Genomic DNA, 65,592 nt, shown 5'->3' with positions numbered 1-65,592 from the left:
TTTCAATTCAAAATTCAAATTGTGTTTGATTTGTGTAGGTAATTCCCCTTATTAAAGTTAGTTCTATTGGAATGTATTATCATGTAAGTGAATGAAGAAAATGTAATTGGATGGGTTCTTGTACCATGGATGTAGGCTTTGTGGCCGAATCACACAAAACTCTCACGTCTTCTAGCTATACTCTTTTCTCCCTCAAATTATCTCAAAACTATAGTGTTTCGGTAAATGTTTTCAAGTGCAGATATGTGTGAAAAAAACTGAGAGAAATCTAAATAAACTGAGAGAATTTTATTGATTGAAGAAGAGATTACAAGAATGGAAAAACTTGACTAAATAATACATATTGCCCTGTTTATATACACAGTGAACAACCAACAACCAGAAGAAATGGCGCCAAAGACAGTTACAATCAGTTACTGAATCTTCTAGAATGTACACGTGGCAACCAAAAAACTAACAACCTCCTAAAATTACGGAATCTAAGTCTTCAGTGCTATTGAACAAAACATGATGTGGCATTGCTTCAATTACTTCCAAAAACTCAATGCCAATCAAGTCAGTCTTTGATGCTTGCTGTGTGGCTTGATCCCTGCATTGCTCATCAGCAAGTGCTGCACATCCTAGCACGTTTGTGTCTTGGCTAGTGCTCTTTGTCTCAGCAACTGCCACATCACTTAGCAGACTTGCAGCTTGTCTCATGCCACTCTGCCCTGTAGTATGCCCTGCAGTTTTAACACTCCCCCTCAAGAGCATAGCTCTTGCCATTTTACTTGGTATAGGTGAGTAAGGATAATCCACTACATGAGCAAATATATTGATAACACCCAACCTAGTGATCAACCTCAAATAGTTCTCAACCCCTAATGCTTTTGTAAACACATCTGCCAATTGGTTTTTGGTTGAGACATAGAAGGTCTTCAATGTACCATCAATGATTTTATTCCTCACAACATGGCAATCAGCTTCTATGTGCTTGGACCTCTCATGAAACACAGGATTTGCTGCTATGTGAAGTGCTGCCTGGTTATCACAGTATAACAACACAGGTTTATCATGCTTAACATGTAAATCTTGCAATAAATGTAGGATCCAAGTCAATTCACAAGTAGTAGTGGCCATTGCCCGGTATTCTGCCTCTGCACTTGATCTAGACACAATGCTTTGTTTTTTAGACCTCCAAGACACCAAAGCATTGCCCAAAAACACACAATAACCTGTCAAGGACTTCCTTGTGTCTGGGCATCCTGCCCAATCTGCATCACAGTATGCTTTTAGGTGTAGATCAGAGTCTTTGGGAAAGAAAACACCTTGTCCAGGTGTGCCTTTAATATATTGAAGTATCCTGGTAGCTGCCTTCATATGTGGTACTCTAGGTTGTGCCAAAAATTGGCTAAGCCTATGTACTGCATATGTGATATCTGGCCTGCTCAAAGTCAGATACATTAGCTTCCCAATGAGCCTTCTGTACTGTCCAGGATTAGAAATCAAATCTCCATTGCCTTTAGACAATTTCAATTGCTGCTCCATTGGTGTTTGAACTGGTTTGCAACCTGTCATTCCAGTCTCTTTAAGAACTTCAAGAGCATACTTTCTTTGTGTTAAGCTGATGCCAGTTTTGTTTCTTGCAATTTCTAGGCCCAAAAAATACTTGAGTGATCCCAAGTCTTTAATCCCAAACCTTTGATCTAGGACTGACTTCACAGAAGCAACACAATCAAGATCATTACCTGTAATGATCATATCATCTACATAAACTAATAAGGCAGTGAACAAAGGTCCTTTGCTATAAACAAATAAGGAATGGTCTGCTTGGGACTGCACAAAACCAAGCTGTGTGATTGTTGCTGACAATTTTGTGTACCATTGCCTAGAAGCCTGTCTCAAACCATAAAGGGATTTTACCAACTTACATACTTGAGGAGTAGCTGCTGAAGAAGAGACAGAACACTCCCCCTTACTGTGAAAACCAGGAGGCAAAGTCATGTAAACTTCCTCATCCAAGTCCCCATGGAGGAAGGCATTGTTGATATCTAATTGATGTAAAGGCCATGATCTAGCAGCAGCAAGTGCAATTAAAACTCTTACTGAAACAGTTTTAGCAACAGGGGAAAAGGTTTCCAAAAAATCAAGACCTTCTCTTTGGGTATAGCCTTTTGCCACCAATCTAGCTTTATACCTCTCAACACTGCCATCTGGATTGTATTTGATCTTATAGACCCACTTGCAGCCAATGGGAGATTTACCAGGAGGTAAGGCAGTCACATCCCAAGTATGATTGTTCTCAAGTGCATGAATCTCTTTGTCCATGGCAGCTCTCCAAAGAGGGTCTTGAACTGCCTGGGAGAAGCATGTAGGTTCTTGAGGACTAGAACCAACTGTCATCAAGTAAGATTGATAACTAGGGTCCAAGTGTGAATAGGTGAGGCACTCATCAAGATCATATGGAGCACCAGAAGCAAATGTAGCACAGGCATAGTCCTGCAAGTAGGCAGGAGGTCTGATGTCTCTAGTTGACTTCCTGAGAGGCATTGGAGGTGCTGATACAACTGGTGGAGAAGAAGCAGGGATAGGCAAAACCTGACTAGTACTATTTAGAACATCAGTAGACATGAAAGAAGTAATAGGATCAACAGTAATGATATCATTATAGGTAGATTGAGGAAAAGAGGTAGTAAGAGTAGTAGAAGGACCAAGATCAGGGATGCTAATAGGAGTAACAAAGGAATCATTACCTGCTGAAGAAGAGGGAGCAACAACATCCACAAAAGGATCTGCAACATGACTAGAAACAGATGCAAAAGGGAAAGAAAGTTCATGAAAAATAACATCCCTAGAAAGAAACACACTGTTAGTAGCAAGGTCTAAAACCTTATAGCCTTTTACCCCAAAAGGATACCCCAAAAAAACACACCTTTTGGCCCTAGGAGCAAACTTTGTTCTGTGATTTGAAAGGGTAGAAGCAAAACATAAACATCCAAAAATTCTTAAATGGACATAAGTGGGTGGACGACCAAACAAAATTTCAAAAGGAGTTTTATTTGATAAAATTGATGAGGGGGTTCTATTTATCAGGTAAACAGCAGTAAGAACAGCATGTCCCCATAGGTATAAAGGTAAATGAGAGTGAAACATGAGAGCCCTAGCTACATTCAAGATGTGTTGATGTTTCCTCTCAACAACACCATTTTGTTGAGGGGTTTCAACACAACTCAATTGATGACAAATACCCTTTTGAGTAAAGAAATCCCTCATGAAAAATTCTGTACCATTATCTGACCTAATGGTCTTAACCTTTTTTGAAAATTGAGTCTCCACCATGGTACAAAAACCTTCCAAAGCAGACTGAGTTTGAGACTTATGTTTCAACAAATAAACCCAAGTACACCTTGAACAATCATCTACAATTGTTAAGAAGTATTTGCAATTATCAATGGTGGACACTGAGAAAGGTCCCCACAAGTCACAATGTATCAAATCAAAGCAAGCAGAGGAAATTTGAGAGCTTTTATTGAAAGGCAAACGTTTTTGTTTTGCAAGGGGACATATCTCACAAGCAAAGTTCTCAATAGAAGTACAAAGTGGTTCACCATTGTTCCTAATTGAAACTAATTTGTCATTAGACAGATGTCCTAATCTAGAATGCCAGACATGAGTGTTATGCACTAAAGAAGTTGCTGCAGAAACAGAAGCAGATATGAAATGTGAAGTGGAATTCCCTCTTTCCAGCAAGTAGAGTCCATTGCATTCCTTACCCAGACCAAGTGTGCTCCAATGAGCAAGGTCCTGGATGAAACACAATGTCCCAAAGAAGATAAGACAACAAGAAGTAGACTTTGCTAACTGACTAACAGAGATGAGGTTAAAACTAAATGATGGTACACACAACACATTGTAAAGAGTGAGTTTTGCTGAAATCTTCACAGTACCAATGTGTGTGACTAAGGCTGTTTCACCATTAGGCAGATTAACATGAGTGTTCAAAGTAGTGGTGATAGAAGTAAAACAAGTGACAGAATGCACCATATGGTCAGTAGCCCCTGTGTCTATGACCCAATCAGAGGTATGGAAATGATCTCTATCAACTACTTTGGCAGAAAATATAGAATGTTGCAAAGTAGGTTTGAAGGAAAAATTTGAGGTGATACCTGACATAGTGTTAATAAAATTGGAATTGGCATGATCTGATGAGGAAGACACACCAGTTGCAGCAGACACACCACAAGCTTCAGTAACCAAACCAGAGACACCTCCACTTGTACTAACAGATGCAGCATGATGATTGTAACCTTGATCAGTAACCAAACCAGAGTTGAAAAAGGCAAGCAACTGCTCACACTGTGCCTTGGTAATGGGACACTGAGCAGATGCATCAGAAGCACCTTGTGGATAGGTGACTTGATTTGCACTGGCATTGATCTTCCCTTTGTGCTTGTAACCTGGTGGATAGCCATGGAGCTTGTAACACTTGTCCACCGTGTGTCCAAGCATGTTACAATGGGTGCATAAGGGCCTATCCTTCTTAGGGCCACCTTTACTGCCATAATTTCCTCTAGTATTGACATACATTGCCACTGAGTCAGGCTTAGGTGTGAAGGTAGAACCCTGACCATGACCAATGCCTTTGTGTGATTCCTCTTGAAGGATCAAAGCATACACCTTGCTCATTGATGGGAATGGCTCAAGCATGAGAATGTGACTCCTTACAATCTCAAAATTCTCATTGAGCCCCATTAGAAACCTCATCACATAAGACTTCTCATGAGCAGTACGGAGTATTTTCATTGCCCCACAAGTACAAGCTGGTAAAGGCTCATAATGAAGCAATTGATCCCAAAGCTTCTTGAACTTAGAATAATACTCAGTTACTGACAATTGACACTGAGTTATCTGTGAGATTTCTTGCTGAAGATTATAAATTTTTGGTCCATTTCCCTGTGAGAATACTCGCTGCAACTCAAGCCACATCTCCCTCGCAGTCTCACAATACATGATGCTGCTTGAAACATCCACATGCATGGAATTGATCAACCAAGACAACACCATTGTGTTACAGCTTTCCCAATCTTCATACACCGAAGAATCAATTTCAGGTTTCTCAATCTTTCCATTCACGAAACCTATCTTTTTCTTGGCTGTGAGTGCTAAAACCATAGCCCTAGACCAAGATTGGTAGTTCTTCATCCCCAACAATGGCTGAGTGACCAAGACATGACCTGGATTCTCACTTGCACTTAGCAAAAAAGGATTGGGCGAATTGGTCTCTGTATTGGAATTGGAGACTGGATGCGTGGTTTGAGTGTTTGTAGGATCGGAGTGATCACTTCCTTCAGCAGAAGCCATGAATGAATTTCAAGATTGAAGAAAGAAAAGAAAAGAAAAGAAATTCTCCAAAAGATTTCTCAGAACAAAAGAAATTTTCTCGAGGAAAAATTCTTGTTTGGAATGGAAGAAAAAGCTAGGAAATCAGTGTAACCTGTGCTAGCTGCTCTGATACCATGAAAAAAACTGAGAGAAATCTAAATAAACTGAGAGAATTTTATTGATTGAAGAAGAGATTACAAGAATGGAAAAACTTGACTAAATAATACATATTGCCCTGTTTATATACACAGTGAACAACCAACAACCAGAAGAAATGGCGCCAAAGACAGTTACAATCAGTTACTGAATCTTCTAGAATGTACACGTGGCAACCAAAAAACTAACAACCTCCTAAAATTACGGAATCTAAGTCTTCAGTGCTATTGAACAAAACATGATGTGGCATTGCTTCAATTACTTCCAAAAACTCAATGCCAATCAAGTCAGTCTTTGATGCTTGCTGTGTGGCTTGATCCCTGCATTGCTCATCAGCAAGTGCTGCACATCCTAGCACGTTTGTGTCTTGGCTAGTGCTCTTTGTCTCAGCAACTGCCACATCACTTAGCAGACTTGCAGCTTGTCTCATGCCACTCTGCCCTGTAGTATGCCCTGCAGTTTTAACATGTGTATATCCTTTTTTGTAATATAGCAATAGGGGATTATGGTGAGTGGTCTTTCATATCGGTACTTCCATAATTCCATTCACAACGCTCCATTAACTTTGGCTATCAATCATCCAAGCACATATCTTTAGTGTTAAGAGGGAAGGTGTGGATAGTCATTGTTCTGACAGAAAATATAATCCTAAGCATGGATTACATTCTAGTAGTTATAGATATATGATGGTTGTTGTATGAATATACAGTGGAATTGCAGATTTTTATTTGTGGTTGAATATTGCTAGTGGCATTGCAAATAATAAATGCATCTCCTGAAGGTTACAATCCAAAATCCTTTATATAGTGTTAAGAATAATACATTATTTGGCAGATACTGCTAAATTTTATTGGGATTGGCCGTTGCAAATGCGGAAATGACCCTATTGACATACACTTTGTTTCCAGCCTCAGAGTGTCATCAATCATTCAGCTCCAAATCCTCACCTTCATTGTAAATGATGATCAATGGATTGTCAATCTCAATCCTGAATTTGCCTAATCTTTTGGGTCATTTCAGAGCCTCAGTCACCGCTAAGAAGACTAGTAATGAGTTAATGTAGAACCTCAACTTCAGTACACCCCATTGAACCTCAACATCGTTTCCTTCCTCCAATTTTTCGCTCACATAATAAGACGAATTAGGAAATATGTAATGGAGTCGTTGAATAATAGGCACAATGCTTATTTGAAAATTGAAACTACCTTGAATGGTTTTCTTTTTTTTGATACCTTTGATAAAACATTAGAGAAAGTAGCATGAATGGCTGAGATGCTTGGTTATCCACGGTAGTACATGACACCTCACATATAGATATTAGTTAATTTTTTTTTAATAGAAAAAATGATATTGACTTTTGTTTACAGATTGATAACTTGGTAAAATCCAAATATTTTGTTTGAAAATAAATTAATAGAATTTTAAGAACTCCATAATAAAATAACCTCAAAATCAAGAGAATCTTGACCTCTAAAAAAGTAAGTAAAGCCTAAAATGGAGTTATTCTATTCTGTTGCAATTATTATCTCTTACATGCAAATAAGAGAAACTTGGTTTAACAATATACATTATAGACGACCATTGAGCTGGATGGCGATCTAGTGGTCATTGGGCTTACACCCAAGTGGTTTAAGAAATAGGGGTCCCAAGTTCGAACTTGTAATTGAAAGTGCCTGAGAAAAATATAACGAATATATATATATATATATATTTATTTAAAGAAAATAGGTTGAAAAGGGCGATCGAAAGTAGCTTCCCTACCTAAACATTATCATTGTAGCTTTCTTTTGTTAGGCATTACCATAAAATGTAACTTATTGCAAATTCATTTGCAAATTGTTTAATTTCAATATTAAAATTGTGATTGATTTCTGTATGTAGTTCCCATTCAAATATTTGGTTCTTATTATCTAAGTAAATGAATATGTAACCAGTTGATTCTTGTCTTGTAGATGTAGGCCTTGTGGCCAAATCAAGAAAAGCTTTCACATTTTCCGTCTTCTCTTTTTCCCCTCAAATTATTTCAAAATTCTATTGTTTCAAACTATTTCAAAATTCTACTGTTTTTATTACCACTAGTGGCAGACCCACGTTGTAACACCCCATATTTTTTTTATACCAATTTAATTATTATACTTAAATTATAAAAGAGGCCTACAATTAAATGGATTAAATTGATTTAGGCCTAAGATATTAAAAGTAAGATATATACTTTGGAATATGAAGTCCAAGTGAGGTGACATAAGTATATATATATATATATATATATATATATATATATATATATATATATATGGGCCTTGTTAAGCTTTAAAAAAAAAAATTAAATAAATAAAACCCTAGCTTTCTTCCTCTTTGGTCACACGTGTATTTCCTTTTGCTTCAGCCAACTATTGAACTCTGCTTTCTTCGTTGTGGCGTTGAGTTGGAGTCTATAGGTATGATTTTCTAATGCTCTAGATTTAAGAAGTTGGAATAGTCATAGGTAGAAATTGTTATGAACCTAGACTATCTCTATACTAATAGAAAAGAGTGCAGCCTCCATTGTTGACCGAATCAACCATCACCTTTTTGTTATTGGCTAAAACAAGTCCAACGGCATCATGGGAATTATAGGCTACTAGATTGATAGTTAAGGCTTCTACATGGCTCCCTATATTTGATTGAATAGATATATGTATAATAATTTTTTACTATGAAGAATTAAAACTTTAAAAGGGAGTTTTGGCTTCTCTAGCAGACCATGATGATTATTGTAGTAGGAATTGTATATATATAGCTGTATGGTCACCATGGACTTTGAAATTGAACCAATAGAGTAATAGGCTTGGACTTTGTGACTATGTTAAAGGGATAAGGGTGCTTGTGTTAATATGTATTCACACATAGCCTCCATTGTTGACCAAATCAACTATCACTATTTTATTGTTTTCTAAAACTTGTCCAGCAGCTTTAATGGGGGAATAGGCAACTAGATGAATGAATTAAGGCTTGTACGTGGGAGCCATGTTAGATTGAATATATATATATATATATATATATATATATATATAATGTTAGAGTCAATAGATATCCCACTTGATGTATATATATAATATTAGAGTCAATACACAGCAGCATCAAGTGGGAATGCTAAGCAACTAGATGGATAAATTAAGGCTATACGTGGCTTCCAATATTAAATTGGATAGTTAAGTGAATAAATAGAGGATTTTGGATATAACAATTTTGTGTAGAATAAAACCGTTTATGCATGAAAATAGATTTTTAAGTGGGAAATTGTGTATTGACGAACCTATTTTTGGTGTTGCTAGGTTCTAATTCTACAGATTTGTTGTGATTCAAGGGAGGTTGATTTCCTTTATTTTTGCAACTAAGAGGTAAGTGGTGTTTGCTAATTTTGGGGGTTTTCCCAAAACAGTGTTTGATTATTAAACTATTCTATATCAAATAAATATGTTGATATTATATATAAATTGATACTTTATAAATGCTTGATGTGCACGTTGAATATTCATTTTACGAAAAACATGTGGGACAACCTAAATTTATTTAAACTTATATGTGTGGATATATATTGATATTTTGAGAATTATGAATGAATTATTTATGTGAGCATCTTGAATATGTTTTGAAAACCTATGGCAAGTCGTGATTAAAAAGCTCAGTATTGTGTTAGTCCTTAGCAAGGGACAATCATATTGCAGCTAGTCCTTAGTAAGGGACGGTCCCAGAAAAGGGGACAGTGCACATTTGGTAGCTCCTTAGCAAGGGAGTATACTATTGAGGATCCAAAAAGGAAGCTCCTTAGCAAGGGAGGTTGCACAACATTCTAGAATGGATTCTTTCACTGAATGGTTTGTTTAAATTAGAGCTCAGACAGTCACAACTGGCGAAAAGCCCCCTTGAGGTTCTTTGGGATTTGCCTTCTCTAAAGGTGCTCCATCTGCATGATGCTTACAGTGGTGAGGTACTTGAATTTCGAGCAGGATGGTTTTTGGAACTAAGGAAATTAGTAATTGAAAAATGCAGGTGGTTGAAGTGTGTAGTCATTCCGGGACTAGCAATGCCTAAACTTCAAACGCTGACTATAGAAAAAGGCGACAGTCTTACCATGGTGCGTATAGCAATTAGTACTCTCACCCGTATAGAGGAAACGAGTGTTCCAGAAGAACTTATAGAATTCTTGGACTAACAGCAAGAAATATTGTTGGACTGTTGGAAACAATCCATTAATTCGTTCTTTAAGTGATGGGATAACCTGCTCCTCGAAGTTCTTTCTATATCTACCTGGCACGAAGAGTTCAACATGGTTGTTGAAGAACCACTGTGGTATGGTTTTAATTAACATAGATGTTACTGTTATTTTGTTTGCATCTTATTGCAAATTCATTTTGCTAATTGTTTAATTTCAATTCAAAATTCAAATAGTGCTTGATTTGTGTATGCAATTCCCCTTATTAAAGTTTGTTCTATTGGAATGTATTATCATCTAAGTGAATGAAGAAAATGTAATTGGATGGGTTCTTGTACCATGGATGTAGGCATTGTGGCCGAATCACATAAAACTCTCACGTCTCCTAGCTATTCTCTTTCTCCCTCAAACTATCTCAAAATTATAGTGTTTCGGTAAATGTTTTCAAGTGCAGAAATGTGTTTATCCTTTTTTGTAATACAGCAATAGGGGATTATGGTGAGTGGTCTTTCATATCACTACTTCCATTCACAACGCTCGATTACTTTGGCTATCATCCAAGCACGTATCTATACTGTCAGAAGGAAGGTGTGGATAGTCATCGTTCTTACAGAAATATAATCCTAAGCACGTGTTAGGTTCTAAAAGTTTAGAACAATTGGCAAATCGTGAACACAAACTTGTCTGAATATAGATCCTAGAGTCTATAAGTATTATTAGACAATGCTCAAGGTGATACAAGTCAAGATTCAAGAATATACAAGCTGCAGAAAGAAGAGTTCAGAAACTGTTTGGTTCGACCGATCGAAAAACAAGCTCGACTAATTGAAACACGTGCATATTTATTTTTTTTGCAGAAATTCCAATTCAGCCCAAGCCTGTTTGACGTGTAGGGTTTTGTGTTTTACTCCAAGTATAAAAAGAAAAACCTTAGCTACATTTTAAAAAGTCTTTGGATAGTTGTGTGTTAAATCTTTTGTGAGATCTAGAGGTATTTACCTTCATACACCACTTAGGGTTATCAAGATCAAGATTCACTTCAAGAACTTGTTGATCTCTTCAATTGCTGCATAAAGAACTTTAAAGAAGATCTGAAACCTTTGAGTGGAGTCTCAAAGTCACAAGTAGGAGAACTTGTGGTTGCTACAGATCAAGGAAAGAAGTAATCCGTGGACTCTAAGCTGTTATGTCGTCGTGACAGTAAGTTTTTTACTTGAAGTAGCAATAGGATGTTAGTGGTCTAAGTTCTATTGTAAAAATTTCAATTCTTTCATAGTGGATCTATTTTTACTTTGAGGATAGTTAGGTTAAATCCTCCCCAGATTTTTTACCGGTTTGGTTTTCTTAGATGATCATATCATTATGTTTTTTATTTTCCGTTGCTTTGCATGATATGATTGTTTTGTTTTAACCTAGACCTGAATAATAAACCTAAGTATTCTCTTGATTAATTAATTAGGTTAAACAATCTAGTTTATTGGGATCTAAAAACTAACAAGTGGTATCAGAGCGGGTTAGCTCTTAATTTAGGTTATTATACCTAGAGTTGATCCTTGATTCTTGATCCTTGTTATAATGGATAATTTTAAGTGTCTTACTGTTTTTTATTGTGATGATTTGAATAAAAAGGACAATATTATTTCAGTTGATCTTTTTGAGGTTTGTGAAAGGAATTTGTAAGATTTTAGTCTTTCTTAGAAGATTGGTGTAATCTCTCAAATACACTTTGCTTCACATGAATTTTCACCTACAAAGCCGAAGACTCGTGTTGTATGGGTGAAAAAAGATTATCTAAGGTGAGTGTTGCTGGCTTATCCCTTATGTAATTCTTTCAATTATTTGTAATTATGTTTTCTTTTTGTTTTTGGTTGTCTTATTTTTTTTAGGTTTTTTTTTTATTTAAAGAAATCCAAAAACATTGAAAATTTTCAAAAAGACAAAAATATTTAATTTTGTGTCTAGTTTTTTTTTTCCCCCCTTGAGAATTACATGAATTATGATATCTCACTCTTGATTTAGAACATACTTGACATTGTGGAGAAACTTAAATAGTATGTATTGCTCAACTAAGTGCGTGATTATTTTGAGATAAATATGATTTTGTATGAGTATGTACTAGTTTGTACATGTACTCATGGGTTAATTAAGAAAATGATATTTCTTGTTTGTGTACCATCTATAACTTAGTTAAGCACTGTCATGCATTGCATTTGCATTTTTAATCATTTAGCATAATGTGTGCTTTTAGTTTTGGTCATAAAATTTTTTGAAACCAAAAAGATTTTTATTTCTTTTATATTACACATCATGGATGTGTAGTCAAGGTTGTCTATATTATCTTTACATAACGTGCCTATGTACCTTGTTTAGCTTTAATGAGCTTATTTTTCATGCACTTTGCTAGTTTTAGCTATATAATGTATGTTGTGTGGGAGTTGTTTATAGTTTTTGATCACATGATACTGATTTTGAAGTCACACGCTTTTGATTGTAAAGTCTAAAAAATCCTAAGAGAAAGGCATAAATAACCATCTCACCACTGTTTACTAGTCAATCATGAACACCTTAGTGCATATCATAAGATTTTGTGCTTGAGAAAGTGTAGTACATGCACAAAAAGAAAATAAGGTGTAGCGTTAAAATAGATTAAAAAAAAGCATGTACACTATAAGGCTAAAATAAATAAATAAAAAATACATGATTGCAAGCTTGTTTTCTAGGAGATGTGGGAGTTATATGATGTAACTCTTTAGGTGATAGTCACTTTCAAACTTATGTGATGAATAATGTAGAAATTGTGATTGATTACTATCTACAAATCACCCTACATGTATCTCATGCTTTTACTAGTTACATACACTTCACAAGTTATTCTTTGCTAAGTTTTGTACATGAAATTGTGTGTGAATCTAGTTTGGCCATCCAAGATTATGTTTTCTATGGTGTTTGATGCAAAATATGTTTAAGGGTTGGCAAAAATTGTGTTTTTGATGATTAAAAACCTTGTTTTGAAGTTCTGAGTTGAAATCTCATGTTTTTGAAAAACATTTAAACTCATTCTCATGCATTTCATTCATGAAATTCCTTGGTTTGAGTAGTTTCTGCATAATCTTCTGCAATTTTTCAAAAAAATTCAGTTTTCCAGAATTTCGATCGATCGAGTGTGATTTTCGATCAGTTGAAAATTTCCAGGTTTTTGAAGCTTGCTTTTGCCTGACTCAATTGGTATTCGATCGATACTTGACCGATTGAAACTAAAAAATTTTCAGTTTCTAAGTTTTTGACCAAATTTTTTTTCATGCATCATTTATGTTTAGGATTCACATGCATTGCATTGTTTTTTGTATCCATCTTGCAGTTTTGCAATCATATCTCTCATTATTTTCACACATAACATGCATACACTTAGCTATGGGTACTCAACTTGATATAAAAATTGATTGATTAATTTTTTAGTAATGTACTTTTTAGCATATGCTAGTTTTATGTGTGAACTGCAGAAAATATTTTTCTTAAGAGATATGATAGATAATCAATGTGCAAATAGTTTCTCTTAAACACATTGCATGCATATATTTATGGGTCACATAATGTCAAGTTTGCATATTTTGAAAGAGAGAATATTTTTTTCAAGTATATTCTCAACTTATGTTTCTTTTAATTTTTCCCCACCTCCTAAATTTTTCCCAAAACTGTTTTTCCTAAAACATGTTTTGTTTTCCCTATTTTTATAGGAGAAGAAAAGTTTTTGTAACCTTTGTTGTTCTTAGAGGGAGTTGTTGCTCTTTATAGGGGGAGTTGCCTCTATTCTCTATAGAGCTGGATTCTTTTTTTTTTTCCCTTGATTCTCTATTTTCTCTTGACTTTTGTTGTGTATGTTTTCTGTTTACTCTTTGTTTGAGTTGTCTTTGTCAATACGTGACAAAAAATGGGAGAAATAGATGAAATGTGGGAATCCTGTTTGTTTTGTTTAGGGGGAGTTGAAATTGATTTTGAAAGGGGGAGAATATAAAAAGTTTTTTTGATGTATCTATCTAAGGGGGAGAGTTAGTTTACTTTTGTTTTTATATTTGTGTTTAATATTGTTTATATGTCTTTCTTTCCACACATGCGGTAATGTGTTCTTTTGAGTGTTTCAAGAAAGACAGGTACATTCTAATCAAGACCTTCTACCTCATCTTGCAACTTCTAGGTTAGGAGTCTTAAATTAGAATTTTTGTTGTATTTGGGCATTTTATTGTATTGGGTTTTTCTTGTATTTGAGCATTTCATTTTGTATGTAAGTTTTGTCACGAATTTCCAAAGGGAGAGATTGTTAGGTTCTAAAAGTTTTGAACAATTGACAAATCGTGAATACAAACTTTTTTAGATATAGATCCTAGAGTCTATAGGTATTGTAAAGTTGTAATATATAACTATTTTGCGTTGGTTTTAATTCCGGCCAAATTTGATTGTGATTTTGTTCAATCTTTTGTACCATGTATTTCATGTGGGATTTATTTGTAAGAGTTGTGTGTGTGAGAGAGAGAGTGTGTGAAGACTCAAGGCAACTATTGAAGATAAAAGAAGTTTTCGTGGGTAGCTTGCGAGTAGCCTTCCCGCAAAGTGAGGCATGTGCTCAGCACATAATTGGAATGCGAAGAGTCAAGAAAGATGGTGATAGCTGGTTTTCGCGAATGTCTCGTAGGTAAGGCATTTCCGCGAGATACTCGTGAAATAGTCTGTTTTGTTATTTTGTCATATCTGCTCCACTACATCCTTATATACACTATATATACCATCATTACCCACATATTGAGTAGAGAGCTTTTTAGAGAGAAAACCCTGGCCATAAACCCTTGAAGAGTGTGAGATTGTCGTACCCACAATTTTCTACACCATCCATTATGGTTTTCCTCTACTCCTACCTCTTCATTTCCAAATCCTTGAGAGCTTGATAGCCCAAACACTTACCACACCCATACTGAGTGTCAAGTGAGGTTTTGGTGTTGCTAGGAAGCATTGGAAGAAGCCAAGCTTTGGCAGATGCAATCGGGTGCATTGCGGGATCAGGAAAACTAGACAAGACACGGTTCTAAGAAGCTTTGTTGGAGTAGGAGCTTGGAGGGCTTAGGTGCACTAGGTAGATTATGCTTGGAGGACCTCTTGCTATTCATGTATTCCAACTAATTGTCTAGTGGATCGATTTATCGCTTGGAGGGCGGCGGAGAGGTTTTTCGCCGAGTTCTTTGGTTTCCTCCTCGATAACACATCGGTGTGTTATCTTGTGTTTGCATTTTTCTTCCCTACTCTTTTAGCTTTTATTTTACTGCTGTGATTTATTGAAAATGGCTTAGAGTAGTTTTATTGTTTGTTCGCTCGCATTTACTCTATTCCGCACTTAGTTTAAGTTAGAGTAAAATCAATCAAACCGTAATTTTTAGTTTGAGGTCAAAACAGCTCTTGTGTTTTTAACACAAATTCGAGTTTTCAATTGGTATCAGAGCGGGTGCACTTGCTGTGGTTTCATTACCTAAGTGCTATCCAAGACCCTTTTTGTGATGGATCGGTCACAATCTCTCAATGCTCCACCATACTTTGATGGGAGCAACTATGCTTTTTGGAAAGTTCGTATGAGGGCATTCCTTTGTGCTATAGATGAGTCTGTATGGGATTCTGTTGAGAATGAGTATATTAGACCCACAACAACGAAGTCCGAATAGGACAAGGCAGCTCTTACTTTGGCAAATGCCAATAGCAAAGCAATTAATGCTATCTTTTGTAGTGTGTCTACTGATGAATTTCACAAGATATCACATGTGAAGACCGCCAAGGAAGCTTGGACGATTCTTGAGACTACCTATGAAGGTACCAAGAAAGTCAAGAACACAAAGCTCCAAATGCTTACCACCCAATTTGAAGAACTCAAGATGAGTTGGATTTGTTTTCTTCAGAAAATCAAGTAGAAAAATTAGTGGTTTGTATTCACTTGGATTTGGTACTTCAGGTTAGACCAATTTAATTGTATTCTTCAAATAAATCTCACAAATCTTGAGAGATGAAAAGTGTCTTCATGAGTGTGCTTTAAAAATCATAGTTCTCACCGGTTGGGATGGGAATCATTTCACTTTACGATATTCTTCATCTATGGATTCACTAAGGTATAAAGTTTAGGGCTCATTTTTGCTAGTACGAACCCTTTCAGGATGTTCTTTGAGGAAATCTCCAACCTGACATAAGATATCTTTTATCTCCTCCATGTTATTTGAGTATGATTGTTGGATTTCTACTTATGTTTGTGAGAGAGTGAGGCAAAATTAATTTTTGGCCCATAATTTGGCCTTCTGGACTAGCTTCTGTAATTCTTTTGGGCCTGTATATGTCTCATTTGTCCCCTCCTAACCTAGGTGTTCCTAATTCACTCGTACTATCTTTGGTATTAGAGTATGAGACACGGTGAATGAGTTATGGTTTTTAAAATAAAAATAAGATTTTGCTCAACTTGAATTACGAATTCTGATTCTCCAAAAAAAAAAAACTTGTATTATGAATTCCACAATGAGGGATTAGGAAATAATACTCGTCCTCAGTAACAAAGGAAATAGAATAAGTATTATGATTTTTTGTCTCAAAATTTGAATTACTTATTAATTATTATTTTTTGAGTAGAAAAGGAAATAAAAAAATATGCAAAAATGCAAATTGTATACTCAAAATTTGATTAAAATTTATTTCAATCCTCTCATTTTACTTTTATTCAATAGAGTTCTCTAAGTTTCAGGTTCATTCAACTAAGTCATCTCCATCAAATTTCGTTAGATTTTGCAGCTAAGTGTCCCAATTTTTATTTTTTTTATTCAAGAATTTTTAATTAAAAAATCCATTTAGTTATTGAAAATATTTTCTAGAATTTTTTTAAATAAAAATTGACGTGAGTTGACGCAGAAACTTTAATTGAATAAATTTGAAACTTATAGAGATTTAATAAAACAAAAACAAAGTTACATGACTCAAATTAATTGTTTTTTATTTTTTATTTTTATAAGCTGACTGAAATGAAATGTGGTTAAACTTATAGATTACACTTTATGGTATGTACACACCCATTTGCAACTCTTTATATGTGTGGTGTTTGGAATTTGATCGAATCGGCTCATCAGTCATCAGCCACCTGCATTAAACAAGGAGTGGCCTTAAAAAAGCGTTAGTGGATTTCATTTGAGAGGACCAGCTTTACGAATTTACAAGGGAAAGTTTGTTGTATTTGAGATAGCCCATAAACAAGGTCAAATCCTAGCTTTGAGAAAATGAATTTCTATTTCTATAACTGTAAGACACGTGGCCAGTGGCTCATGCAATTGCAGCGAATTACCAAAATCTTGCTTGGGTACACAAAACGCAGCATTTAGAATAGCTGAGATACGGTGTCGTTTGCCTGTTAAGTAAATAGCACGTGTTTAGGTGTGAGTTTGGCTACAAATTAAAAATGTAGCTTATTTTACTATTAAGTTTATTTTTGCTACTATTCATGGGACCTACTGCACTTGTTGGTACTATTCATGAGTTTCACTGTACTATTTTAGTTAATTTTTACCTTTATGTATAGTACTTTTTGTAAAAAGTTTTCAGTTTCAGCAAAATAAACGGATCCCAAACAAACCCTAAGTCTCGCATGAGTCTGACACTGTTTCCTTTTATCCCCTTGACTGTTACTTTCATCTAGGGCCAAAATGGGCATTTGTCCATTTCTCACAAATTTTCCAGCAAAATACTCCATGTCTGAAACTATTTAGGAATATGCTATTCTAAAATCGAGTTTCAAATGTAAAACTCGATTTTTGGACAATTGAGTTATAGTAAACTTGGAATTAGAAATTTTTTTTTCTGAAACTCAAGTTCCACAAAAATATTTTCAAGGAACTCGAGTTACATGAACTAAACCGTACTAGATTACTAAACTTGTACACCTCATAACAATGCATAAAAACATAAATAAAATTGAACAAACATATGTTCCATCAACAAAGTAGGCAAGAACCCCCACCATGCATTGAATAACTGAAACCTTCAAGTTGCCACAAACCTGTAATTTTTCCATTTGTCATTCAATTTAAAATCTCCAGTTCAAGAAGCGTTGTCCCCCGTAAGTCCTAAATTTGAATGGAATCACAGCTTAGAGAGTTTCTTTTCTCCGTCATCGAAATTTTTAAGCAATGGCCAAAATCTTTTGGGCTTGTCTACGCTACAAAACTTAATTACAACATCAACATTTTTGTATATCACGAATTCTATAATTGTTGGAATGCGTCGAACTGACTGGGACGCTTGGACTTGGACCACCTTTCACTAAAAAAAAATCAGCATTAATGCGAGTGTACTAGGACAACTTGCCCGACAAGGGTCAGTATCTACCACGTGACATCTTTGGTACCCACTTGTGTAGTCAACCTCACCGACTAAAGACTTCTGTAGTCACTTTTTCCTCAATAATGCAGGTTCATGAGATATCATCTGTGGAAATCGTTCATTTTGCTTGGTTATACTTTTCTTATCTTTTTTTAACTCTGTATTTATGCTTCGTACAGACTGTTACTAATCTCATCTGAAGTCTCATATTGAATAAATATAAGAAGAATTAGTAGTTTATATAAGATAATTGAGCACATACTTATTAGGTATATGTCTTTTGGTTAATTGGATTTACCCAAAAGTCCTAGCCATTTTGGAACAAAAAAAATAAAGAATGAAAAAAAAAAAAAAAAAAGCGAAACTACAATGTTGGTCCTTCAAGTTATCCTTATATGCGCAATTGATCCTTCAAGTTTCAAGTGAGCACAATTAGTCCCTCAAGTTTTAAAACTGAGTTGTATTAGTCTCTTTACTAACTGTCATTATTGGTGTAATTTATGTAGCTAACGGAACAATGACTTGATATTTTTTTTAATGATGTGACCTTTTTTTATTAAAAATTACAAAATAAATTTACATGTAAGAAATTCACAAACCAGTACCAAATTAAAACCAATATTAATTTGTAACTGATTCACAAACCCACCACTTCCAAAAAAAAAAAAAAAATCACAAACACACCCATGAGAGAGAGAAAGGGAGAGAGTAAAAAAGTCCAAGCAGGGACTCGCTACCGGTGGAGACCCAAGTCTTAGCTCCGGCCGGCAACAGCCACTCGTGTCCCTGCTTCTCTCGTACATTGCCTAAACATTGTGATGTAAAGGAGTACATCGAAGTGTTTTTATTCATGGATTAATGTTTTTTTTTTTTTTTTGGTCAATGTACTATCTCTTGTGTTAGGACCACCATACAATCTAATGCCTTATATGATATGGCACTTCATCAAGGTTTTCGCTCCGTTTACAGTATCACCTAGGTTATTTGCTTGTGGTTGATGCTGAATAGTTGAGATACCAAAGACAATTTGATGCCATAGGAATCTCATGCAATAGCACATTCACAGTAACATTTGTCTAACATTTTTGTTGATGTGAGATGCTGTCATCTTAATACAACTATCCAGAAATGGCTACTACTATCTAGCTCAAACAAAATAGTCCAATCATGAGTAAGGGGCAACGACTAGGGTAGGAAATATATATATTTTTTAATTTAGTTGGTATTGGGTTGTGAATATTGTTTCTAAAGTGGAAACTAATTTTTTTTTATTTTTTATTTAAAAACATGCCACATCATTAAAAAAAATGTCAAGTCATTGTTCTGTGAGCCACGTAAATAACACCATTAACGGCAGTTAGTAAAAGAACTAATACAACTCAGTTTTAAAACTTGAGGGATCAATTATCCTTGCTTCAAATTTAAGGAACCAATTGCTCATACTGTGTAAACTTCAGGGACCAATAGTGTAGTTTCGCAAAAAAAAAAAAAAAAAAAAAAAAGTTGGTGTCAGGGCCAACCTTAGGCCTAAGCCACTTAGGCCTCCGCCTAGAGCCCCTACTAGAGGAAGACCCAAAATTTGGGGGTAAAAATTGATATATTAAAAAAAATTGAGATAGAGGAAAAAAAATTAGTTTTATAATTTTCCTCTACTTTTAAGAAGTTCCAAAGTATTGAGTAATGCTAAAGATAATACAACTTTAAATACATAAGTCTTACAAATAGAGTAATGCTATAGTTTTACAAACTATTTTATAACATTTTTACAAACTGTTATTATGACCAAATTCTTATTGGTTCTCATCTAAACCCATCGATAACATCACTTTTTTATTTATCTATAGTCATTCACCACGTCATCAGTTTGTAAAAAATTTTATAAAAGAATTTGTATCTCTTGCATTTTCTCTTACAAATATATTTGTCACTAATCGCAAGAAATAATTCAGATAGAAAAATGCGAGAAATATTATTAATTTTACTTAAAATTTTCATAAATTGATGTGACAATTAATATGATATATGGACATCAATAACCTATTAAATGCATTTTTGAATTATTTTTTGTGATTAATGATACAATTTTGTAAGCCTCAAGTTGTAAAATTTATAATATCCCTAATATTATTCATTCAAATGCTTGTTTATTTTTTTTCTTGAAGTGTAACTAATCGCATTCATTTCTACATCATTTGAAAGATTTTTTTAGTAAAATTTGATATAGCTTTTAGCATTTTTCCAAAAAAAAAAAAAAACATATTACAAAATAGAAGAAATAGATTTTTGTTATAAAAAAATTATGAAATTAAATACTAGTTAAATATTATTTTAAGTGATAACAAAAATGCTTCATTTAAATATATCACTGTAAGCATCTAAATTTGTTGGGCCGCTTTATTTTGGTGGTAACTGTTGCACAATCATAACCGTAATAACGGCCTCTAAGAACGCACGAGCGAGGCACGTGAAAATGTTAAGCCTAAAGCCTGAGTTTTAATTTAAACAATAGAAAACAAGTAGATGAAAACGACTTGTTGTTGACTCTGATTCCTCCTTTAATCATCCATTCCACTTTCTGAGATTCTTCATCAATGAAGCACTGCCTCACTGGCGTATAACTTTGCTTTAGTGCTTATTGTTGCTATTTAAAACCCATTCTGGATGTTCTTTGTGAAATCTCCAACCTAACATAAGATATTATGAATTCCACAATGTGGGGTTAAGAAATAATATTCGACCTTTTTTTGTATAAGAAATCTCCAACCTAACATAAGAGCATTTGCATAAGTTGATTAAAAATTTTTGTAAATTTGCACATCTAAAACCTACTTTTTCTATTTTACACACCTATTTTTATAAAATACCCACCTCAGTTTATTTATTTTACACATTTATTCAATAAAATATTCATTTTTTTCCACTATCATCTCTTTCATAGACCCAAGACAACCCACATAGCCACCATCATCCAACCACCCAACCACCATCATCAAGCTACACAACAACCCAGCCACCATCTCATTCAACCAAGCTACCATCAATGAAATTCACATACCCATTCAATTGAGCCACCATCATCACCATCATCAACCTACCCAAATCCAAAGATCCAAAAACCCATTTATCAGAAAGGGTGAGGGACGATGGTAAAGGCCAGAGAGAGTGAGGGACGGCGATGACCCAACATATAGCGAGCGATGGCCTAAGCAACAACAAGATGGACGCCTCCAGCCTAAGCAACAAGATCGAACCTACTGATCAAACAATGAGATTGACACCCTATGCAACAAGATCGACACCTCCGGCCTGAGCACTAAGCACGGATCGATGCCTCCATTGATTTATGAGATGACAAAAAGAGAGTGAGGTGAGAGTCAGGTACAGAGAGGAGAGAGAAAAAAAAGAGTTGATTTGAGAGAGAAATAGAGAGGAGAGAGAAACAAATACTAAAATAATAAATAAAAGAGCTACAGTAACTATGCATATATGCACGGTTACTGTAGCAAATGTGCAAATATGCATACTTTAAATGTACGATTAATGTAGCAAATGTGTAAATATGCACACTTTAAAAGCACCAATGTGAAGTATTTTTGAGATAAAATGTGTAAAATTTGTATTTTTTTCTATTATGCAAGACTTTATATCAATTGATGTAAATGATCTCAATACCAAAGGAATAGGAAATGGCATTAACAATAAACAATACAGGTACACAAAATCTAAACCACTGAACGATATAAAATCCTAAAGCTCCTAGCGCACTATGAGTTAGCTAGGGCCCAGGGGTGGAAAAGAAACAATTACAAGGTGGGCGGTTATGATGGGCAGCAAAGTGAAAATTACAAAGTGTTAAGGCTGCGTTTGTTTCAACAGTATATCAGTTTTAGAAATTGTTTTCCACATTTGTGTGTGTTTGGTAGCAACTGAAAATTTGGTCAACCGGAAAATCATTTACCTTTGACCGTAAAAAAGCCCTTCAAACCTGTAAAATAAATTTCGTTTATATTTTACCTTCAAATGGAAATTTTCCAGAAAACAAAGAGACAGAGCACGAAGAGAGAGAGAGAGAGAGAGCACAAAGAGAGAGTAGAGAGAGGGAGAAACCCGCGCCGGAGAGATTGTGCCTTCGCCATCGCCGATTTGATTCGCGCCTTCGCCATCGTCATCGCCATCGCCGATCTGATTCGCGCCTTCGCCATCGTCATAGCCGATCTGATTCGCGCCATTGCCATCGCCATCGCCGATCTGATTCGCGCCTTCGCCATTGCCATCGCCGATCTGATTCACGCCTTCGCCATCGCCATCGCCGATCTAATTCGCGCCTTTTCCTTCGCCATTGCCATCGCCGATCTGAACCTAGTCTAATCGTCGAACCCAGTCGCCTCTCTCTTCGTTCTTCTTTGACCGGATTTGAGCAGTTTTTTTTTTGGGTTTTGTTCTGTATTGAGAAATCTCTCTTCGTTCTTCTCTGACCGAATTTGGGTTTTGTTGTATTGAGAAAATTTTATGAGTTTTTCTTTTTTGGGTTTTGTTGTTCTTGATAAAATTTGATGAGTTTTTTTTTTGGTTTTGTTGTTCTGAGAAATAATATTTGTTTGGAAGCTGAGAAAATGTGAGTAACAAGTAAAAAATATATTTTCTATAATATTTTCAAGATCACAACCAAACACTTGAAAATATTTTTCAAAGTATTTTTTAAAATGCTACTAAACACCTAAAAATATTTTCTTTTTTCGAAAATATTTTCAGCTGAAATCATTTTGCACTCGGAAAATATTTTACACCCAACCAAACGCACCCTAAGGCACACGATTGTTGTTTCCGACAATGTGACTAAAGCAGACAAATCTGACTCAAAAGCTAGAAAGAAGAAAAGCAAAAAAATAGTTTAGGGAAAGTGGGTGGAAGCTTGATCACAGAGAGGAACCTAGACAGTCCATTTGATCATAGGGAAGAGCCAAAAACAGAAGAAATAACAGACGTCTTCTTAGAGTAAGAAGAGAGAGGCACAAGGTAGCAGAACACATATGATGCATATGACACATGTGAATAAATCTTAAGTTTTATTCTAATATTAGAATTCACAACTAAACTTAGGAATAGGTTTAGTTATTACATTATAACCTGTTTTATTCCTAGTAACAAAGATTACAATTCCTGCTGTAATTTTCGTTCAGTGTACCAAACGTGCCCTAAGAGCATTCACACTCGGACATGTAAAGCTCCAAAAAATTGTATTTTAAAATATGAACACCAAAATGCAAGCTTTATCCGGACTTGGGTATTTAAATTTTTTTACAATCTTACTATAGTGCCCTCTTAAATTTAGAAACTATTGTAGCAAGATTGTAAAAATAAATATTTTATTTTATTCACTCTCCCTCCTCTGAATCTGTTTTTTAATGTGTTGTATATAATTTTAATGTGTAGATATATTATTTTAATGAGTTGAATAGGAAAATAAAAGTTGAAATGTTGGGTGTGTTGTAAGATAGTAGAGTATAATTAATAAGATAGTTTTTGAGATAATAAAATATAATTTTTTTAAAGAAATTGATGCGAATGCTCTAACTTCTTCCATTATTAATTAAATTTTTTTCCATTCGTGTAGGTAAGAAAGCAATTTCTACATAATGATGCCAATCGGAATCTGTTAGTAGCAACCTTTTCTCCTTTAATGTGATCCTATTTGTATGAATCTCTCTATATTCCTATTGGATCATTCTCATGTGCACCTTAGTTTTGGAATTGTAAGAGTGGAAACATGAATGTAAGAATGTTTATGTTGGTTGGATTTATGTTCTGACAATCAACACAGAAAATCTGTGGCTTTTGAATCTTATTTTATTTTTTTCAAATGCTTTTTATTGTGTCTTTGATACTGCTAGTTGTTTAAACCCAAATAAGTGGTTGTCATTGCCACAAAGAACTTCTTTGTTAATTTTTTCCCTTCTGTTGTGATCATCTTGTAAATGTTTATATATCTTGTGAAAGGATATGAACCTCTTTCAATTATGCTCTTTCTGGCTTTGATATCCCTCATTTTTGAGATATTGCTTCTATTAGGAATAATGGAATTGGCAATGCAGCGATGGATTCTCTTTACTCTTTGATCAAGTTTAGGATGGTTCAATTTTAGTAGGTTCAGGTCCGGATTAAACTTTTGGTATTATGAACAAAACTAAGATTTCATTTTTGGGGTTGTAGACAGGAACAAAAAAGTTTTCAACATGTGAGAATGAGAGATACAGAAGTTTAATATGAAATTAATTCATGTCAAATAACGTCTTGTGTACTTGTGGGTTCAACATACATATTATTCAAAAAATCTGATATTAATGACTTTGCTGCTGTTTGGTCATTTATTATTATTATTATTATTATTTGATCTTGCTCTCTCATATAAATCACAAATGACAAAAATGAAGCTTAATAGGGACCAAAATTAAAGGATGAATATTGTATTTTTGTTTTTTTAAAGCTCAATTTAGCTTTATTATTAATTTTCTCTTAGAATTGCTTTTTTAATAAAATGAATATTGTTAACTAAGTGGACTGTAGTTTGGTTTTTGTGTGTGAATGGAAAAAAAAATCTTATGATAAAATTAAAAATAACTTGATGGGAAATCTTATACATTTTTAACTTTTTTACTTTGTGGATATTTTGCTGTTGCATACGCCACCCATTAATTTAGAAGTATGAGAGGTATCTTCCGGGATTAATCACAAAATAAAAGACAATCTAACGCATTCAGCGGACCAAAAACAGGCCGGCAATCCCAAGTTGACAGCCAGCATTGCCTGGTTCCATACCAAACAGCACGGGCTATTGATTTTGAAATGGAAAAGTTTCCCTCCAAACTAGTTTGGAGAGAAACCCTTCAAACTTATCAAATATTTTTATATTGAGTGTGAAATTTGAAAATCTAACCGTTAGATTGCATATTCTTATTATATTATTCATGCTTGCAAAATTTCAAGAAAATAAAAAATCAATTGCTATGTCATCAAACATATGTTAAAATTTCAAGTTTTTGTAATCTAAAATTGTGTATAAAAAATAAGTTCATTGATCAAATAGTAAATAAAATTCGATTTGAACGAAATTTGATATGCATGTTAAGAACATAAGAAACATGAAATTCAACGGTTAGATTTTCAAAATTCACACCTAAAAAAAAGATATATGATAAGTTTGAAAAGTTTCTCTCCAAACTAGTTTGGAAAGAAACTTTGTTCTTTTGAAATTTAAAACATAGCAGGACAAGTTGATGTTTGTAGATCTCAAGGTGCTATAATGGACTCTGAGATGAAGTTGGTGAAATTCAAATTTCCAAGATTTACAAAATACAGAATAAGAGTCTCTCTTTTTTTATTCAGAAAAAAAAAAGTCTCTCTTTTTTAATGTAAGATTAAATACTTAATTAATTCTTTATATATCTAAGCTGGTTGATTTTATAAATTTATTTTAAAATTTTACTATTTTATAAAAAAATCAAATAAATAATCAATAAGTTGTTTTAGTGGACTCGCTGGAAAGGAAGCATCAAGTTACAAGTAGTGGGGTTACGATGGCCAGCAAAGTCAAAAAGTCTAACATGCTATGAGTTACTTTACAGCTGTGGCGTAGTTAAAATATTATTGATTTTTTCTAACAAAACGTGACTAAAGCAGACTAATCTGAAAAGCTAGAAAGAAGAAGACAAAAAACTTAGGGAAAGTTGGTGGAAGCTTAATCATAGAGAACCCAAATGATCCATTTGATCATAGGGAAGGAAGAGCCAAATTCAGATGAAATAATGTACGTCTTTTTGGTGTAAGAAGAAAGTCACATGGCGGAGACGGTAGTATCCTCTCTTATCGACAAGCTGGTTCCCTTGCTGACCCAAGAAGCAAAGCTGTTACGAGGCATTCATGGAGAAGTTGCTGACATCAAATATGAACTGGAGAGCATTCAGTCCTTCCTCAAGGATGCAGATGCAAGGGCGGCAGCAGAAGAAGACATGAGCGAGGGTGTCAAAACATGGGTGAAACAAGTAACTGAAGTCGCTTTCCGCATAGACGTTGCCATCGATCAATACTTGCTTCAGGTGGCACAACATGGTCCTCATCGGCGTGGTTTTACAGGTTTTGTCCATAAAACAACTCACTCACTCAAAACATTAAAACCCCGCCATAAGATAGCAAGTGAGATTCAAGAGATCAAAGCATCAGTGCAGAAAATCAAGGCAAGAAGTGAAAGATACGGCTTCCAATCCACTGGTCAAGGATCAAGCAGTGGTGCTCGGAATGTTAGGTGGCAAGACCCTCGAATGGCTTCTCTTTTTCTTGAAGATGTTGCCGTTGTGGGCATTGAATCTCCTAAAGATGAATTAATCGGTTGGCTCATAAAAGAAGACTCTTACCGCACTGTAGTTTCGGTGGTGGGAATGGGGGGACTGGGCAAGACCACTCTTGCCAAGAAAGTCTATGATCACCATATGATAAGAGAACGCTTTGATTGTCATGCTTGGATCTCAGTGTCTCAGTCATACAACATGATGGATCTAGTAAGGAGCATGGTAAAGCAATTTTGCGAAGCAAGAAAGGAGTGTCCTCCTGAGGGAATTGACTCAGCAGACAAGACGTCACTAATTAGCAGAGCAAGAGAATATTTACAAGAAAAAAGGTATGTAATTGTATTTGATGATGTATGGGAAATTGATTTTTGGGGAGAGATAGAACATGCTTTACCTGATAATACAAAAGGTCCAAGGATATTGATCACAACGCGGAAGTTGGATGTTGCTAATTTTTGCAAAAAATCTTCACCTGTTAAAGTTCACAACTTGCAACCACTACCACCTAATAAGGCATGGGAGCTCTTTTGCAAATGGGCGTTCCAACTTGAACTTGGAGGACACTGTCCCCCAACGTTGGAGAAATTATCTCATGACATTCTTGAGAAATGTGAAGGATTACCGCTTGCCATTGTCGCTATAGGCGGTCTTCTGTCAACCAAGGACAAAACTATCTTTGAATGGCAAAAATTACATGATAGCCTTGGCTTTGAGTTAGGAACAAATCCTCATCTTGCAGGTGTTAGTAAAATTCTATCCCTAAGTTTTGAAGACCTGCCTTACCGCCTCAAATCTTGCTTCTTATATCTTGGTATGTATCCAGAGGACTACTCTATAAGCTGCGTAAGATTGATTCGACAATGGATAGCTGAAGGTTTTGTGAAAGCAAAGGAGGGTAAAACATTTGAGGAGGTTGCAGAAGAATACTTGACCGAATTAATCCATAGAAGCATGGTTCAAGTATTGAAGGTCAATTTTGATGGAAAAGTTAGACAGTGCCGACTCCATGATCTTTTTCGTGAGATCGTCCTTCAAAAAATGAAAGATTTGAGTTTTTGTCATGTTTTGTCAAAACAAGAGTCAAACTTTGAAGGACTAACTCGACGCATGTCAGTAGATAGAGTTTCATATGATGTATTGAAGGGATTTGAGGACACTCACATTCATTCTCTTTTATTATTCAATCTTGATGATTCGCCGAAGTCCTTTATGAGTACTTTTTTGGTTGATTTCAAGCTTTTGAAAATAATGGATTTTGAAGATGCTCCATTGCATTGCATTCCTGAAGATGTGGGAGTTTTATTTCACCTAAGGTATTTAAGTTTAAGAAATACCAAAGTAAAAATACTTCCAAAATCCATTGGAAAGTTGCAAAATTTGGAGACTTTAGATTTAAAGCAATCCCTAGTGTATGATATAGCATTTGAGATCAGCAAGCTTTGTAAGTTGCGACATCTTATGGCCTACTATCGCAACTATCAAATAGAATTCAGTTTAGCTCAGGACAAAGGGGTAAAGATACGAAAAGGGGTTGGGTCTTTAATGTACTTGCAAAAGTTGTTTCATGTTGATTTGAATCATGTAGGGGTTGATCTCGTTAAAGAGTTGGGACAATTGAGCCAATTGAGGAAGCTAGGAGTGAAAAACCTCTCAAGGGAAACCATGAGTTCTTTGTGTATCTCTATTGAAAGATGAGTCACCTTCAATCTCTAGATATAAGCTCAATAAGCGAAGATGAAATAATTGATTTACAAACAATTTCATCTCCACCCCAATGTCTTCAGCGCATCTACTTACTGGGGTGTTTAGAGAAATTACCGGGTTGGATTCCAAAACTTCAACATCTAGTCAGATTAAGGATTTTTTGGTCAAGGTTGAATGAAGACCCATTGAAAGCCCTTCAAAATCTACCTAACCTATTGGAGCTTGAAATCTCACAGCAGGCATATAGTGGAGAGCAACTGCATTTTAGGACTGGAGGATTTCCAAAACTTCGGGAACTAACACTTTGGTGCTTGGATGAATTGAAATCGTTGATTATAGATGAAGGAGCATTGCCCCTTCTTGAAAACCTTGACATTGGGCCTAGTCCGAAGTTAAAGGAGGTGCCCTTCGGAATTCAGCATCTAAGAAACCTCAAAAAGCTGAAATTTAATGATATGTCCAAAGAATTCGAAGAAAGTTTAAATTATGAGGTGGGACCCTGTTACTGGATTGCTGAACATATACCAGTCATTCTTCTATGTTACAAGGTTGGCACACAATATGAGGCACACCGTTTCCGTTCCAAGCATTTGGAGAAGTCAAAAGCACAAATAATCTATGAAGCACGGGTGCGGCGTTTGGGCCGCCGCACCCGCGTCGGACGCGGCCGGACGCGGCGACGCGCAGGCGACGCCGCTGCCTGCGCGTCCGTGCCGCGTCCGGCAATAAAAAATCAATTTTTTCGGCGCGATTCGCGCCGATACGGCGCCGATTCGGGCCGACGCGCGCGAAATCGGGCCGATTCGCGCCGATTCGGCCCGAATCGGTCCGTATCGGTTGAAATCGGTCCGGCCGAAATCGGCCGATACCGGCCGATACCGGCCGATACAGGCGAAAGCGGCCGATATTGGCCGAAATCTGCCGATATCGGCCGAAATATGCCGATATCGGCCGAAATCGGCCGATACCGGCCGAAATTCAAAAAAAAAAAAACAATAACAGGTGCTTATGGCTGGAAAAAAAAAAAAGAAAAAAAAAAGAAAAAAAAAAAAAAAGAAGAGGTGCAAACGCACCGTTTGGAAAAAAAAACCAAGACCCAACCCTCTCCCTCTTCATTTTTCTTGAGCCTCTCTCCCACTCTCTACCTTCACTCTTGAACTAGGCTCTCTCCTATTCTCTCTATTCTAGTTATTATTTACCATTGTTCTTAAATTTGGTATATATTTATATAATGTAAAAAATGTATGTTTAGCAATATATTAAAAATATAAATAAAAATATTTTTAATAATTTTTTAATCGCCGCACCCCGCCGCACCCGCACCCTACTTTTTCAAAAATTGCCGAGTCCCGCACCCGCTCCCGCACCCGCACCCGAATCCCGAAACGCACCCGTGCTTCATAGCAAATAATCAACCAAAATGATGATCACAACACCAACGATAGCAGCAATATCGATGCTTCCATTGAGAAAGGTTAGTGAAATTTTGCTAAAATTTGGTTTTAGAGTGGGTTGAATTTTTAATTTATTTATTGGTTGCGTATGTATTGTTTTTCTTCTTGGTGAACAATGCTACAAGAGTTGTGATGCTAAGTCGTAGCATAAAATGAAATGGTTGCCGTTTCTTATCATCTTATGCTGAAATTGCACTTATGTTTTTGACAAGCATTGGATTGGTGCTGGAAATATTTCCATACAATAACTATACCAAAACGAAACAAGTGTTAAAGAAGTAAAGTCCGTCAAAAAAAAAAAAAGGGAGTTAGGAGGATTTTCTTAGATAGAATACTAAAATGGAAAGAAAAAAAAAGTTTTGTTGATACATTTAGTTTGAGATTTCAATCTAGAGATTCTTCAATGATCATACTTCTTGTTTGGTAGTGTAAACTTCTACATTGCTAATCGAAGTTTGTCTATTTGTGGTAGGTAAACAATCAAGTTCTACTCAGTGATGCTAATCCAAATCCGTAAGTATGCTTTTTCCCCTAATATGACACTTTAATCGTTTGAATCTCTCAATATTCCTATTATATCATTTTTATGTGCAACTTAGTTATGGAATTGGTGGGCTTTGTTTACAGAGTACAAACTTGGATGGAGGGTGAAGATGTAATTGTAGCTGCAAGGACAAGTTGGATTTATTTTCTCCAGACTATCCAGAGAACCTGTGGTTTGTTTGTAACGTGTTTGTAATTGTGTCTAGTAGTTTGCTTTCGTTGTTGTTTCTATTTTCCTCAGTACGATTGCAATGACCTCGTAATTGATTATTATTATTAGAAAGTATATGAACATCTTTGAATTGTTCTCTCTGTGGGTTTGATCTCTCCCTTTTATGAGCTATTACTGTTATTGGGAATTCTAGAATTGGAGACAGATCCCCTTTGATCAGGTGCTTTAGGTTAGACCAATTTTAAAGCTATTACTTTGGTACCAGTAATAGAAAATGCTCTAGGATTTAAAGATATTGCTAAGATTTTATTTTTTGGAAGTGTTTATATAAACAGATGGAAAAAAAAAATTGTAAAAACATTTAGTAATTAAATGTTTAATTATCAGCAAGGTATTTCTATGCTCACTTCAACAATACATTTAAGGTATCTAGAATTTACGTAGAAAGCAGAAAGCAGAAAGCTATGCAAAACTTTTCTAAATGGGCAACAGATTGTGAATAATTTTTTTTTTTAAAATAAACTAAATTGATCAACCAAGATGATATCAATGATTTACAGCATATTTCATCTACACCTAAATGCCTTCTAGTCATTCACACCTAGTCAACTTATATATTTTCCTATAAAAAAAACTAATATATTTATTGGATTGGGTTGAGTGATGATCCATTCAAAGCCTTCCAAAATCTACCTAATCTATTGGAGCTCACATTGGGAACGGAAGCATAAAATGCAGTGCAATTGCGAATTAGGCATTTGTATGGATCAAATTCATTGATTATAGACAAAGAAGCATTGTGCCTTCTAGAAAAATTGAACGTTGAGCATTGCCGACAACTGAAGAAGTTGCTCTCAGGAGTCAAGCACCCAAGAAATAATAGAGGCTTTCCAAACCCGATATCGGTGAATTGTTTACTTGGTCTAGGCCTAGGCGAATTGTTCGGTGCTGTAAATAACATTGATTTGTGTTTATTATATCGAATCCAAAAAACAATTGATGCGTGTTTTGGTGGCCAAGAGAACCAGAGAAAAAAATATATACTTAGTTTTTATTTTTTTAGTTTCGTGTTTTTTCCTCTACTTTAAAATTAAGGAATTTTTTATGAGGATTATTTTATTCAAATGTTGATATGGCCTTTTTAAAATGTTAATTAAATATTTTTAATTTTATTTCATTAGTTATGTGTGTGTCAAGCGTCAAGTGAGCATTCTATTAGCCACATCAACAAATTCTTTTATTGAGACAATGGCAAGGACTAAAATGAATTTTTTAATAAAATCCAAGGACTAAATTGAAAGTTTTGAAAGCATAAGGTCTAAAGTAAAAAATATCTTAAATATAAAAATTAGTAAGGTGTTTTAACCAAAATCCTCACACATGAGTTAGGGCATATATAGGGGTTACGTAAGCAATGAATCCAAGAGAAGTAAACAACTAGAGGGTATCATGAATACGAACTTCTTGTCCCACTTTTCATGTTTCACTTTATGTTTTCCACTAGAGTCCTAAACAAATACAAATTTTCAAGTTTCTTTTTTAAAACTTATCCAAAATGTAAACATCATTATCTTTGTAGGGTCAATGGGTCCAGGAATATGTGTTGGGTTAAAGGCCCAATCCGAGGACACTAAGTAGTCCGAGGATGTGGGAATATCATCCCACGAGGCAATATTGATAGATAAAGAAGTGAAATCTGATCAAGATTATCCAAGAAGGTGGTCCGAGGAAGAGTACGTCATCGGCTATTTAAAGCCAAGGTAGGAGGTAGGCATGGTGGATGCACAAGATAAGAAGAAGGGCTATGAAATATCTAAGATAAAGTTGTTGTCACCGCATTGAATACTCTGCAACTACCTCTCTGGCTGCATTAATAGGGAAGTGATGCTTGAGTATCAGGGTTCAGCTTTACAACTGCCTCCAAAGACTTTAGGGATAGGTGGATGGGATAAGTATTTAAACCAGTAATCTAATCCATACATAGAAGATAGGGAGAAGAATGAGGATGATATAAAAGGCAAAGGAAAGCGTTCAAGAAAGGGGATCGGAGAAAAGGGAGAAAACATTGTATACATTAGTACCCATAATTGTAATATGTCTTTGAAAGAGTAAAGAGAATATCCATCATCCTTGGCTCGTTTTCGAGGACAATTTCTGTTACATAAACAATCCAATGTGTATGATGTTGCGATCTAGTTCATCATTTTTTTTTGTTTAACATCACTAAAACCTAAATTTCAAGCTTACTCTATAAATTTCATTGTATTGGACTTTTTGGGTCTATCTCCTTCTGATTGTTGGGTTTGGATGCAAATTGTAACTTTACAATCTTCTTCTTTTAAAAATAAAAACAAAAAAACAAAAAACAAGAAAAACAAAAGCTCTTAACTTGAAATTTGAGTTATTAGATAATGGAATCTAATAAAAAGTTATTTTTAACTGGCACATAATATCAAACTTCAAAACTCAATCAGAGACCATAAAGTAAAGTTTTCTTTTGTTTTTTTCTTTCTTTAATTCCTTAATTTGGAGAGAGATAATTTGAACTATAAATGTTTCCCTTAAAAATACTAGGAGGTGTCAAGCCTTCAACTAAAAGACCCTTGGCAAAACATGAACTAAAAGTCTAAAATGGATCTTATTTAAAAAAATAAAAAAAGGAATTGCAATCACCCTGTAATTATTTATTTGTGAGAGGATATGAACCTCTTTGAAATGAGACATGGCGAATGAGTAATGCTTAAGTAAGCAAAACCCCTATGTAAATGCTTCTCTTGTTTGGCCCCTCTAATATAAAGAAAAACACAAAATACAATCCCTAAAATAGCTCTGTTACGTAAATAAGAGGGAAAAAGGTTCACAGCATTGACACATTGAAGGATTTATGCCACTGTTAAACCATGTCACATCACTTTTGTTTAAGACAAAAACTTTTATCGAGTCCCAAATTTAAGCATGTCACTACAATTCATGGAACGTTTACCCCAACTTTCTTTTCTTTTTTATTTCATAAATTTTCGATTGATGGTGGGTCTAATATTTTATGCGAAATAATGAAAAAGAAATCTAACTAATGTACTTGTACTATAGTTGAGTTCTTCATGTTCTTCCAATTATTTGGGAAAGAACACATTTTCTGGGCAAGCTGAGTTCTTCATGTTCTTCCAAAAAAAAAAAATAATAATTTAACTAATTTCTTTTCTTTTTTTTAAAAATAATTAGGTTAGAAATTTTTATATTATTTTTATCTGATGTGGCTTTTTGAAAAAAATTAAATGGCTGATGTGGCATTTTTAGAAACGTAAATAATTTTTTTAACATTATTTTAATAGACACGTTAGCATTTACTGTTGGACCGTTTGCCATGTAGGATAATTTTATTAAATGAGTAACAGCAGGGACCAAACCGAGAAGCGTTTTTCAAGATAGGAACTAAATCAGATAAAAATAAAATGTAGGGACTAAAGTAAGAATTAACTGAAAATGTAGGGACGAAAAAGTGATTTCCGCCCTTTTTTTTTTTTTTTTTTTTTTTTTTTTTTTTTTTTTTCCAGTTCGTCAAATGACCTCCTAAAAGGAACTCAGTTCCTTCATTTCTAATTAGGGCCTTATTAAACCAATAGTAAGTTTGTTAAGTGGCTATTCTATTTATTATTCATTTTGAAAAATTTCATAGGTTGTTTTTTAATTTCTATATTGTTGCTATGCAGGATCTTTGCTTTTAATTGGAGGATTTGATTCTTGATCAACAGGTATGAATTGCTAATTTTTAACAATTCATTCTCATTTGTAATATAAGTTTTGATGAAATATTACATATAAAAAAATGGGTATTTGAGTTAGGTGGAAATTATAATATTTTGATTATGGGTATGATGCCCAATTGAGTGTGTTGTGTGTTTATGGCTAAGATACAATAGCATTGCCCCCTTCCCTTTGTCTGGGCATTATAGTATTTACTGTGTGTTGTGTGTTTACTGTCTATGATTTCAACAGAGTATATGAGCATTAGCATGTGTGTTTACTATCTCTATGTGTTTATGGCTGAGATACAAGAGCATTAGTATATGATTTTTTTTCTTTTAATTTTTTAAAAGCTCCCCCTTGTCTATTCTAATTGTTTCTATGCAATGCTTTTTTTTTTTCTTTTTTTTTTTTCTTGTTTGTGTTAGGCTAATGCAATGGAGTTTCAAAGAAATGTTATTGATGTGGCTGAGAACAATGGAGAAAAAAATGAGAATGTCAAAGAAGAAACCTAGGCCGAAACATTCTAGCTTTAAGATCATTTTTCAAAATCATCACAGCACTGAGCATAGAATATCTAGGCAGAAACCTATGGCTCAAGGTCTCAATGGACAGTGGAGCATCATCCTCAAGATTTATGGGGTCAGGCAAAGAAGAAAGAAGAGAGGTGCTTTTGCTTATGAGGCTAGGACAAGGCAGGGTGCAGTGGTGTTCTACGGGTGCAGCAGAAGTGCAGCTAAATCACTACCAAGTGTTCTGCTTGAAGGCCTTAGAGAAGCAGCAGTGACAGCTTCTCGATTTCAGTTCAACCAGATTTTGGTTTTGAGCAATCGTAATTTTTTGGTTCAGTTGCTTAATACAGGACACTCTCTGGAGTGGGAGTAAAAAACCTTGTTTGCTGATTTTGTGTCTTTAAAGCAGCAGGGTCTGTGCTTTTCCTTCCTTTGGATCCCTGCTTTTGTGCTTGAAAATGTACATACTTTAGCTGTTATGGCCTCCAGTGCTCCTACGCACTACCAATGGCCCCAGTGTAAATCATTTTTCAATTCATGTTTTTATCTTCACTGTCATTTTCAACATTTTAATATGGTCAAATTTACATCCTTACACAAATATATTAGTGTCAATTGTATTCATATGCCTCTTTAAAATATAAAGAGGTGAAAATTGCTAAAGACAGAGGCCACAATTCATTGGACATTATAGAAATCCAGTATAAGAAGTTAGAACATTTAAAATATAGACATCTCAAGTGATATTGCCCAAAAGCTGTTAAATTTAGCAACCAAAACAGAGAAATTTTCAGAATCCAAAAATTCAAAACTTTAAAGGTTGGGAAAAGAAAAGACTTTAGTGAGGTCAGTTTAGAGCAAAAATACATCATGCTAAACTTCAACCATGATTCCAAGATTAAGTTCTTTATAGAAAGCTTAAGAGAGTACACACTGGTTCAACCCAAAATTGAAGGAAGAAATTAAAGGTGATATTTATGTCTATAGTTTAGGATTAAAGGGTGATATATGTATGTATATAACCAATCAGTTTGAAGGTGGCAATTCAGAGGCACTAAACGCAAGCAATGGAAAACCAAAACCAAATCCAAATCCTCCACATCCAAATCTAAAAGCCCCTCTGAGATCTGCTACCCCAAGTCAAAGACCAACCATTTCATCAATTCAATCAACAAAAACCACCAAAGTAACACCGATTATAAACCAACAACTAGCCACCAATATTAGTAGTAACAAGCAAACAAATGCAACTACCGCAACTACCACTCCATCAAAATTCACAAACCAAAGGGAAATTCATAATAATAATCCAATTCAACAAAATCCAGAACCCAATCCAAAACCAAGGAAACAATCATGTTCACCAAGTGTGACGAGGGGTCCAAAAGCGGAATTCAAGCAAGAGAATATAGAATCAAAATTTTATACCTTATTCCATTTTCTCTTTATTATGAGTGTGAAATTTGAATGAATTTGTAAGTAAAACAACTTTGCGTTTCCCTTAAATTTTATGACATAGCAAAAGCCAAACATAATAATGTAATCCAAATAACATCAAGCACCCACCAATCACCACCTCCGGAATCCACCAACCCAAACTCACAAAATCCAGAAAAAAGAAGAAGAAAGAGTTGCCTCCAGCAACCCGCCTGTCCTTGGTCATTGACACATGCACACCCAACTTGGGTTTCATACCCATTATCAAAAATCTTGAAAATTTCAACAATACTTTAATCAAAATCACGAAATGAAGCGAATTGAAAAAGAGATGGGACCAAATTACCTTTAGGTGAGCAAATCTGAGAAAAAAACTTGTCAGAATCACCAGAGACTATGGTATTTGTAAAATGGTAGAGTATAAGTGGAGAAGATATAGGTTCCTTTCGCGGTGTCGTCGTCAGGTTGGAGCGGTCGTCAGATCGTCGCCATCTAGTGGATTACCATCAGCTGGAACTGGAAGAGAGAGAGAGAGAGAGAGAGAGAGAGGAATGAAATTTGAAAATTTTGAAAACTCAGGATAAATAAAACTTAAAAAGAGCTGGCCGGGCTATTGCAATTTGTGGGGGGTATTATGACTTTAAGGTGTTACACGTGTCCTATTTTGATTGGAAAGCTCACCAAATAGATGCTGACATAGAGAGAGTGTCCTATATGATACTTTCTTAAATTTTTTGTCCCATTTTTTGTGATTCATTTTATGTTTCACCAATCATAGTATGGCACGCGAGTTGATTTTATAAATTTATTTTAAACTTTTATTATTTTATAAAAAAATTAAATAAATACTTGACAAGTTGTTATTGATAGAGAAATTCAATGTTGCATTTAAAATTGATCAAACTGCCTCATCAGCTACCTGCATTCATCCAGAATTGGACAAAACGTGACTAACATGTTATGAGAATTGGACATAAAATGCATTGCAGTGGACTCATTTGAAAGGAAGCATCAAGTTACAAGGTGTGGGGCTGCGATGCTACGAGAGTTGCAATGTTGAGACTCGTAGCATAAAATGAAATGGTTTTCTCTGTTTGTATGTTTTTTTTTTCCCCTGTTATTCACCACCTCACTTTTAGAATCACATAAGTCAAGAAGTGCACTAGGCAATAACAGTACCAAAACAAAACAGGTGATAGAGAAGAAGTGAAGTTCGTCAAAATAAATAATGGAGATAAAAGAATCTTCTTAAATAGAGCATTTTCAGGGGACAAAAAAGGATTTTTTTTGTAGCATTTAGTTTGAGATTTAAATTTGTAGATTGTTCAATGATTCAATTTTTTTTTAGAAATAGTCTTTAAAGCTTGCCCTCTTAAATTGAAATATTGGTTCCACTACTAGAAGAAGTGTTAGAGCATTTGCATTAGCTCATTTAAATTTTTTTTTTTTTTTTGTCTATTTTAACATAAAACCTACTTTATTTGTTTTACTGAATTCAAAACATCTCATATCAGAGTATCTATTCTACATTATATTTTATTTAAATAATTATTTTTCATTATTTTTATTTTTATTTTCAACTTATTTTTTTTCCCTTGTCCTTCTTTTGTTTTCTAAGCAAACAAACAACTCAACTCAAATCCCCCGTACAAGTCAATCTCTATCTTTATTTTGTTTTCTAAGACCACCCACAACAAGGTTGCTAAAATGACTAAATAGTCACTTTAGCAACCAAAAACACACACTACAGGCTAGTCTACAACAAAGAAGGTAGAGGTAAAATATTTTGAGTGATTGGTACAGCGGGCTGCTAAAGATAACAGCTCATTGTAGCTAAATAGTATAAACAAAAAATATTATTTTAATCCCACACGTACGAAGCTCTCTCCCTCACGCAGACAAACAACTCTGCCTCTCTCCCTTTTTCTCTCTGACTCTCCATCTCTTTCGTTTCTCACCTCTCTCTCAGCAGTGATAAATGGGTTAGAAATCAATGTGCGGCATGGGCATGTGATGGGGTTGAGATCGGTGTGCGATAGTGTGTGATGGCTGTTGAGATCGGTTTGCGTCGGCGTTTGGGTTTCAGCGTTTGAGATTGGTGGCTGTTGAGCTCGGTGTTTGGGTTTCGGCGTTTGGCGTTTGGTGGGTTTCAGCTGTTGAGATCAAAGATTTTTGGTGGGTTTTGGGGTTGTGGGTTACTGGATTTCAAGGGTCGTTTGGTGGAAATGGTGGTGGTGGTGGGTCGTTTTGCTGGTGGTATGTTGTGGGAATGGGTGACAATTGCAGTGGGTAGTGGCTGTGTGGTTGAGATTTGGTGATGGTGGTGGAAGAGAAAGGTCAGAGGTGATGGCTGGGTCCATAGGTGTTTTTTTTTTTTTTTTTTTTTTTTTTTTTTTCGGTGGGTTGTGGTTGCCATTGTAGTGGCTGTGGCTGGTGGAACGATGGTGGGGTTTCTGATTTGCAGAGTTTGTAGGTACCGCTGATGGTGGTTTTGGGCGGATTGTGTTAGTTGTTTACTGTATTATTAACCAACAATTTTAAAATGGGATTAAAATAGTAAATTAACGAAAGAAATTTAGTTATTACTTTTTTTTTTTTGTAAAAAATACCCCTATCTAAAACTTAAAAATGGGGTTAAAATAGTAAATTGACAAAAATAATAAATTCTTACTTTTACGTTGAAATGCTTTCTTGCTTCTAATAAACTCATGCTTTTACGTTGATTTAAATTCCTACTTCTATTCATTAACTCCCTATAAAATAGGATCACTCTTTTGTTAGTTTTAAAACTCCTTCAATTTACAAAACTCACCCGTGTGTTCAATTTTTTTTTTTTTTTTTGTGATTGAAAAAAAGTAGAAATTACAAATTATAATAAATGTAAATTATTAATCTTTATAAAAAAAATAGAAAAGTCTTACGCGCGTGCTCAAAGACTAATATTATTTTAATGTGTTGAATGCTGAAATAAAAGTTTTGATGTTAGGTGTATTATAAATTGAGTTGTTAAAATAAATAAAGCGACTTTTTAAATTACTAAAATGTATATTTTTTACATACATTGGTGTGAATACTCAAACAAACAACTCAACTCAAATCCCCATATAAGTCAACCCAAACCGCGTCTGCAGCAACTTCCTGCTCATCCTTTTAATGTTCTTCCAAATGTACCCGCCAAGCCCCATTTTTCACTCTTTCATTGAAGACCCAAGCAGTATCAGGTTAGCTGAGATTGTAAATAATGCCCAACAATTACATCTAGTTGGGAAATTTTTTTTTACAGTGGATCGGGTTGAGTTCATGTCGGAAGATTCAAAAACCCGCCTAACACAAACCGTCTCACCTATATTTAGTATATATTTAAAATTTTAAACATATTTTATACAATTTGTTGTTTACTTTTTACCTCCCTTCCTAAATAAAACTCAAACTCTAAGCTCCACTCATATAGTTTGTGGTGGTTTGGTGTTATACTTAGGATTATTTGGTTATAAATTTACTTTTATATCCAAGATTTTGATGCAACCATTTACTGTCGTATTATTGTCTTAACTGGTTTTCCTGATCTACAAGTTGGTTTAATTATTAGTATGTTGATTTTTTTTTAGAAAAATTACACTTTACTACCTTACTATACCCTAGATTACATTTTACACCCTAAACTTTTTGAATGCATATTTTGTACCCTAAGTTATGACATTTGTTACACTTTGCACCTCTACATTAAGTTTGCCATTAACTTAGATGAAAATCCAAAGTTTAGGGTGTAAAGTGTAATCAAAAGTATAGTTTAAGATGGTAAAGTGTAGTTTCTTCTTTATTTTTATGGGAGTGATAAGAGAGACAATTGAGTCTTTTTACATAATGTCATACTTTTCCATCCAGATTAACAGCAAATTTAATGTCAAAATGTAAAGTATAATAAGAATCATAATTTAGAACGTAAAATGTGTATTTAAAAAGTTTAAAGTGCAAAATATAATCTGTGGTATAATTTAAGAAAGTAAAGTGTTTTTTTTTTTTTTGTTACCATTTGATCTATATATTTCTTTCACCTGACAAAGTTGATGAGATCTCTCTCATCTCATAAAATGCAAGAAGATGGGAACTCGTTGTGCTTGACATATAGATGTTATTATTATTATTATTATTATTATTATGTTTGGTAAAATGGCATTTAATGATGTATTTTACCTTCAACGATTAATAAGACGAGATATTTTGTAAATAATATAATATGTGGTTCCAATTTGTTTTTAGTAATCCTTATAAATGGTTCATTTTCTATATATCTTAAATTAAATAACCTAAAAATAAAGTAGATATAAGTAAATCTATCACTTATATTAGAAAAAATAAATACAAAACTTTAATAACATAAAAAAATGTAATTTTATCAATGGACTATCAACATTACATTAAAAATGTGACATAATTGTCAATGAAGGATTTCTACCCAAACCTCTTCTCTCAAAGTATCACCGAAGTAGACCGATAATGAATTGAAGTGGACTGAAATTGACTAAAATGCTAAGCAAATATAGCTTAATAGTAGTATAAAAATAATAAATACTTCTTTTAGATATTATATAGATTGTAGATTAGCCATAAACCCATTTTGAAAAGGTATATTAGGTTAAACGGCCTCTATACTCAACTTTTGGTACCAATGGTATAGAATGCCCCACAATTTAAAGATATTGCTAAGATTTTATTTTTGAAAGTATTTATATAAACTGAAGTAAAAAAACAATTCAAAAAAATTCAGTAATTAAATGTTTAGTTATCAAAAAGGTATAGGTCTAGTTCTTGCAGTAATATTTCTATGCCCACTTCAACAATATGTCAAATTTAAGGTATCTAGAAAGCTATGCAAAAATTTTCAGTAACTAATAAGTATTCGTTTGGAAACAGCTTATTTAGCTGAAATAGAAAACTTTTTGAGATTTTTACATTTTAGTCATACTCATAATCATACTTTACTTTTTTTTTTCTTTTCTTTTTTAGTGTTAACTTCTTCTTTACTAATCAAAGTTTGTTTATTTGTGTTAGGCAAACAATCAAGTTCAACTCAGCGATGCTAATGCCTTCTCAAAAAAAAAAAAAAACTTAGTGATGCTAATTCAAATCAGTAAGTAGACTTCTCCCCATCATGTGACGCTTTAGTAGTTTGTTACACACATACGTTGCACACTAAGATCAAATGGCTCTAATAGACGTTGGAGGTCTGGATAGAAAGTAGGTTGCACATTCGTGAGTTGTTATCAATGACCATCGAGTTCTGTGACATGCTAGAATGGGTCATTTAGTTCATCAACTTGGTATGGATCAGGTGCGGAATTAGGATTTTATGAATGAGGGCCAAAATTATAACAAATATAAAATTAAACTACTTTAATTGAGTCATACAAGAAATATGAAGAGTTTGGGAGGCTAACTATATTTCTTTTGTAAAGATTAGGTAAATTTAGAGGTAAAAGTCTAATGTTTGAGAGTTTGACCCCCCACTTCTCTAAGTGGTTCCGCCCCTGGTATGGATTTAGAAATTTTTTTCATGATTGCATGGCAACCCTGGTGTCACAGGAATGACACCATGCATGTGTTTATTTACCTGATAAGCAACTAGGGGTGTGTATTGATTAGATTTGGGGTATTAACCCAAGATAGTTTTGAAAACTAATCGAACCTCAATCCTAGGTTTTCCCATCCTCAATTTCATTAAAAAGAAAAGAAATTAAATTGTCTTTTCATTCAACTATTCAAATTCATTGTTCAATAAATAATTGCAATTTAAATAATTTGATATAATATAATAGCTTTATAAAAAATTGGTGTATAATCTCATGTATATGTACAGGTACAACTAAAAACAATCACAAATACACGGTTCAAATTATACATTTTTTGAGAAAATGTTTAAATTATATATGTTATTAGCTTATACTTTTTTTAAACCATACAATTCTAAGAAATGTATAGCTTCTCATTATATATATATATATATATATATATATATATATATATATATATGATTTAAAATTTAATTGGATTTAGATTTTTCGAATTTTCACCTAATAATTTACTTGCTATAAAAATTTAAAAAATTAGGACATGTGGCGCAAAATTGAACTCCATTGAAATCAAATTTAGAATTTACTTAGATTTGGTCTCTTTGATTTTTACACTCAATAATTCACTTAGTATAAAAAAGAAAATTTGAATGGAACATGTGACGCAAAATTGAGAATTTATTTAAAATCTAATTAAATTTTCTCCTAGTTTTGACTTATAATATGTGTGTGCGTGTCTTTATTTTTTTGATAAGATATATATATATATATATATATGTGTGTGTGTGTGTGTGTGTCTGTGTGTGTGTGTGTCTTAAAATTATCAAAATGAATGAAACTAATATATTTTACTTACAAATATTTTGTGTTAAAAATATATAAATATTTTTTTAATTATTAGTTGCTAATTTATTTTACTATTTAACTTATTTTTACAACTATTCATGAGTTTTATTACACTTTTTGATACTAATCATGAGTTCTGCAGTACTATTTCAACTAACTTTTACTTTTATCTACAATATTTTCATAAAAAAAAATTCAATTTCAGCAAAATAAATAAATCTCAAGGAGACCCTAATTGAGCTAACATGGCTACTTTTGGACTGAAATTATTGTGCACTCTTTATTATTTTTTTAAAATTATTAGTTGTCAATTTATTTTACTATTTAACTTAATTTTGCAACTATTCATGAGTCTCACTATATTTTTTGATACTAATTATGAGTCATACTATACTATTTCAGCTAACTTTTACCTTTATCTATAATATTTTCAATAAAAAATTTTCAATTTCAACAAAATAAATAGATCTCAAAGAGACCCTAACTGAGCCAACACGGCTACTTTTGGATTGAAATTATTGTGCACTCTTTATTATATTTTTAAAATTATTAGTTGACAATTTATTTTATTATTTAACTTATTTTTGTAATTATCTATAAGTATCACTATACTTTTTAATATTAATTATGAATCTTAATATTTTAGTTAATTTTTACTTTTATTTATAGTATTTTTAGAAAAAAAAATTCAATTTTTACAAAATAAATAGATATCAAGAGACTCTAATTGAGCTGACACGGCTACTTTTGGACTGAAATTATTGTGCACTCTTTATTATTGTCTTAGCATTCTTCAGTCCAAAAGTCTCACACGTTACTTTACAACTGTGCAGGACTTATCTGACTCAAATGTTAGAAAGAAAGTGTCTAGAAATTAAGCAAAAAAGTTCAGAGAAGGTGGGTGGAAGCTTGATCATAGAGAAGGAATCCAGGAATCCAGACAATCACACACACAAAAAAAAAAAAAAAAAAATACAAATCTGAATACACAGATCACAAATTAAAAATTTTACCCATACCGTTTTCACTCTCAGTCTCCCTCTCTCATCTCTCTCTCCGTTTGTGGCTTGGTGCTTCTCCACCTCCCCTCCGATCCGATCTACTGTTAACGCTCACACTCACTCACGAGTTTAATCGGCTAAGGAGTGTTTTTTCTCCTCTAATCTGAGTTGATTTCACTCTCTGGTGTCTTCCGAAATGCCTCTCTTTTTTTGTTCTGCGTCTCTTCGTTAAAGTCCTGCGTTCGCACAGTTTTACTCGTCAACTTATATACCATATAATTTATTTGAGAAACATTGAGTAAATGTATATATTAAAAGTTAATATCAACTATTAAGCTTTTTATTTACATGACTTAAGATTTTTGTTCATTCTACTGTCCATTTCGTATATTGATAATCAAGGAGTTATGTCTAAATCTGAGAAATTATGGAGGACATAGAATTTATGTCTTAATTGAAGAAGTAGAGAATCACGATAGGAGAAAATCATGGAATTATATTTCAATCTTTATCAAATAGCACCTTAGTGATCCTGAACCAATGTTGGACTTTTAATTCGACATTTTCACTTAGAAAAAATAAAGAGTTTGGTTAATATACGGGTCCCTAGCCCCTGCATGATAACAGGGTTTACAGGACTTTTTTTCTTTTTCCCTATTTCTTAGTCACAAATGTATTTTATTAATAAAAGTTATTGATAATAAGTACAATTAAACTGTTGTTTTTATCTAAAACATGGTATTGAGTATTAAGTAGTTTTTGGTGTGACAAAAAGAACTTTGCAATTTTTTGTAAAACACTAAGAAGAAGTTGATAATATATATATAACCAATTCCAATTAGAACACGTCTACTTGTGAGAATTTCAGTCCGTAACAAACTCTACTATTAGAAGCCTCCTAATTTTACACATCATCTAATTATTTGTTATTTTTTATGCATATTTTCTTTTCCTTTTTTATTAATTAATTTATTTATGTTTTTTTTAAGCCGATGGTACCCGATTCTTTTTCTTCCTCTCCTCTTTTTAGTCCCTCAAATCTGATTGTCTCTCATTAAGCTGGAAACCTTCACCTCTGTCACTCTCTTTCTCTAAGCATTTATACGACATCAACCTGTATAAAACCACGAAAAGTTATATACCTATCGTTTGTCCGGCGGTTAAATCACAGCCCTAATGGAGTATAGTATGTATGTATCAAAAGATCGCAAATTTCTAAATTCAACTGACAATTTTTTGACTTTTGGAAAAGCTTTCAATATGGGCCTAATCCGCAACTGAAGGAGGTGCCCTTTGGAATTAGATTTCTGGGAAACCTCAAAGAACTCTCATTTGTAGGTATGTCCAGAGAATTTGAAGAAAGCTTGGATCCAGACCAAGTGACACATTATTGGATAATTGTGCATGCACATGTCATCTATCTCCTCCACAAGATCGGCAAAGGATATTACAATTATGAAAACCGTATTCTTCGTCCCAAACATCTAGAGAGATCAAGAGGGTGCACAATTAAGCAGGACGGAGATGATAAAAATGGAGATGTCGATTATTAGATTGCATCAATTGAGAAAGGTTAATGAAATTTAGCTAAACTTTGCTTTATATTTGGTGATATTTTTCGTATCTTTGTTAGATTATGACATTTGGTTGTTTGAAATTACAAAATGGAATTGCTGAGTCACGTTGTTACTTAAGCTAAATATGATTATATTCTTTTTTTTTTTTTTTGTAGAGATAATTGTTTTATTTTCAATTGAGAATAAAAACAAAAGGATTTGCAAAGGCTTGTGGCATTTGATCGAGCCTCTAAGAGATTTGGGGTTCAATTCCCGCCTATACCAAAAATTGATTGATGTCTTGGTTTGATGATAAAGAGATATTATCAGTAACGTTTTTTAATATTAAGACTTTATGATAGTGTAAAATCTTCTTCCATTTACTAATCAAAGGTTTTCCATTTTGATAGGTAAATTATAAATAATCAAGTTCAACGGAGTGATGCTAGTCCAAACCTGTAAGCATGCTTTTTCCCACCTAAAAGATCGATGCTATCTTAGCTAGAGCATTCATATCGGGTGTGTTAAATCACCCAAAATGCATGTACCTCTCAATATCCCTCTTATTAGATCATTTTTATGTGCACCTTTGTTTGTTGAGCTTTATCTACAAACTTGGGTGTAGAGTGGAAATATAATTGTTATTTGTTGCTGTTGGAACACATTAGAGTTTTGGCTATATTTGTTTCGGGTGTAAATGGAATTGAGAAAATATTTTACACCCTAATGTGTGTTTGGGTGCACATGTAAAATAAATTCAAACTGAAAATAATAAAATTTGACTGTAAAATAAGCCCCTTACCCCGTAAAATGTTTTACACATCTCATTTACCTTCCAATCATTTTCTAGACTCACACACCCAAAGGGAAAGTGAAACGAGAGAGAGAGAGAGATAGAGAGAGAGAGCTTGAACTTGGGACAAGATCATCACCGCTGCTGCCCTTTAGATCGGAGCATGTCATCTTGTTCTCTTCATCGCCGCCCTGTAGATCGTCTCCTCCTACTCTTGATCTCATCGCTGCCGCCCTCTAGATTGACCCACCTATGACCAATCTCATCGTCTATGCTTAAAGATCGTTGCTACCGCCTCTAGATTGACCTACCCATGATTGATCTCTATCTCTTTCTCAATCTACCTCTCTCTTTCCCTCAGTCTCCCACTCTTTCTTCCTCCCTATCTCAATTTGACTAAATTTGAGAGTTTATTGAATGTATTTGTTTTGATTTTTGTTCCTTTTAAGTTTATATATTGAAATTTTTTATTATAAAATTTGTTTGGAAGCTAAAAAAATTTGAGAAACTAGTAGAACAATAGCATTTTTAGAAAACAACAAAACACTTGAAAATATTTTTTAAAGCAATTTTTAGAATACAACCAAGCATTTGAAAATATATTCCTTTCCTTTTACACTCGGAAAATATTTTACATGTTACCAAACACATCCTATATTCTTCAAGACTCCAACAATCATCCACATGAAAATTGCATGTTGAGCTTTTCTTCTTACATCCATGCATCTCTATGTTGAAACAATATCTTTTTGCCAAAGAATCATTTGAAGCAATACATTATTGCAATAAAATTTGGTACTGAAATTTCCATCACAAAATTGTTTTCATATTTATTCAATGAAAAAATGAAAAATGTAAACTAAAAGCTCAATATGCTATAGAATTCTTATATTTAAAAAATAAATATTTTGTATTGAAAGTGGTGTCATGTTTAATATAAAAACAACAAAATTATCGATTGTTGCAATGAATGATATGTACTTGCATCAAAATTAAGAAATTGATTTAACACAGCACAAATTAAACTTCAATTTTTGGATTGGATTTTTTCTCAATTTTGACTTTATATATATATATATGCTTTCTACTTGAAAAATTACTAAACAATTTTTTTACTAGTGCTTGTTTAGGTGCTTATTATTTTCCATTAACCTTATACAAAAATTTAAATTCATTTTAAAATTGTTTTAATTTATTCATATATTTTTTAGTCAACTCTACATGCAATAGATGACATTTGGTTAGTTCGCAAAGCAATATATCCTATGAGATAAACACAATAGAAGTCAAGGATTGAAACAGTGAAATAAAATCTGCATGGAGTCACAGTGTTGCAACGATTAGAAAGGACTAAAATCTTTATATATATGATTTCTTTAATTGACATTTGCCTTTTCAATGCATACAATATTTAATTTATAAAACCACCAACAAAAGGAACTCCCACACTTGGTAGCCACTGGGTACCATTAATAAAATTTTCAACAGTAAAATGTTTAATCTCTTCAGAATTTTTGGCAATATGAAACCCAGGCCATTTAACTCTTCCTGTTGTATTGGCTCCTGGGCCCCGATTAGCATACTCCACATGATACAAAGTGGATAAGCTTTTCTTGTCATTGTTTGGAAGCCATCCTTCAGGATCAATCAATTTGTCAAGGAAACATTCCATGACAATGGTTTGTGAATAACTATACCACGGCCTGCCTAGAAATGTTTTGATTTGTGGGTAAGGTTGAAGATCTTTGTCAGCCTTAATGGAGCAATTGTGTAGCACTATTCCTGTATCTTCCACTTGTCCACGACCTTGGGCTGTGATCATATTCACAGTGCCTTCCGTACGCTTCCTCACGTAAATGTCACAGTTTTGTAAGACAACTCGTGAATTCCCAAATATGAAATCTACTGTGCCATAAACTTCACATTCTCGGAAAAAATGGATACCATATGCTGTCAATAAGGTATCTTGGTATCCTTGTATGGAGCATTGGTAAATTGCAATTCGGTCACCGGCTACTCTCAAAGCCACGGCTTGGCCACCATTAGGTCCAGCATTGTTCACAAATCTAATACCTTTAACAAACACATCATTGGCGCTAATATCTAAATGAAGAAACATAACCGAAATAATCAGTATGAGTTTAAAAAAATCGCTTAATAGATATTTACAACGTTGCATGCAAAGATCAATAAATCAAATTAAAAAAAAAAAAATTAAGACTAATATGAGAATAGAACCTTACCTACGGTAGCCGATCCTGAAGTTCCATAACCTTGTTTCGCAGTTTTGTTAAATTGAACAATAGTCTTCTCCATGCCTTCTCCAATTAAAACTAAATTAGACTTGTTTTGAGCTATGTAGACTGCTTCATTATATGTACCTTGTTTGATTAAAATAACATATGGATTGTTACGACCTATCGGAATCTTTGATATGGCTTCGTTAATGGTGCTGAAGTTGCCACTGCCATCAATAGCAACTGTGACATTGGGCTTGTAAGAGTGAGCATTGACAAATGAAACGAATAGAGTTGAAAAAAAAGCTAGGAGAACAGTATGTATTGCCATAGAAGCTAGAACCTTCTCTTTTTTGATACAATAGAAGGAAGGAGAGGGGGGGGGGGGGGGGGGAGCTAAACAAGGAATCAAAAACACAAACTAGAACTTAAACAAACAAAACAAGGACTGATTGCAAGTATGAAATTCAAGTGCTCTATTTATAACCTAATATATAGATGTACCATAATTTAAATTTAATCATGGTACAGCTTATTAGTTGTAGTAATTAATCTACCAACCAATTCCTTGGTGTAGAGGGCTTATTTCATTTGGTTTTTAGTTTAGCTTAGTGGTTTCTATGGTGCTAGCAGTTTGATTTGGTTTTGTTGTGGTTGATAATGGCAATGCCCAGAGAGTGTGAATTCTTAACCATGGGTGGACACAATTATGGGTGCTTGGAGGTATTATGTTGTAGGGACAGGTTTATTTTTTAGTGCATGTATGCGTATGTTGTGTAACATGTAACACGGAAATGAGAAATCCTATTAGAGGAATATGCAACTATTAAGCATTAATTACTTTGTCAATTGTCATGCTAAAAATAACTTATAATAGTTGTCATCACAAAAAGCTACTTTAAAATAATAAATTGAATGTGATAAGTAATTAGCACCACTTCATTAATCATACTAATTGAATGTAATAAATAACTAACACCTCTTCCTCAATTTTACAAAACAAAACAAATATAATGGTCAGATATTGATTAAAAATGGAATGCGACAGGGTCTACCGATTGTTAAAAATCAACCAAAACAAAAATAATGTAAATGCATTTGAGTGCACCCAAATTGAACATTGGACAACTTTTCTTTATTCATCCACATTTTTGCTTAAATTGATTAACACCTATAGAAATAGCAATGCTTGAGTGGATCTAATAGTTGCAAATTTGCAATTATTAGGTTAAATTCACATCTCTCTTTAATATCTGGAAAAAATAGACATTCTTATAAAGTCTTTTAAAACATAACGGATAGATGGATACATTAAGTGATTAACACATCAATGCATATAGGTCATGGGTGAGATTTAAATGAAAATACAAAACTTGCTAACATGAATTTATCAAAATTTAATTGTTTTATTTTTATCTTCATTACGTGAGATAGGCTACAAGAAAAAAATCTCTATTGCAATAAAACTATTGCAACAAAAAGAAACTTTAGTGGCAATAGGAACTTATTTACTTTGTGAAGTTATTTTTGTTGCAATAGGGACTTGAAAGCACTAATTTATTGCATCAGTGTAAATATGGTTGCAATAACTTTTAAAGATCTGTTACAATAGCAATCTTGCATCCCCTTCCACTTGAAAACATTTCCCCAATTTTCCCTATATCAATGTATTCATGGAGATTCTAGTATCAAATAAGCCTATTAATTTATTTTTATATTTTTTTACCCTATATCCCCCACTCCTTCAAAGTGCTATTGGGTTTGAGGATGTGCTTAAATGTATCATGGACCATAAAGCTTGGTTTTAATGGGAGGATCTATTGAAATTTTTAGTGAAAATAGCCAATTGCATGAATACACTGATTTTTACTCTCGTCATAATATTTAAGTAAAAATGTAATAAATTGAATATGCATATCAAGAAAATGGGCTTTGTATTATAAATATTTTGAATTTAACAGAGAATTATAAGGGTAAGGACCATGTACATATAAACATTAAATCAGTAAAATACTAGTTTTTGTAGCTTGATTTTGTTTTTCTAAAAAAATTACTTAATACAGTTTAGTGGGAACATCATAATTGATCCTATACTTTTCAGGAAAAAATATATATATTTATGAGACCTGCCTCTCACAACATATGTGAATTCAACACGTGGTCTCACAACTCACACGGTGCGAGAGGGTGCTCTCATGAGACCATCCCATGAGATACCATCTCAGTTTTGAGGGGCAAAGAACCATTAAGGGGGTGTTTGGCAGCTTTGTTTAAACACATTTCCATACATTTTAAACAACATTATACACATTTTCACCTATACGTTTATCAAAAACACTCAAATAACATAACTTAAACTACTTTCCTAAACACCCCTTAACCCATCTTAGAGATTGTCTTCAAATAATAGTGTCATACTAGAGAGGAATTATTTATGTGTTAACTGTGGTGACCAGCTAACCATCTACCAATTTAGTCATTGGTTGTTGAAACGTAAAGGCTAGAAACGAATTTTGCCATTAGTCATTATCATATCCCACACTACGTGGTTTTTTTATCCCTCTTCTTTTTAACGTTAAAATCATTCATTAGTTGTTGAAATGTAAATGCTAGAACTAATTATGTCGTTATCCTCGAATGCCCCCATCTCAAGTCCTTTGACAAAATGGGTAGAGCCCTCTTCTTCCATCATCTCCAATGATTTTGTTGAAATTTGACTTCTTGTTGTAGATTGCATATTTGATCAGCTGAATTGACCCAAACACAAAGTCAATAGCATTTGCTCTCTATCTTGTATTGTTCTCTTTGTTTCACAAGAAATTAGTGGTTGTCGACTTGTTTATATTTCACCACAATTTCTCGTTGTTACTCTTTTAATTGTGCTTTCCTGATACCTCTCTCTCTCTCTCTCTCTCTCTCTCTCTCTCATTGGCAATAATGAAAATTGGCAATGGGTCTCCTGTGCAACCCAAAAAAGGGTGAGGGTTCGGCCCAAATGAGTCGAGCCCAAGAAGCACGATCCCATGGTGCCCTACCGAGCAGGTACCTCTACAATCATAATTATTTAATCATCATTTATTAATCCTTACAAATTTTTATTCAATTCTTATATCTACGTTGAATTATAGAAAAGAAGAAGTAAACAACTAGAATTTCATTCCTCTTTGAATTGTTATAATTTCTTTTTTGATTAATTTGAATTTTTTTAGAGAGTCTCTACATCCTTCAAACTTTGATCAAGCAAATAAAAGGAACTAATGATTTGAATGAGATAAAATGATACACGATTTTTTTACGTGAATTGAAATAAAATTGGTTATATTTTAGAAATAAACTGTAAAATTTGACTACCCTTTGGTAAGTGCTTAAGAAGCAAAACTGTTAGGAGGTATCCATGGAGAAGTTGATGACATCAAAGATGAACTGGAGAGCATTCAATCCTTCCCCAAAGACACAAACAAAAGGGCCGCACCTAAAGGAGACATGAGTGAGGGTGTCAAAACTTGGGTGAAATAGCTTTCAACATAGATGTTGCAATCAACCAGTATTTGATTCACGTGGCACTACATGATCCTCATCCGCGTGGCTTCCATCATTTCCTCCAGAAACCACTCACTTAATCAAAATATTAATACCCCGCCATAAGATAGCTTCTGAGATTTAGGAGATCAAGGCATCAGTTAAGAAAATTGTGGGGTCTTGGGCTACGGCCAAGAGCGTGGAGTTTTGGCCGAGATCGTGAGTAGTCCGAGTCCGAGGAGGAATATCTCCTTGAATAAGCTAAACGCAAATCGGGTATAGATCCTAATGATCAAAGTGACTTTCCAGAGAGTTCTAATGATAGGGACGAGTATCATGAACGTACAAGAGGGATAATAATTCAAAAATATCTAAGGGAAAGCTGCTACACCGCATTGAATGCCTTGCAGCTAACTTTCTGAACGCATTTATGTGGAAAAGACCCCTGAACAGTACTACCTCGGCAACCACAACTCACAGAAGGCCAGAAAGGGTGTCTGATGGGACAAGCACTCAAGTGGTGGCTCAAAAGATCAATAAGTGTAGGATTAAGATCATCCAAAATGAACTATATAATAGAAGAGGCCCTTCACGAAAAGGGGATGGAAAAAGGAGAAGAGAAAGCACTATAGCAATCTCAACAACTCCTGTAACCATTGTCATCCAATATATACTAGAACAGAGCTCCTCGGACTGTGCCGAGGACAAACTTTCTCGCATAAACCGGGTTCAATTCTTGTTAGCTCATTATCCAAAACCATATTAATTGTTATCCATACACTAAAGCCTAGCTCTTTGACCCACTCTCTACAAATTTATTGTACTAGCTTCATTGGGCCACAGTCCCTTACATTTTGGGCTTGGTCTGAAAATCGTGTCTCCACAATTGGCACCATTTGTGGGGAGAACTTGTGTGATAGTGAGTGCAACGGTTAAATACGGTAGGATCAGGCCCCCATAAGCAGGAGTCCCTAGGGAAAGCCATTGGTGGCCAGTTTACTATGTGAACAAGTCATTGCATGAGGCACACACAGTTGTTGTGCTAACTTAGCTTCCGTTTAGGTCTATACTACGAAGTACGGATTATACGGGGAGGATTGCTGAATGGGGCACAGTTCTAAGGGCTTCCGACATCAAGTACATGCCTCGTACCTCTGTCAAGGGCAAGGTCCTCGCGAATCTGGTGGCCGGGTTCGCTAAACCTCCATTAGAGGAAGTGGCAGCAACACATGAGCAATTAAAAGGGGCTCTGCGGCGGGGCTAGTTCTTAAAGGTATATATTGATATCTTCTAATCTATTGAAGTGGTTAAATAGAACCTTAGCTATACCGGGTCCTCGGACCTCTTACTTTAGGAAAATTAACACACACTAGCATCTATTGAAGTGGTTAAACAGAATTTTAGCTATGCCGGGTCCTCAGACCTCATGCTTTGGGAAAATTAATACACATTGGCATCTTTAGAAGTGGTTAAACAGAACCTTAGCTATCCGGGTCCTCAGACCTCCTACTTTGAGAAAATTAACACACACTGGCATCTTTAGAAATGGTTAAACAGAACCTTAGCTATGTCGGGTCCTCAGACCTCCTGGTTTGGGGAAATTAACATACACTAGCATCTTTAGAAGTGGTTAAATAGAACCTTAGCTATGCCAAGTCCTCGGACCTCCTGCTTTGGGGAATTAACACACACTAACATCTATTGAAGTAGTTAAACAGAACCTTAACTATGCCGAGTCCTTGGACCTCCTGTTTTGGGGAAATTAACACACACTGGCATCTTTAGAAGTGGTTAAACAGAACCTTAGCTATGACGAGTCTTCAGACCTCTTGCTGTGGGGAAATTAACACACACTGGTATCTATTAAAGTGGTTAAACAGAACCTTAGCTATGCTGGGTCCTCGGACCTCTTATTTTGGGGAAATTAACACACACTGGCATCTATTGAAGTGGTTAAACAGAACCTTAGCTATGCCGGGTCCTCGGACCTCCTGCTTTGGGGATATTAACACACACTCGCAACTTTCAAAGTGTTTAAACTATAACTCAATCATGCCTCGGTCCTCTGACCAGATGATGTGGGAAAGTTAACACTCCATAACAACTCTCAAAGTGTTTAAACTATAACTCAATCATGCCTTGGTCCTCTGACCAGATAATGTGGGAAATTTAACACTCCATAACAACTCTCAAAGTGTTTAAACTATAACTCAATCATGCCTCGGTCCTCGGACCAGATGATGTGAGAAAGTTAACACTCCATAACAACTCTCAAAGTGTTTAAACTATAACTCAATCATGCCTCGGTCCTCGGACCAGATGATGTGGGAAAGTTAACACTCCATGACATCTCTTTTCAAGTGTTTAAACTATAACTCGATCATGCCTCGGTCTTTGGACCAGATGATGTGGAAAAGTTAACACTCCATTACAACTTTCAAAGTGTTCAAACAAAACCTTAGTTATGCATGGCTCCTCGGACCACAAACTTTAGGGAATTAACATTCCATGATATCTATTTATTTCTCACTAAGTGTCAAGACATGCTCAAGATTATAACCAAATCCTCAGATTGGTAGCTCTGAAATGAGCAATTTACTGTACAAATATGGGGCGCGTGAAACGGTACTCCCCTAGGTGTAAATCAAAAGATCAAAGCAGAATTAACTTTTAAGAATTCAAACCTAACTTTTTTCCTCGGATGAGAGGAAAAAAACTGGAGTTTTGAGGGGCTATTGTGGGGTCTTGGGCTACGGCTGAGAGCGGGGGGATTTGGCCGAGATCATGAGTAGTCCGAGTTTGAGGAGGAATATCTCCTTGGATAAGCTAAACGCAAATCGGGTATAGATCCTAATGATCAAAGTGACCTTCCAGGAAGTTCTAATGATAAGGACGAGCATCATGAACGTACAAGAGGGATAATAACTTAAAAATATCTAAGGGAAAGCTTCTACACCTCATTGAATGCCTTGCAGCTAGCTTTCTGACCGCATTTATGTGGAAAAGACCCCTAAACAGTACTACCTCGGCAACCACAACTCACAAAAGGCCAGAAAGGGTGTCTAATGGGACAAACACTCAAGTGGTGACTCAAAAGATCAATAAGTGTATGATTAAGATCATCCAAAAGAAACTATATAATAGAAGAGACCCTTCATGAAAAGGGGATGGAAAAAGGAGAAGAGAAAGCATTGTAGCAATCTCAACAACACTTGTAACCATTGTCATCCAATAGATACTAGAATAGAGTTACTCGGACTGTGTTGAGGACAAACTTTCTCGCACAAACCGGGTTCAATTCTTATTAGCTCATCATCCAAAACCATATTAACTGTTATCCATGCACTAAAGCCTAGCTCTTTGACCCACTCTCTACAAATTCATTGTACTGGGTTCATTGGGCCACAGTCCCTTACATTTTGGACTTGGTCTGAAAATCGTGTCCCTACAAAAATCATGGCAAGAAGTGGAAGATATAGCTTGCAATCTATTGGTAGCAGTAGTGTTTGAAGTGTTAGGTGGAAATGACTCTCGAAGAATTGAATCTCCTAGAGATGAATTGATTGGCTTTGGCTGACTGGTAGAAGGATCTCCTTATCATACTACTGTTTCGATGGCGGGACTGGGAGGACTAGGTAAGTCCACTCTTGTCAAGAAATTAAGTCTATAACTACGAAATGGTAAGATGACACTTCGATTGCTATGCTTGGATCTCAGTGTTTCAATCTTACAATATAGAAGATCTACTAAGGAGCATAATAAAGCAATTTTGCAAGACCATAATGAAAATTTTCCTCTGCCGAGAATCAACACAATAGCCGAACAATCATTGATCAATAAATTATGAGACTACTTATAGCAGAAGAGGTATGTGGTCATATTTGATGACACATGGAAACTTGACTTTTGGGAGGATATAAAATATGATTTAATTTAATTGACAATAATAAGTGTGGTAGAATTATGAACACAACACATAACATGAGGTAAGTGGTCATTTTTGTTTCCTAATTTTTTTAGATAATTTAAATAAAAATAATGTGGCACAATTTTATTAGACGAATTAAACACACATTACAAGCTTATATGACATTTAAGGGAAATCATGGATGGAGGAGTTCTTAATGCAAATAGAATATAACATCAGTAGATAAAATCCAAATTCTGATTTTTCAGGGTGTAAAATTCAAGCACTCCCAGATTTTACAAGTATAATTTGCAATTTATCATATAATATATTAGATTAGATACTGCTGCAACCAACCACTAGGCTAGCTCGCTCTTTGCTATTAGTTTGGAAGCTAAACCTATTTATTCTTAAAATATTTATATTTTTTTGTTATAAAAGAATAATTTTTTAAAAGGATAATTATGATACCTAAGAATGCTAAATTTGAACTTTAAATATCTCCATTAGAAGACATGTTAGAAAGTCCAAGTTAACATATATTAATAAAATAAATAATATTTCATTTTGATTTCTATTCTAGCTAATATATTTATGTATATTTTATTGTAATTAGCCTTTTCTAAAAATTAAAAAATTTTGAAAAGTGAAAATACTTGTTTGTTTATGCAATTATGCCATGTACTTAAAGGATTAACTATATTTTGCTTTTCTTTTTTCTAACTCATGTAATATGGTTGAAGATTATTTAAATTTTAATGGATACTTTTTTTCCCTTAATGTTAGTACTAACTTTTACAAATTTATTTTATTTTTTTATAATTATTTAATATGAAATAAATTATGACATCTTCATGGTTGAACCGTGAATACCTCAAAACCTTGAACTATATATTTTACATATCTTTCAACAATCCATTTTTTTAAAGACAAAGTTTAGCTACAAAATTAGTTGTAACCTAAGGTTATAACCATACTCAATATCTTTTTATTGGTGCTGAATTTTGACAAATCCACCATTAAATTACATTTTCTTCTTATATCTTCCATTCTTGCAAAATCTCTAGAAAATTAAAGATTAATAACTATATTATCAATAAATTATTTAAATTACAAGTTTTTGTAGTTTGAAATTTTGTATAAAATATAAGCTTACAGATCTTATAGTAAACAATATCTTATTGACAAAAAATTTGACATGTATATTAAAATTGTAAAAAACATATAATCAAACAGTTTAATTTTCAAAATATGTAGTAATGTTAATTTTTTTTTATAGGAAGTTGTAGCCTTAGGTTACAGTCAATTTTGTAGCTAAATTTTATCATTTTTTTAAACCTTGCTCTCATATTAGCATTTGGAACAAATAAATTTACCAAGAATAAGAAAGATATATATATATATATATATATATATATATATATATATATAAATTTATATGTTGCTTTATTAATTATTATTAAGTCGGCTAGTTGGATTGTCCTACATGTAGTATTTGGTCTAGTTGACGGAATTGGGCTTGTGCAAAAATAAAGCCCCACACGCAGGCCTGCATCAACATTATATAAATAGGTGGATGTCAAAAAAAAAAAAATCTAAGTAATAGATCCACAACATTTTTATAATACTTTCATAACAAATCTCAAATGATAAGTTGTTATAGGTTTTCAAATTAAATCCACCATTATAATTACTATTTTACACACTAACAAGTAAAACTTGCCACCTATAATTTGTTGTAAAAATTTTGTGGATGTAACATTTCACATTAAGTGATTATTATATATATTTCATTATTAGCAAGGTATTGATCTAGTTTTCGCAATATTGCTATGCCCACCTCAACAACATGATACATTTGAGGTAACTAAAAAAGCGGGCAACAAATTGCAAAGACCTTTTTTCTTATTTGAATAAATTGAATTTATCAAAGAATTTTTTTTTTTAGAGAGTTTTAATCTATGACATTTGCTCCCAATGATAATTCTTTATTATCAGACCAAGATATCAATTGATTTTTGGTATAAATAGGAATTGAAACCCAGATCTTTTATTCAATCATCAAAGACTTTATCAGTTGAATTAACTGAAACTCACAAATTGATCCATGAAGATATTATCATTGATTTACAGCCTAAATTTCTTAAACTTCATCTCCACCTAAATTTCTTCAAGCCATCCACACCTTGTCAAAGCCTTTCAAAAGCTACAACGCAGAGAAATTGCCTCTCAAGATTTAATTTGAATAAGATTTATTTGAGTTTATTGCAAGTATACCTTCTCTATTTTTTTGGATGAATATTTAATGTGAGTGTACTGTTAAATGTCAATATCTACCATGTGAGATCCTTGGTTCCCACTCATCTGCTCAACCTCACCGAGTAAGTCTTGTGTTGCTTTTATGCTTCAATAATGTCAGGCTCATGAATCATGATTCATCATCTTCTGTGGAACTAGTTCATTGGTTATAATTATCTTATCTTTTTAAACTCGATCCGCATTTATGCATTGTACAAAGCGTAACTAACGTGACTCAAGTTTGAGACAACGAAAGAAAGAGAGATAAAGCAAAAAGTTTAGGAAAGTGGATTTGATCTACACTAGCCCAATCTCAGGCAATATCTGATCATGGAGAAGAGCCAAATTTAGATGAAATAGCATACGTTTCCTTGGACGAAGAAGAGAGGCAAATGGCGGAGATGGCAGCATTATCTCTTATCGACAGGCTGGTTTCATTACTGACCAAAGAAGTAAAACTGTTAGGAGGCATCTACGGAGAAGTTGCGGACATCATCGATGAACTGGAGAGCATGCAGTCCTTCCTAAAGGATGCAGACGCAAGAGCGGCAGCTGAAGAATACACGAGCAAGGGTGTCAAAACTTGGGTAAAACAAGTAAGAGAAGTAACTATTCGCATAGACGTTGCTATCAACCAATACTTGCTTCTCATGGCCCAACATCCACATCACCATGGCTTCTTTGGTTTCCTCCATAAAACCACTCACTTACTCAAAACGTTAAAACCCCACCATAAGATAGCTGCTGAGATTCAAGAGATCAAAGCATCACTCCAGAAAATCAAGGAAAGAAGTGAAAGATACTGCTTCCAATCCACTAGTCAAGGATGAAGCAGCAATGCTCGGAGTGTTAGGTGGAATGACCCTCGAAAGGATTCCCTTTATCTTGATGATGCTAATGTTGTAGGAATTGAGTCTCCTAGAGATGAATTGATTGGCTGGTTAGTAGAAGGATCCTCTCATTGTACTCTGGTTTCGGTGGTGGGAATGGGAGGCCTAGGCAAAACCACTCTTGTCAAGAAAGTCTACGATCATCAAACGGTGCAAGGGCACTTTGACTGCCATGCATGGGTCTCAGTGTCTTAGTCATACAACGTGGAGGATATACTAAGGAGTATGATAAAGCAATTTTGAAAGGCTAGAATGGAGTCCCCTGTGGCAGGAATAGAGACAATGGACGAGGCATCGTTGATCAATGAATTGAGAGAATACATACAACAAAAGAGGTATGTGGTCATATTTGATGATGTATGGAAAGTTGACTTTTGGGAGGATATAAAACATGTTTTACTTAATAATAATAAAGGTGGAAGAATTATGATCACAACGCGTAACATGGAGGTCGCAATTTTTTGTAAAAAATATTCACCTATTCGTGTTTTCAAATTGCAACCACTGTCTCGAGACAAGGCTTGGGAGCTCTTTTGCAAAAGGGCCTTCCCATTTGATTTTGAAGGATATTGTCCCCAAGAGTTGAGGAATTTGTCTATAGACATTGTAGAGAAGTGCAAGGGATTACCACTTGCAATTATTGCTATTGGTGGTCTTTTGTCAACCAAAGACAAAACTATTTTTGAATGGAAAAAGTTGCTTGATAATCTTGGCTTTGAGTTAGGAAGAGATCGCAATCTTGAAGCTGTCAACAAAATTCTATCATTTAGTTATGAAGACTTGCCCCATAGCCTCAAATCTTGCTTCTTATACCTTGGTATGTATCCAGAGGATTACCCTATTAATTGTGTAAGATTGATTCGACAATGGATAGCTGAAGGCTTTGTGAAGGAAACCTTGGGTAAAACATTAGAAGAGGTTGCACAAGAATATTTAATTGAGTTGATCCATAGAAGCATGATTCAAGTATCACAAATTGACTTTGTTGGAAGAGTTCGACAAAGTCAACTCCATGATCTCTTACGTGAGATCGCCCTTCAAAAGATTAAGGATTTACACTTTTGTCATGTTTTCTCAAAACAATAGTCCATCTTTGAAGGACAAACTCGACGCATGTCGGTCGATAGAGTTTCATACAATGATCTGAGGGGATTTAAGGGTACTTCCATTCATTCCCTTTTGATGTTCAATATCTATGAATATCCGACATCCTTTTTTAGTTCACTTGTGGTAGATTTCAAGCTTTTGAAAGTAATGGATTTTGAAGGAGCTCCACTGGATCACATACCTAAAGATATTGGAAGTTTATTTCACTTGAGGTATTTAAGTTTGAGAAAAACAAAAGTAAATATGCTTCCGAGATCCATAGGAAAGTTACAAAACCTAGAGACATTAGATTTGAAGCAGTCCCTAGTGTATGATATACCAATAGAGATCAATAAGCTTAATAAGTTGCGACATCCTCTGGCCTACTATTAGGATTATAGAAAAGGCTACAGTTTAACTATGGTAAGAGGGGTAAAGATACAGAAAGGAGTTGGATGCTTAAAGGACTTACAAAAGCTAAATCACGTGGAGGCGAATCATGGGGGGATTGATCTAATTAGAGAGTTATAAAACTTGAAACAATTGAGGAAGCTAGGCGTGACAAACCTTACTAGGGAAACTGGATGTGCTTTATGTGCCTCTATTGAAAAGATGAACCACCTTGAGTCTCTGGATTTAACCTCAACAAGTGAGGATGAGATAATTGATTTGCAATTTATTTCATCTCCACCTCAATGCCTTCAACGCTTATATATAAAGGGGCATCTGGACAAATTACCTGACTGGATTCCAAAAGTTCAACATCTAACAATGTTACGAATTCGTTTCTCAAGATTGAGTGATGATCCACTGAAAGTGTTACAAGATTTGCATAATTTGTTGGAGCTTGAAATCTCAAATCATGCAAACAGTGGAGAGCAATTGCATTTTAAGATAGGAGGCTTTCCCAAACTCAAGTTTTTACGGCTTAGGCACTTGGATAATTTGAATTCATTGATTATAGATGAAGGAGGATTGCCCATTCTTGTAACTCTTTGGGTTGGGCCTTGTCCGAAACTCAAGGAGGTGCCATTTGGAATCCAACATCTTAGAGATCTCAAAGCATTGCTATTTCGAGGGATACCCAAAGAACTAGAAGAAAGTTTGGATCCTGGGCATGGACCACATTATTGGATCATTGAGCATGTACCAATTGTCAATATCAGTTGCAAGGTTGACACAGGAAATTATGACTATGACTCTCGCATTCTCGATCCAATCATTTGGAGAGGTCAATCAACCACAACGACAACATAAAAGACATCAATGCTTCCATTGATAAAGGTTAGTGAAATGGTTATCTCTCTCTGTATTTTTTTTTTTTTGTTTTTGTTTTTTTTCCCTATTATTTACCACCTCATTTTTAGAATCACATAAGTCAAGAAGTGTGCTATGCAATAACCGTACCAAAACAAAACAGGTGATAGAGAAGAAGTGAAGTTCATCAAAACAAATAATGGAGATAGGAGAATCTACTTAGATAGAGTATTTTTAAGGGGAAAAAGGATTTGTTGTAGCATTTAGTTTGAGATTTAAATTTTTAGATTCTTCAATGATTCATTGATACTTCTTGTCTGGTAGTGTGAACTTCAACATTGTTAATTGAAGTGTGTCCATTTGTGGTAGGTAAACAATCAAGTTGTACTCAGTGATGCTAATCCAAATATGTAAGCACGCTTTTCCTCACCACTATGAGGCTTCAATAATTTGAATCCTCAATATTACTGTTAGTGTCATACTTAATTTTATGTGCACCTTTAATTCTGGAATGTTTGGCCTTATTCACAGACTTGGATGGAGACCGAAAATATAGTTGTTGCTGCTGGAATGAGTTGGATTTATTTTCTTCGGACAATCAAGTAGAAAAATCAGTGGTTTTTCTTGTAACATGTTTGTAATTGTAACTTGTAACCTGTAAGCGGTTGTTTTTGCCACAATCACACGAGTTCATTGTTGTTACTATTTCGCATAGTGTGTGTTTGGCAAAAATTAAAAAAACCAGATTATTTTATTATTCAGTTTATTTTTGCTACTATTCATAAACTCCACTATACTTTTTGGTATTATTCATGAGTCACACTGTGTTATTTCAGCTAATTTTTATTTTCATTTACGGTACTTTCAGCAAAAAAGTTTACAGTTTCAGCAAAATAAGCGGATCCCAAATAGATACTTAATAGGATTACACTCACCCGGTAATGAATCTCCTTGAATTATGCTCTCTCTGGTTTTGATCTCTCTCTTTTTTATGAGCTATTACTTTTATTGGGAAGGAATTTGGCCATTGATAGATCTGCTTGGATCTGGTACTTTAGATTAGACCAATTTAATTGTATTCTTCAAAAAAATCTCACAAATCTTGAGAGATGAAAAGTGTCTTCATGAGTTTGCTTCAAAAATCATAGTTCTCACCAGTTGGGAATGGCAATCATTGCACTTTATGATATTTTTCATATATGGATTCACTAAGGTATAAAGTTTAGGGCTCATTTTTGCTAGTATGAACCCTTTCTGGGTGTTCTTTGGGGAAATTACCTAATTGTCATAAGATATCTTTTATCTCCATGTTATTTGAATATGATTATTAGGTTTTTACTTATGTTTGTGAAAAAGTGAGGCAAAATTAAATTTTGGCCCTTAATTTGGCCTTCTGGACTAGCTTTTGTAAAAAAAAAAAAAAAGGGTCCATATACATCTCATTTGTCCATTCTTAACTTAGTTGCAAGGGAGTCAATCTCGTACCAGAGACTATACCGGTTTGACTAGTGGAACGATAAATTTCGGTATCGATCAATACTGGTGTATCGTTTCGGGTTTACCGCTATTTTTTATATTTATAAATATATATATATTATAATAAAAATAAAAGTTTAGCATAAAACATTACCTCAATTTAAAACAAATTATTCATGGTTTTAGATTTTAGCATCAACTAAAAGAACAAAAAAACACACATAATATAAAAAATAGAAAGCTTAGTTGTTCAGTGCATACTAAGAAAGCAAATAATACTAATAAATTAATGCAAATAAGTTATCATTCTGCTCCTACAAAAATTCAAAAATTACAAAACTAAAAAAAAAAAAAAAGTTTTTTCCTGTACCAGCCAATACGCCCGGTTCCGGCCAAAATGCCTGAAATCGGCCAATACGGTTGAAACGGCCGGTATTTAAACTAGTACGAAATGTTGGAGTTTTAGTTTCGGTACACATACTGGTATGGTATCAACCACATTGCGTAGGTGTTCTTGATTCACTCGTACTATCTTTGGTATGAGAGTATGAAACACGGTGAATGAGTTATGGTTTTTAAATAATAATAAGATTTTGCTCAACTTGTATTATGAATTTTGATTCTCCAATATAAATAAATAAGTAAATAACTTGTACTATGAATTCCACAAGGAGGGATTAGGAAATAATACTCATCCTCGGCAGCAAAGGAAATAGAATAAGTGTTACGATTTCTTGTCTCAAAATTTGAATTACTTATTAATTAATTTAATTTTTGGTAGAAAAGGAAATAAAAAATTAGCAAAAATGCAAATTGCATACTCTAAATTGACCAAAATTTATTTCAATACTTTCAATTTACTTTTGTTCAATAGAGTCTTCTAAGTTTCAAGTTTATTCAATTAAATCATCTATGTCAAATTTTGTTAGATTTTGTAGTTAAGTGTCCCAATTTTTATATTTTTTTTCTTCAAATTTTTTAAATTAAAAAAAATCTATTTAGTTATTGAAAAATATTTTCCAATTTTTTTTTTTAAAAAAAAATTAACGAAAGTTGAGGGGAAAATCTTAATTGAATAAATTTGAAAACTTATAGGGATTTAATTAAACAAAAACAAAGTTAGGTGACTCAAATTTATAATTTTTTTTTTTTTGATATGCTGACTCAGCTAAAATGTGGTTAAACTTAGAGAGTACAATTTAGTGATATTACTATTACAGCTTGATCACGATGAGTTACATTACAGCTTTGGCGTGGTTAAAACGCGACTAAAAAGCAGACGAATCTAATTCAAAAGCTAAAAGAAGAAAGCAAAAAAAGTTGAGAGAATGTGGGTGGAAGCTTGATCATTGAAAAGAACCCAAATCGCCTCATCAAATACGTACAAGACTAATCTCAATCTGACTCAAAAGCAAGAAAGAATTAATAAAGGAAACAACTTTTGGGAAAGTTGATGGAAGCTTTATCAGAGATAAGAACCCAATAATTTGTGAATTTTCAAATCGTATGAGATCTATTTCGCTATATAAATAGGTTGGGTGCTGGAAATAGTAATATGCAATAATTGTGCTAAAATAGGGAAGATGATTGAAATACCTTTCGATGCTATCTTTATCTTAATAATAAGGACCAAAATGACAAAAATGAAGCTTAATAAGGACCAAAATTAAAGGATGAATATTGTATTTTTTTTTGAGCCCACTTTAGCTTTATTATTAATTTTTCTTTTAGAATTACTTTTTTAATAAAATGAATAATGTTAACTAAGTGGACTGTAGTTTGATTTTTTTTTGTGTAAATGGAAAAAAAATTTTATGATAAAATTAAAAATAACCGGATGAGAAATCTTATACATTTTTAACTTTTTTATTTTGTGGTTATTTTGCTGTTGCATACGCCACCCATTAATTTAAAAGTAGGAGAGGTATCTTCCTGGATTAAACACAAAATAAAAGACAATCTTTAACGCTTTCAATGGACCAAAGACAAGCCCGCATTCCCAAATTAACAACCCGCATTACCTGGCTCCATACCAGACATCAAAAAATTGTTTTTAATTTTCAAAACTCAAATTCAATTCTTTGAAGAAAATTGAGTTAAGAAGCTGATTCAAACACAACAAGTTCATGTGAGATTCACAAAATATGAAAAATGAGTTATGAAAACTGAAAATTTGGTGATGAAAACACCTAAACCAAATGAGCTTGACTCTGAGATGTAGTTGGTGAAATTCAAATTTCCAAGATCTACAAAATACAGAACAAGAGTCTCTTTTTTAATGTAGGATTAAATACTTAATTAACTCCTTATATTTCTAAGCTGGTTGATTTTATAAATTTATTTTAAAGTTTTATTATTTTATAAAAAAATCAAATAAATAATCAATAAGTTGTTTTAATGGACTTGTTTGAAAGGAAGCATCAAGTTACAGGGTGTGGGGTTACCATGTCCAGCAAAGTCATAAAGTCTAACATGCTATGAGTTAATTTACAGCTGTGGCGCAGTTAAAACTTAAAACATGATTGATTTTTTCTGACAAAACGTGACTAAAGTAGAATAATATGACTCAAAAGCTAGAAAGAAGAAACCAAAAAACTTTAGGGAAAGTTGGAGGAAGCAGAGAAGAACACAAATAGTCCATTTGATCACAGGGAAGGAAGAGCCAAATTCAGACGAAAAGATGTACGTTTCGTTGGATTTTTTATTTATTCAAATGTTAATATGGATTTTAAAAAATATTAATTACATATTTTATTTTATTAGTTACGTGTGTATCAACTGTTAAGTGAGCATTTTATTAACCATGTCCTTAAGCTTTGTCATTGAGACGGTGACAAGGATTAAAATGAATTTTTTTTATAAAATTCAAGGATTAACTATGGTGGCGTTTGAATCTAGGTTATTTTTTTCATGTTTTGCTTTTTTTTTTTTTTTTTTTTTTTTTCTTTGTTTCTACTACGGGGCACAAACATGCCGTGCGCACATTGTGCGTGCACTGTTTGTGCACTGTGCGTATACTGTTCACGTACTTTTTTAGCAAATTTTTATTAAAAAAGTGTCCCGCAGCACTATTCACACATTTAAAAATTATTTTGTTACAGTATTTTTAGTTTTCAGTTTTCAACAAAAAATTATGTGTTTGGATAGCGTT

At 34.0% G+C, this 65,592-nt stretch overlaps 1 protein-coding gene and 2 pseudogenes across 1 annotated transcript; 2 read left to right on the top strand and 1 right to left on the bottom strand.

Moving 5' to 3' along the window:
• The first annotated feature begins 25,781 nt into the window (after nt 1-25,781).
• Nucleotides 25,782-30,604, top strand: LOC142638262 (disease resistance protein RPM1-like; annotated as a pseudogene).
• Nucleotides 30,605-47,182: 16,578 nt separating this feature from the next.
• On the bottom strand, nt 47,183-48,339 carry LOC142638669 (pectinesterase-like). The gene is made up of 2 exons (XM_075812725.1): nt 48,015-48,339; nt 47,183-47,874 (listed from the first exon to the last, which is right to left on the bottom strand). Exons 1-2 carry the CDS (start codon nt 48,337-48,339, stop codon nt 47,183-47,185), a joined length of 1,017 nt encoding a protein of 338 aa, XP_075668840.1.
• A 9,785-nt stretch (nt 48,340-58,124) lies between these two features.
• On the top strand, nt 58,125-60,997 carry LOC142638667 (disease resistance protein RPM1-like; annotated as a pseudogene).
• Nucleotides 60,998-65,592: the final 4,595 nt, after the last annotated feature.

The sequence above is a fragment of the Castanea sativa genome, chromosome 6 (genome assembly GCF_040712315.1).
Source record: "Castanea sativa cultivar Marrone di Chiusa Pesio chromosome 6, ASM4071231v1".
Taxonomy (NCBI): Eukaryota; Viridiplantae; Streptophyta; class Magnoliopsida; order Fagales; family Fagaceae; genus Castanea; species Castanea sativa.
The sequence above is the reverse complement of the archived record's forward strand: the minus strand, read 5'-3'. Positions and strand labels throughout refer to the sequence as shown.

Bases quoted from the DNA above. Each gene is read 5' to 3' on its own strand.
- LOC142638669 (XM_075812725.1), bottom strand. From the start codon at position 48,339: ATGGCAATACATACTGTTCTCCTAGCTTTTTTTTCAACTCTATTCGTT. The intron at 47,875-48,014 runs GTAAGGTTCTAT...TTCTTCATTTAG, and splicing joins TTCAGGATCGGCTACCGTAG to ATATTAGCGCCAATGATGTG.